Genomic DNA, 65,754 nt, shown 5'->3' with positions numbered 1-65,754 from the left:
CTGTCATGTTTTGTCATTTATTATCTTGTCTTGTCCCTGTGCTTCCCATTCTATTCGTTTCCCTCTGCTGGTCTTATTAGGTTCTTTCCCTCTTTCTATCCCTCTCTCTCCCCTCCCTCTCTCACTCTCTCGCTCTCTCTTCTCTCTATCGTTCCGTTCCTGCTCCCAGCTGTTCCTATTCCCCTAATCATCATTTAGTCTTCCCACACCTGTTCCCGATCCTTTTCCCTGATTAGAGTCCCTATTTCACTCCTTGTTTCCCGTACCTGCCCTGTCGGTTCCTTGTTTAGAATTCACCGTGCTGTGATTGTGTATCGCCCTGTCGTGTCGTGTTTTCCTCAGATGCTGCGTGGTGAGCAGGTGTCTGAGTCTGTCTGGTTCAAGTGCCTTCCCGAGGCAACCTGCTGTTCACCTGCTGTTCAAGATCGAGTCTCCAGTTTGTCCTCGTCATTTCGAGTGAAAGTTGTGTTTTTTGTTTGTATTTACTTTACTGGATTAAAGACTCTGTTTTCGCCAAGTCGCTTTTGGGTCCTCTTTCACCTGCATGACAGAAGGAACCGACCAAGGAATGGACCCAGCGACTTCAGACGCTCGTTACACTGCCGTCGAGATCCAAGGAGCCATGCTCGGCAGACACGAGCAGGAATTGTCTGCTGCTCGCCATGCCGTGGAGAACCTGGCCGCTCAGGTTTCCGACCTCTCTGGACAGTTCCAGAGTCTACGTCTCGTGCCACCTGTTACTTCCTGGCCTGCCGAGCCTCCAGAACCTAGGGTTAATAACCCACCTTGCTACTCCGGGCAGCCCACTGAGTGCCGCTCCTTTCTCACGCAGTGTGAGATTGTGTTCTCTCTCCAACCCAACACATACTCTAGAGAGAGAGCTCGGGTTGCTTACGTCATTTCACTCCTTACTGGCCGGGCTCGAGAATGGGGCACAGCTATCTGGGAGGCAAGGGCTGATTGCTCTAACAAGTTCCAGAACTTTAAAGAGGAGATGATTCAGGTTTTTGACCGTTCAGTTTTTGGTAGGGAGGCTTCTAGGGCCCTGGCTTCCTTATGCCAAGGTGAACGGTCCATAACGGATTATTCTAGTGAGTTTCGCACTCTTGCTGCCTCTAGTGAGTGGAACGAGCCGGTGCTGCTCGCTCGTTTTCTGGAGGGACTCCACGCAGTGGTTAAGGATGAGATTCTCTCCCGGGAGGTTCCTTCAGATGTGGACTCTTTGATTGCTCTCGCCATCCGCATAGAACGACGGGTAGATCTTCGTCACCGGGCTCGTGGAAGAGAGCTCGCATCAACGGTGTTTCCCTGCTCCGCATCGCAACCATCTCCCTCCTCTGGCTCAGAGACTGAGCCCATGCAGTTGGGAGGGATTCGCATCTCGACTAAGGAGAGGGAACGGAGGATCACCAACCGCCTGTGCCTCTATTGCGGAGTTGCTGGACATTTTGTTAATTCATGTCCAGTAAAAGCCAGAGCTCATCTGTAAGCGGAGGGCTACAGGTGAGCGCAACTACTCAAGTCTCTCCATCAAAATCCTGTACTACTTTGTCGGTCCATCTACGCTGGACCGGTTCGGGTGCTACATGTAGTGCCTTGATAGACTCTGGGGCTGAGGGTTGTTTCATGGACGAAGCATGGGTTCGGAAACATGACATTCCTTTCAGAGAGTTAGAGAAGCCTACGCCCATGTTCGCCTTAGATGGTAGTCATCTTCCCAGTATCAGATTTGAGACACTACCGTTAACCCTCACAGTATCTGGTAACCACAGTGAGACTATTTCTTTTTGATTTTTCGTTCACCGTTTACACCTGTTGTTTTGGGTCATCCCTGGCTAGTATGTCATAATCCTTCTATTAATTGGTCTAGTAATTCTATCCTATCCTGGAACGTTTCTTGTCATGTGAAGTGTTTAATGTCTGCCATCCCTCCCGTTTCTTCTGTCCCTACTTCTCAGGAGGAACCTGGCGATTTGACAGGAGTGCCGGAGGAATATCATGATCTGCGCACGGTCTTCAGTCGATCCCGAGCCAACTCCCTTCCTCCTCACCGGTCGTATGATTGTAGTATTGATCTCCTTCCGGGGACCACTCCTCCTCGGGGTAGACTATACTCTCTGTCGGCCCCGAACGTAAGGCTCTCGAGGATTATTTGTCTGTGTCTCTTGACGCCGGTACCATAGTGCCTTCTTCCTCTCCGGCCGGGGCGGGGTTCTTTTTGTTAAGAAGAAGGACGGTACTCTGCGCCCCTGCGTGGATTATCGAGGGCTGAATGACATAACGGTTAAGAATCGTTATCCGCTTCCCCTTATGTCATCAGCCTTCGAGATTCTGCAGGGAGCCAGGTGCTTTACTAAGTTGGACCTTCGTAACGCTTACCATCTCGTGCGCATCAGAGAGGGGGACGAGTGGAAAACGGCGTTTAACACTCCGTTAGGGCATTTTGAGTACCGGGTTCTGCCGTTTGGTCTCGCCAATGCGCCAGCTGTTTTTCAGGCATTAGTTAATGATGTTCTGAGAGACATGCTGAACATCTTTGTTTTTGTCTATCTTGACGATATCCTGATTTTTTTCTCCGTCACTCGAGATTCATGTTCAGCACGTTCGACGTGTTCTACAGCGCCTTTTAGAGAATTGTCTCTACGTAAAGGCTGAGAAGTGCTCTTTTCATGTCTCCTCCGTTACTTTTCTCGGTTCCGTTATTTCCGCTGAAGGCATTCAGATGGATTCCGCTAAGGTCCAAGCTGTCAGTGATTGGCCCGTTCCAAGGTCACGTGTCGAGTTGCAGCGCTTTTTAGGTTTCGCTAATTTCTATCGGCGTTTCATTCGTAATTTCGGTCAAGTTGCTGCCCCTCTCACAGCTCTTACTTCTGTCAAGACGTGTTTTAAGTGGTCCGGTTCCGCCCAGGGAGCTTTTGATCTTCTAAAAGAACGTTTTACGTCCGCTCCTATCCTCGTTACTCCTGACGTCACTAGACAATTCATTGTCGAGGTTGACGCTTCAGAGGTAGGCGTGGGAGCCATTCTATCCCAGCGCTTCCAGTCTGACGATAAGGTTCATCCTTGCGCTTATTTTTCTCATCGCCTGTCGCCATCTGAGCGCAACTATGATGTGGGTAACCGTGAACTGCTCGCCATCCGCTTAGCCCTAGGCGAATGGCGACAGTGGTTGGAGGGGGCGACCGTTCCTTTTGTCGTTTGGACAGACCATAAGAACCTTGAGTACATCCGTTCTGCCAAACGACTTAATGCCCGTCAAGCTCGTTGGGCGTTGTTTTTCGCTCGTTTCGAGTTTGTGATTTCTTACCGTCCGGGTAGCAAGAACACCAAGCCTGATGCCTTATCCCGTCTGTTTAGTTCTTCTGTGGCTTCTACTGATCCCGAGGGATTCTTCCTTATGGGCGTGTTGTCGGGTTAACAGTCTGGGGAATTGAAAGACAGGTTAAGCAAGCACTCACGCACACTGCGTCGCCGCGCGCTTGTCCTAGTAACCTCCTTTTCGTTCCTGTTTCCACTCGTCTGGCTGTTCTTCAGTGGGCTCACTCTGCCAAGTTAGCTGGTCATCCCGGTGTTCGAGGCACTCTTGCGTCTATTCGCCAGCGCTTTTGGTGGCCGACTCAGGAGCGTGACACGCGCCGTTTCGTGGCTGCTTGTTCGGACTGCGCGCAGACTAAGTCGGGTAACTCTCCTCCTGCCGGTCGTCTCAGACCGCTCCCCATTCCTTCTCGACCATGGTCTCACATCGCCCTAGACTTCATTACCGGTCTGCCTTTGTCTGCGGGGAAGACTGTGATTCTTACGGTTGTCGATAGGTTCTCTAAGGCGGCACATTTCATTCCCTTCGCTAAACTTCCTTCCGCTAAGGAGACGGCACAAATCATTATCGAGAATGTATTCAGAATTCATGGCCTCCCGTTAGACGCCGTTTCAGACAGAGGCCCGCAATTCACGTCACAGTTTTGGAGGGAGTTCTGTCGTTTGATTGGTGCGTCCGTCAGTCTCTCTTCCGGGTTTCATCCCCAGTCTAACGGTCAAGCAGAGAGGGCCAATCAGACGATTGGTCGCATACTACGCAGCCTTTCTTTCAGAAACCCTGCGTCTTGGGCAGAACAGCTCCCCTGGGCAGAATACGCTCACAATTCGCTTCCTTCGTCTGCTACCGGGTTATCTCCGTTTCAGAGTAGTCTGGGTTACCAGCCTCCTCTGTTCTCTTCCCAGCTTGCCGAGTCCAGCGTTCCCTCCGCTCAAGCGTTTGTCCAACGTTGTGAGCGCACCTGGAGGAGGGTGAGGTCTGCACTTTGCCGTTACAGGGCACAGACTGTGAGAGCCGCCAATAAACGCAGGATTAAGAGTCCAAGGTATTGTTGCGGCCAGAGAGTGTGGCTTTCCACTCGCAACCTTCCTCTTACGACAGCTTCTCGTAAGTTGACTCCGCGGTTCATTGGTCCGTTCCGTGTCTCCCAGGTCGTCAATCCTGTCGCTGTGCGACTCACTTCTTCCGCGACATCTTCGTCGCGTCCATCCTGTCTTCCATGTCTCCTGTGTTAAGCCCTTTCTTCGCACCCCCGTTCGTCTTCCCTCCCCCTCCCGTCCTTGTCGAGAGCGCACCTATTTACAAGGTACATAAGATCATGGACATGCGTTCTCGGGGACGGGGTCACCAATACTTAGTGGATTGGGAGGGTTACGGTCCTGAGGAGAGGAGTTGGGTTCCGTCTCGGGACGTGCTGGACCGTTCACTCATCGATGATTTCCTCCGTTGCCGCCAGGATTCCTCCTCGAGTGCGCCAGGAGGCGCTCGGTGAGTGGGGGGGTACTGTCATGTTTTGTCATTTATTATCTTGTCTTGTCCCTGTGCTTCCCATTCTATTCGTTTCCCTCTGCTGGTCTTATTAGGTTCTTTCCCTCTTTCTATCCCTCTCTCTCCCCCTCCCTCTCTCACTCTCTCGCTCTCTCTTCTCTCTATCGTTCCGTTCCTGCTCCCAGCTGTTCCTATTCCCCTAATCATCATTTAGTCTTCCCACACCTGTTCCCGATCCTTTTCCCTGATTAGAGTCCCTATTTCACTCCTTGTTTCCCGTACCTGCCCTGTCGGTTCCTTGTTTAGAATTCACCGTGCTGTGATTGTGTATCGCCCTGTCGTGTCGTGTTTTCCTCAGATGCTGCGTGGTGAGCAGGTGTCTGAGTCTGTCTGGTTCAAGTGCCTTCCCGAGGCAACCTGCTGTTCACCTGCTGTTCAAGATCGAGTCTCCAGTTTGTCCTCGTCATTTCGAGTGAAAGTTGTGTTTTTTGTTTGTATTTACTTTACTGGATTAAAGACTCTGTTTTCGCCAAGTCGCTTTTGGGTCCTCTTTCACCTGCATGACACTAGCAACACATTTTCCCCAAAAAATGACTAACGACTTTTTCTGGTGTTATTGGAGACTTTTGGGAGACTCTGACATGAATGCACGTATCGTTCTTCTTCTCAATGAGCAGCGGGTGCTGCCGTGGGCCCCAACCCCGTCCCCCGAAGCACTCACAGGCGGCCCAGTCCTGGCGCAGCAGTCCCTCCCAGCTGTAGTCAGAGCAGGAGATGTTCACCCCTCTGCGTCCAGACTGAAAATGAATCGCGCATGCGGGAAGCCGCCACTGACTGATCCTGCCTTTACATTCTGGTTGGGATGTAAATGTAAAATGTTCTTTGTCTAAAATAAATCACTGCACAAAAATAAATCACTGCATTTTGACTCACACAGCCTCAGTCACTTACTCACCTTGTCCACTGTGTGTGTGCCTCTCTGTGACATAAGCTAAACATCTAGCTGGCTAGCTCATCATGTCTCAGTCTAAACTGTACACTCAAAAATACAGAAAGGAGTGGGAATCAAACCCTGAATTCAAAAGCTGGTTGAAGCCGTTTATTGGAGATGATACACGGCCATACTGCCTGTATTGTAAGGCTGATTTCTACGCTGACACGGTCGTTATGGAGGAGACCAAGGCGCAGCGTGGTAAGCGTAGAAACTTACAGTGGGGAGAACAAGTATTTGATACACTGCCGATTTTGCAGTTTTTCCTTCTTACAAAGCATGTAGAGTTCTGTAATTTTTATCATAGGCACACTTCAACTGTGAGAGACGGAATCTAAAACAAAAATCCAGAAAATCACATTGTATGATTTTTAAGTAATTCATTTGTATTTTACCATAGACATACAAAACCCCTAGACAATACAAAAACTAAACAAACCACACTTGTCACACCCTGACCTAACCAAAATAATAAAGAAAACGAAGATAACTAAGGTCAGGGCGTGACCGCAAACCTAAACCTATATGGGAGGGTCTGGGTGGGCATCTAACCTCAGTGGCGGCTCTTGTTCTGGACGCCGCCTCCCTTCATTACACTGATCCCTCCACTCTTGTAGCACTGACCCGTGGATCATCGCCGGAGGCTCTGGACTGCGGATCCTCACCGTAGGCCCCGGGCTGGGGACACTCGCTGCGTGGATCATCGCCGGAGGTTCTGGACTGGGGACCGTCACTGGAGACCCCGGGCTGGGGATCATTGCTGGAGGCTCCGGACTGTGGCCCGGTTCCGGTCTGTGAACTGTCGGCGGACGCTCTGGACTGGGTACTGTCGCCGGACGCTCTGGACTGGATACTGTCGCCGGATGCTCTGGACTGAATACTGCCGCCGGAAGCTCTGGACTGCCGAGGCGCACTGTAGGCCTGGTGCATGGTGCCGGCATACTGGGCTGGGGACACGCACCTCAGGGCAAGTGCGAGGAGCAGGAACAGGGCGTACTGGACTGCCGAGGCGCACTGTAGGCCTGTGCGTGGTGCCGGCACTGGTGCTACCGGACAGGGGACACGCACCTCAGGGCAAGTGCGAGGAGCAGGAACAGGGCGTACTGGACTGCCGAGGCGCACTGTAGGCCTGTGCGTGTTAGACCAACGCCAGCGTGGTAAGCGTACATACTTATTTAATGAAAGAACAAACACTGAACAAACTATACAAAACGAACCGTGAAGCTAATATGGCTAGTGCAGAATAGGCAACTAAACATACAATAACAACCCACAAAATACTCAAGGAATATGTCTACCTAAATATGGTCCCCAATCAGAGACAACGATAAACAGCTGCCTCTGATTGAGAACCAATCTTGGCAACCATAGACATATAAACCCCTACACACACAAAAAAACCTAGACATTCAAAAAACCCTAGACAATACAAAAACTAAACAAACCACCCTTGTCACACCCTGACCTAACCAAAATAATAAAGAAAACAAAGATAATTAAGGTCAGGGCGTGACATACGCCAAACTTATTGATGTAAAAAAAACACATGACAACTCAAAAAACATACTCAAAAGGCAAAGCATTATAACAGTTCCACCCAAAACAAGCTGCCATTTATGGTTGAAAAAATTGACTCTGCAAAAAAGGCTGAGGCCACCATGCCATTAGCTATCGCTGAACACTGTTCCATGATCACATTGGAGAAGCATGTAGAGCTGCTTTCTCAGACTCCACTACTACTAACCACTTCAAAATGCACAGGACAAAGTGCACAGAAATTATTAATGGTGTTCTAGCACCATATTCTCTGAAAGGGTTGGTCCCAGATGTGGGTGACCAGCGTTTCAGCCTCCTTCTCGATGAGTCCACGGATGTGGGTGACCAGCATTTCAGCCTCCTCCTCGATGAGTCCACTGATGTGGGTGACCAGCGTTTCAGCCTCCTCCTCGATGAGTCCACGGATGTGGGTGACCAGCGTTTCAGCCTCCTCCTCGATGAGTCCACGGATGTGGGTGACCAGCGTTTCAGCCTCCTCCTCGATGAGTCCACGGATGTGGGTGATCAGCGTTTCAGCCTCCTCCTCGATGAGTCCACTGATGTAAGTGTTTCTAAGTACCTGGGGTTGTGATAAGGTAGTGACACCAAGCAGACAATTGTATCAACATTTCTGGGGGTTGTTGAGTTGAAGGGAGGAGATGCCAAATCTATAGCCCGTGCTGTTGTTGCTTTCCTCGAGAAGTGTTGTCTTAAAAAAGAGAAACTCCTGGGGTAGGGACTGACAATGCCTCTGTTATGACGGGGATTAACAATGGGGTTCATAAAGTGCTGAAGGAGAAGTATGGCCTCAAATATCTGGTTCTTATTAACTGTGGATGCCACTCTCTGCAGCTTGCTGCAAGTCATGCTTCCAATGACACCATCCCCCGTAGTGTGGAGTATTTGGTATGAGAGACTTATAGCTGGTTTTCAGTGTCTCCAAAGCGCAGGGAGGCCTACAAGGCCATATATGAGACCAACTGTGGGGAGAAACCTTTACAGATAACCAAGGTGTGTGCCACACGTTGGCTCTCCATTGAACCCGCAGTTTCACGCATTTTGGACCAGTGGGAGGAGCTTAGGCTGCATTTCGCAGTCACCAAGTCCAGTGAACACTGCTACATGGCTGAGGTTTTATAATCCATGTACAGTGATCCTCAAAACATTGTATCTGACTTTTTTGAAGTCAGTGCTGGGTGAGGTACAGTTGGCCATCAAGGCTTTTGAGGGAGAGCAAGTAGATCCTCTTAAGCCACTTGACAGCTTGGTTAGCCTGATCAAGTCTGTGAGCAGCAGGGTGCTGAATCCACTGGCAAATGTTGATATACTCAAAGGGCCAATAGATGGATACATCAGTCCCCAATCGTACCAACACCCGTTGAATATGACCGGTGTCAGTAAACGTTAGCAGAAAAAAGCGTAGTTAAACTGTTGCCAGCAACACCCTACACCTCAACCAAAGCATCCAGTGACAATGTGAGCTCTGAATGCTCCGATAGTGAAACACTCTACATTTACGAACGGACAATCTGACAACACTCTGGATTTACGAACGCCCATAGCGCAAACTGGCATTCCAGATTGAATTTACGAACACACACGAAATCGTTAAATGTTTAGCTAGTCCTTTGTTATGCTAGCAAGAGGTTGCATGGCATCAGCATCAACTTCCGGTAGACAGACTAAACAATGCTGTTCGTTTACAGTATACTAATAGCACGTAGTATGTAGTATATACTCATTAATTATGTAGTATACAGTATATTAGTATGGGTATATTCGAACACAGCTTTTATTTATATATACAGTATCATTCAAAAGTTTGGACACACCTACTCATTCAAGGGTTTTTCTTAATTTTTTTACTATTTTCTACATTGTAGAATAATAAGAAATCAAAACTAACACACGGAGTCATGTAGTAACCAAAAAAGTGTTAAATCAAAATATATTTTCTTTTTTTAGATTCTTCAAAGCACTCACCCTTTCCCTTGTTGACAGCTATTTACACTCTTGGCATTTCCTCAACCAACTTCATGAGGTAGTCAGGTGTGCCTTGTTAAAAGTTTGAGCCAATCAGTTGTGTTGTGTTGTGACCAGGTATGGGTGGTATACAGAACATAGCCCTATTTGGTAAAAGACCAAGTCCATATTATGGCAAGAACAGCTCAATTAAGCAAAGAGAAATGACAGTTCATCATTACTTTAGGACATGAAGGTCAGTCAATCCAGAAAATGTCAAGAACTTTGAATGTTTATTCAAGTGCAGTCGCAAAAAGCATTAAACTCTTATGAAGACCGCCACAGGAATCGAAGACCCAGAGTTACCTCTGCTGTAGAGGATAAGCTCATTACAGTTACCAGCCTCAGAAATTGCAGCCCAAATAAATGCTTCACATAGTTCAAGTAACAGACACATCAACTGTTCAGAGGAGACTGTCAATCAGGCCTTCATGGTCAAATTGCTGCAAAGAAACCACTACGAAAGCCCACCAATACGAAGAAGAGACATTCTTGTGCCAAGAAACACAAACAATGGACATTAGACCAGTGGAAATTTATCTCATGCTCTGATGAGTCCAAATGTGAGATTTTTGATTCCAACTGCCATTTCTTTGTGAGACACTGAGTAGGTGAACAGATGATCTCCACGTGTGGTTCCCACTGTGAAGCGAGGAGGGGTTGTGATGGTTAGGGGGTGCTTTGCTTGTGACACTGTCTGTGATTTATTTAGAATTAAAGGCACAACTTAAGTTACCACCGCATTCTGCAGCGATACACAATCCCATCTGGCTTAGTGGAACTATAATTTATTTTCAACAGAACAATGACCCAACACACCTCTGGGCTGTGTAAGGACTATTTGACAAAGAAGGAGAGCGATGGAGTGCTGCGTCAGATGACCTGGCCCCCACAATCACCCAACCTCAACCCAATTGAGATGGTTTGGGATGAGTTGGACCGCAGAGTGAAGGAAAAGCAGCCAACAAGTGCTCAGCATATATGGGAACTCCTTCAAGACTGTTGGAAAAGCATTCCAGTTGAAGCTGGTTGAGAGAATGCCAAGTGTTCAAGGCAAAGTGTGGCTACTTTGAAGAATCTAAAATGATAAAATACATTTAGCTTTGTTTTAACTTCTTGGCACACCCATCCCTTTAGTGGGATCATTTTTGTCAACATCCGCTGAATTGCAGAGCGCCAAATTCAAATTCAATTACTAAAAATATTTCATTTTCATGAAATCACAAGTGCAATATAGCAAAACACAGCTTAGTTTGTTGTTAATCCACCTGTCGTGTCAGATTTCAAAAAAGCTTTTCGGCAAAAGCTATCCAGGCGTTTATGTAAGGACATCTCTCTCTGCTGACAAAACATGACAAACAGCTAGCGGCAAAGTAGATTGGTCACGAAAGTCAGAAAAGCAATAAAATGAATCGCTTACCTTTGATGATCTTCGGATGTTTGCACTCACGAGACTCACAGTTACAAAAAAAGTTCCTTTTGTTCCATAAAGATTATTTTTATATCCAAAATACCTCCATTTGGTTGGCGCGTTATATTCAGTAATTCAATGGCTCGAGCAGCCATGACGGGACAGACGAAAATTCCAAATAGTATCGGTAATTTTTAAAATAATCAATCCTCAGGTTGATTTTACAATAAATAATCAATAATATTTCAACTGGACCGTAGCTTTTTCAGTAGGAGAGGGAAAGAAAATGTCTGCTCCAAGCTGTTGTGCATGCAAAACTCTGCTGGCACCCAGCCATCCACTGACTCGATGTGATTGTTCTCGCTCATTTTTCAGAATAAAAGGCTGAAACTATGTATAAAGACTGTTCACACCATGTGGAAGCCATAGGGAAAGGAATCTGGTTGATATATTCATGAAATCACAAGTGCAATATAGGAAAACACAGTTTAGCCTTTTGTTAATCCACCTGTCATGTCAGATTTTGAAATTATGCTTTACAGCGAAAGCAATCCAAGTGTTTGTGTAAGTTTATCGATCGCTCGACATTAAGTACACTTAGCATCAAGTAGCTCGGTCATGAAAATCAGAAAAGCAATTAAATTAATCGTTTACCTTTGATCTTCGGATGTTTTCACTCACCAGACTCCTAGTTACACAACAAATGTTCCTTTTGTTCCATAACATTATTTTTATATCCAAAATACCTCCGTTTGTTTGGCGCATTATGTTCAGAAATCCACAGGAAAGAGCGGTCACGACAACGCAGACAAATTCCAAATAGTTTCCATAATGTCCACAGAAACATGTCAAACATTTTTTATAATCAATCCTCAGGTTGTTTTTAAAATATATAATCAATAATATATCAACCGCAAATTTCTTTCACAGTAGGCGAGGGAAAAGCAATAGCTGTCCAAACTATGTTGCGCAAGCAAAACTCATGTGACCACTTGACGCAATGTTATCTTTCTGGCTCATTTTTCAAAATAAAAGCCTGAAACTATGTCTGAAGACTGTTGACACCTTGAGGAAGCGATAGGAAAGGGAATCTGGTTGATATCCCTTTAAATTGAGCAAAGGGCGCCTATGGAATATGGAGTTGGAATATGGAATACCTAGGATAGGATAAGTAATCCCTCTCACCCCCCCCTCCCCTTTAAGATTTAGATGCACTATTGTAAAGTGACTGTTCCACTCGATGTCATAAGGTGAATGCACCAATTTGTAAGTCGCTCTGGATAAGAGCGTCTGCTAAATGACTTAAATGTAAATGTAAATGATATCCCTTTAAATGGAGGAAAGGCATGCAATGGAACAGGGAGCTTTCAAAATAGAAGGCACTTCCTCTTTGGATTTTCCTCAGGTTTTCATCTGCAATATCAGTTCTGTTATACTCACAGACAATATTTTGACAGTTTTGGAAACTTTAGTGTTTTCTATATCTAATTATATGCATATTCTAGTTTCTGGGCCTGAGAAATAGGTAGTTTCATTTGGGTACATTTTTCATCCAAACATCAAAATACTGCCCCCTACACTCAACAGGTTAACACTTTTTTGGTTACTACCTGATTCCATGTGTTATTTCATAGTTTTGATGTCTTCACTATTATTTTACAATGTAGAAAATAGTAAAAATAAAGAAACCCTGGAATGAGTAGATGTGTCCAAACTTTTGACTGATACTGTACATTTTTGCCCTCTTGTTGTATGGTTCAACATTTTATTATAATTCACATTATTCAAAGCAAAAAAAAAGATAGTTGCAGAGCCTAAACATGACAGCACATTACATACATGATAACAATATGATACAGAATGACCCAAAAGAGAGAGAAAAAGATGAGTTTACAGAAGAGAAAAAAACCTTCCCTGTACAGAATCTAAATATTTGTCCAACAAACTAATTTCAACAAGTGCTTTTCAACTGGTTTCTTCTGGTACAGAGACTGTAGCTGTACTGGTCTTTGTTGGTACAGAGGATGTACCTATAGTTCTCTAGGAAGTAGACAGATCAGTTTAACATTTCTCACATATTTTCAAATCCAAGATGGAATCCCAGATTCTGTAACAAAAAGTATTAAAGATGTGGGCGTTAACAAGCAAGAAGATGGAAAGATAATGGTGGAGAACCGTCAAGAGGAGTTAATTTCATATAGAGGGAGGGGATTCTATATGAGAACTATAAGGCCAAAAGGAGTTGTTCATGTACATACAAGGTGGTGCTATGTAAAGACGGGAAAGTCTTTAAAGTCAGAACTCTGTGATTAGAGAATGTAGTCTTTCCGTGGAAGGGCTCAGCTTTAATACAATGTAGCAAAGTATACTTTGAATTCACAAGTTCCTGTAAGAGTGTTATATTTCTGAGTCAATATTCCACCACATTCTGCACCTGAACAAGGCCCACTGTTCCCCGGTAGGCCGTCATTGTAAATAAGAATTTGTTCTTAATTGACTTGCATTGTTATAAAAAGGTTACATAAAAACAGTACAATACTGTTAAATTATTCAACCTTTTGATGTCCAAGTGTCTCTCCGTGTTAAAATGATTCTCAACATTTCGGTATTTACGACCATCATAAACCCCTGTCTGTGTGAGAGACCTACCCACCCCCAGGGCAGTGATGACAAAATGTACTGTCCTTACTGATTGAATGTCTATGAACGCCAATACAAGTGGTCAAACTAAATAGGGTAGGGTCACCAGCTGCAATTAAAATGGCAGTACCAGCTCTGACATGAAGACTGATTTTTGAAAATGTTTGTATTTTTTATTTTTATTTTATAAATGTCATCTAATATTAACATAATCAGTATTGATGATCAGGCCCATTTACATTTGAGTCCTTTAGCAGACACTCCTATCCAGAGAAATGAGGGTTAAGTGCCTAGCTCTAGGGCACAGAGATTATTTTTTAACCTAGTTGGCTCAGGGATTCGAACAAACGACCTCTCGGATACTGGCCCAGTGCTCTTAACAGCTAGGATACCTACCAACCTGGCCTATCATTACCACTCACCTGAGCCAAACACCTGTCTAACTGGCTCACTGACTTCCCCACTAACAACTATCAGCTTGCAGGTGAACTTGTAACTGCTGGTTGACTTGCCAGTGTCACTCTTAAGAGACAATCAGCTGTTTGTCAAAGTCCTCCCATGCCCCCTCTCCCACTTTCAAGCTGTGACGGGTTCAGCATCAGTGGTGTCGCCTTCACAGGTCAGAATGCAGAAGGTGTTGTTGGAGTTACATACAGGAAGTGATTGTGGGTTTAAGGACTGCCTCTGTAAATCCAGGAGAGAAAGACAGAGACAAAGCAGGAAAAATGCTTGTGAGGGACTGCATAATGTGCTATTTAATATAGGGGCACAGACTTGACAACACTGCAAGAACTGGAACAAACATGTGAGCACATACACATCATGTATACACTATATTGCTTTCACCAATCAGGTTTGAATATTTTTTTAATCATTGTCAGAGGTCATTACAATAAAATCCCATATAGAACACAACTACTTTCATTGAAAAAATATAAATATCACAATTCAAAGTATTGGCAGTACATGCAGGCTAGAATTCAATTGTTGCAGATAAAATATATTTCACACACTGCACTTTCAAGTGCATTTGTTTTTCACAGCAGCATGTCTCAGGAGTTGACACTTGATTTAGGAATCGTCAGTCCTGTGGTGTGATCCGTTTGGCAAGAAGTACTTCCAGTACATGCAACGAGACTGATCGATGTCTAGTTTTAACTAGTCCCTTTCCCTAACTCAGTATTCGCAGATCTTCAGGTTTCAGATAGGGATATGCATGTTGATGGCTCAAGCCCAGCCCTATACAGACCTTCCTCACCAATCAAGTTTGTAAAAAAATACATTCTTAAGACAAAAGTGCTGAAACAGAATTGGTGTTCAGATGCATTCAGTTAACACATCACTACAGCGTGAAACCTGGAGTTTAAACAGAGATATATACAATGATTGTACAGTTAGATGTTTTTGCATGTGCCAGGACTCCATTATAGAACAGTGCAGTCCTAAAATAAAGCAATGTGGTTGGTCTTAATTCATAACTTCTCCTGTGACATAATTACCTGAGACATATCAGTAACAAAACTAAAACCTAGGATATACCAGGTTAGTGGTCTTGCCAAACAAATGTTCTTACCTATCTGGTGGCAACTAGTGTACACTGCTGTTTCCCCTTACTTCGGTCCGTCACAGATTGATGTCATTTGAGAAAGGTTATTAAAATCCAGGTGACAATGTATATTGTACCAGAGGGTAATTTGAAGGAATTGGATGAAGACAACCACGGTTTGTCAAATTAAAAATTAAAAAGGTATTAAAATAAATACACATGCACCGTTGTTGGTAATACAACATCTCAGTACTGCACAGCTCTCTCTTAGTAATACAATACAACATCTCAGTACTGCACAGCTCTCTCTTTGTAATACAATACAACATCTCAGTACTGCACAGCTCTCTCTTAGTAATACAATACAACATCTCAGTACTGCACAGCTCTCTTAGTAATACAATACAACATCTCAGTACTGCAGAGCTCTCTCTTACTAATACAATACAACATCTCAGTACTGCAGAGCTCTCTCTTACTAATACAATACAACATCTCAGTACTGCAGAGCTCTCTCCCCCTTTACAAGGCAGATGAGGACGAGCTCTACCTCTCAGGCCTGGTTCCTCTCTCAACCAACACTATAATTTTCCTATTTTGGGGCTGGCATAAACTACTCTGAGAAAGAAAACAACCTGTACAAATTCCTTGACATAAATCAAGTGAAGGCTTTAAGAATTCTGAAATGATTTAAGACATTTAAAAAAAGGTATCATACAATAAAGTGATAGATACTATGTCTTCAAACAACCTGTACATTATTGATGCCTTGTAAAGACGAGGCAATAACAGTGAGAAAGGGTAAGCATCCAAAAAGTTATTTACCTCACAAAGTATAAGAATCTCGTTTTTGTCCATCATCAAAATGTTCTGAGATACAGTACTTCAGAAACATGAGGGCAATATTTGTAAGTTCATGAAGCACACTGTTCATCACATTATACAGTGAGCTCCATAAGTGTTGGAAGAGTGACACTTTTTTGGTTGTTTTGGCTCTGTACTCCAGCACTTTGGATTTGAAATGATACAATGACTGAGGTTATATGCAACAGTGGGACGCTAGCGTCCCATCTCGACAACGTCCGGTGAAATTGCAGAGCACCAAATTCGAATTACTATAAATATTTAACTTTCATGAAATCACAAGTGCAATACATCAAAATAAAGCTCAACTTGTTAATCCAGCCATCGTGTCAGATTTCAAAAATACTTTACCGCAAAAGCAAACCATGCAATTATCTGAGGACAGCTCTCAGCACACAAAACATTACAAACAGTTAGCAGCCAAGTAGATTAGTCAGGAAAGTCAGAAATAGCAATAAAATGAATGACTTACCTTTGTTTATCTTCATATGGCTGCACTCACAAGACTCCCAGTTACACAAATGTTTGTTTTGTTCGATGAAGTCCCTCTTTATATCCAAAAACCTCCATTTTGTTGGCTCGTTTTGTTCAGTAATCCAATAGCTCAAATGCGGTCAGAACGGGCAGACGAAAATTCCAAATAGTATCCGTAAAGTTCTTAGAAACATGTCAAACGATGTTTATAATCAATCCTCAGGTTGTTTTTAGCCTAAATTGATAATATTTCAACCCGAACAATAGCGTCGTCAATATAAATGAAAAACAAGGCGCACTCTCGGTCGTGCGCAGTAACCAGCTCTGGAGACATCTCACTATCCACTGACACAGTGGTCATTCTCCCTAAGTTTTCATAATAAAAGCCTGAAACAATGTCTAAAGCCTGTTCACAACTAGTGGAAGCCATAGGGACCGGAATCTGAGTCCTATCCCTTTAAATGGTGGATAGGCTTTCAATGGAAAAAGAACCATTTCAAAATAATGGATTTTCCTCAGGTTTTCACCTGCCATATCAGTTCTGTTATACTCAGACATTATTTTAACAGTTTTGAGTGTTTTCTATCCAAATCTACCAATTATATGCATATCCTAGCTTCTGGGCCTGCGTAGCAGGTAGTTTACTTTGGGCACGCTTTTCATCCAAAATTCCAAATGCTGCCCCCGACCCTAAAAAAATTAGTGCAGACTGTCAGCTTTAATTTGAGGGTATTCTCATCCATATTGGGTTAAAGCTGACAGTCTGCAATATAACATTTATAGCCATCATTTCAAATCCAAAAGGGAAAGGGGGATAGCTAGTCACTGAATGCCTTCAACTGAAATGAGTCTTCAGCATTTAACCCAACCCCTCTGAATCAGAGGTGCGGGGGCTGCCTTAATCGACATCCAAGTATGTGGCGCCCGGGGAACAGTGCTGGAGTACAGAGCCAAAACATCAAAAGGATATCATTGTGCCAATACGTTGTAGCTCACTATACTTCATCTGACTGCATGGAAGTTCCTATGTGCAATATTTGCTTGTTGTTTTCCTTCATTTTAAATGTACATTTCATTAAAAACATCTCCAACAGTTCAAACATGTTTCTCTCTTCTTGGTCGTTTGTCTCAATGTAACAGATATGGAGTCATGTACTGAGAGCCTTCAAACCCCATGTTTCTGCTCCTCAGTTACCCCACCAGGAAGACCACCAGCTGGAAGGAAGCAACAGAGGAAAGAGCTCATGAGACAAAACATTACTAATGACTAGGGCCAGGAGTAGTTCCTGGTCAGGTCACATGGTCTGGAAAAACTATTGTTCTTATGTTATAAATGCAACTTTCCTTTAAGAATACCAGCAACAATCAGACTTGTTCTTTGTTTTGTTCATTGGATCCAAATTAAAATACCACATTTTGATAATCCCTAACTTAACAACAATGTGAACACTTCCTAATGATTTCTTAATAAATGTAGTGGTTGGAGTCTTTCTCAGACTCTACTTACCATCCTAAAACACTGGATTCTTTATTGGTGGTCTTTCGACTCCATCATCAGGTTGGCTTCTGGCAAGAAAACACACAAACAGAAGAGTTGGACTTAATCATACTCAAGCGCACACATGCAGGTAAGCACGCAAATGCATACACACACATCCCTGCTCTCCCTTCACACCCTCATAAGCTACAACAATTAAACAGTACAGGGATTTCATAGTTGGTCTTTTCTGGTCCACAAACTTGCTCTGACAATCCTCAAGGTAAACAACATAGTAGATGTCTTACCTCATGTTGTGATTCATGTAATTTTGCCACAAGAAAGCACGGGATGTTGTAGAGAAGCCACATGATGACTGGTAGCCCAAGAGGCGCTCATTAAAACAGCACAAAAAAAACAATCTAGTAAGGAGCATGGGAAGTATCGGCACTCAGCGCGAATAAAGGATATCGGAATGGCGTCAGGGCTCACCTCAGAGCAAAACCAATAGGCTAAATTGTTCATATGTATAAGCCTACCATTAAATAACGCAAAGCTGTACAGTGTATTCGGAAAGAATTCAGACCACTGGATTTTTTCACAGTTTGCTACTTACATCCTTATTCGAAAATATATTTAAATAGTTTCCCCCCTTCATCAATCTACACACAACTCCTCAATGACAATGCAAAAAAAGTTGAAAAACTGAAAAAAAACAAATCACATTTGTATAAGTATTCAGACCCTTGACTCAGTACTTTGTTGAAGTACCTTTGGCAGCGATTACAGCCTCCAGTCTTCTTGGGTATGACACTACAAGCTTGGCACACCTGTATTTGGGGAGTTTCTCCCATTCTTCTCTGCAGATCATGTCAAGCTCAGTCAGGTTGGATAGGGAGCGTCGCTGCACAGCTATTTTCAGGTCTCTCCAGAGATGTTTGATCGGGTTCAAGCACAGGCCACTCAAGGACATTCAGAGACTTGTCCTGAAGCCACTCATGCATTGTCTTGGCTGTGTGCCCAAGTCAGGTCGTGAGTGCTCTGGAGCAGGTTTTCATCAAGGATCTCTCTGTACTTTGCTCCATTTATCTTTCCCTTGATCCTGAGAAGTCTCCCAGTCCCTGCCGCTGGAAAATCATCCCCACTGCATGATGCTGCCACCACCATTCTTTACCGTACGGATGATGGCAGCTTTCCTCCAGATGTGACACTTGGCAGTCAGACCAAAGAGTTCAATCTTGGTTTCATCAGACCAGAGAATCTTGTTTCTCATGGCCTGAGAGTCCTTTAGGTGCCTTTTGGCAAACTCCAAGCAGGCGTCATGTGCCTTTTACTTAGGAGTGGCTTCCGTCTGGCTACTCTACCATGTCAGTTAGGATCACCACTTTATTTTATGAATATGAAATGTCAGAATAATAGTATAGAATGATTTCAGCTTTGATTTCTTTCATCACATTCCCAGTGGGTCAGCAGTTTACATACACTCAATTCATATTTGGTAGCATTGCCTTTAAATTGTTTAACTTGGGTCAAGCGTTTCAGGTAGCCTTCCACAAGCTTCCCACAATAAGTTCGGTGAATTTGGGCCCATTCCTCCTGACAGTGCTGGTGTAACAGAGTCAGGTTTGTAGGCCTCCTTGCTCGCACACACTTTTTCAGTTCTGCCCACAAATGTTCTATAGGATTGAGGTCAGAGTTTGTGATGGCCACTCCAATTCCTTGACTTTGTTGTCCTTAAGCCATTTTCCACAACTTTGGAAGTATGCTTGGAGTCATTGTCCATTTGGAAGACCCATTTGCGACCAAGCTTTAACTTCCTGACGGATGTCTTGAGATGTTGCTTTATTGTTCTCCTCATGACACCATCTATTTTGTAAAATGCACCAGTCCCTCCTGCAGCAAAGCACCCCCACGACATGATGCTGCCACAGCCTGTGCTTCACGGTTGGAAAGGTGTTCTTCGGCTTGCAAGCCACCCCCCCTTTTCCCTCCAAACTTAACGATGGTCATTATGGCCAAACAGTTCCATTTTTGTTTCATCAAACCAGAGGGCATTTCTCCAAAAAAGTACGATCTTTGTCCCCATGTGCAGTTGAAAACCGTAGTCTGGCTTTTTTTATGGCGGTTTCAGAGCAGTGGCTTCTTCCTTGCTGAGCGGCCTTTCAGGTCATATCGATATAGGACTAGTTTTCATCTCTAGGAGACAGAACACGTCTCCTTCCTGAGCGGTGTGACTGCTGCGTGGTCCCATGGTGTTTAGAACTGCGTACTATTGTGTGTACAGATGAACGTGGTACCTACAGGCATTTGGAAATTGCTCCCAAGGATGAACCAGACTTGTAGAGGTCTACAATTGTTTTTCTGAGGTCTTGGCCGATTTCTTTTGATTTTCCCATGATGTCAAGCAAAGAGGCACTGAGTTTGAAGGTAGGCCTTGAAATACAGCCACAGGTACACCTCCAATTGACTCAAATTATGTCAGTTAGCCTATCAGAAGCTTCTAATGCCATGACATTTTCTGGAATTTTCCAAGCTGTTTAAAGGCACAGTCAACTTAGTGTATTTAAACTTCTGACCCACTGGAATTGTGGTACAGTGAATTATGAGTGAAATAATCTGTCTATAAACAATTGTTGGAAAAATTACATGTGTCATACACAAAGTAGATGTCCTAACTGACTTGCCAAAACTATAGTTTGTAAACAAGAAATTTGTGGAGTGATTGAAAAATGAGTTAATGACTCCAACCTAAGTGTATGTAAACATCCGACTTCAACTGTATATAATGTGAATCACATTTTTATTTGGCGTACCCCAACGGCATTGCGAGTACCCCCAACCCCAGTTTTGGAATACCTGTACTAGATAATGTGTCAAACTCATTCCACAGAGGGCCGAGTGTCTGGATTTTCACTCCTCCCTTGTACTTGATTACTAATTAGTGACCTTAATTCATCAAAGACCCCCCCCTCAACTGGTTGTCTAGGTCTTAATTGAAAGGAAAAAAACAAAAACCTGCAGACACTCTATAATCATCTTTGCTTCCGAGAACTATTCCAGGGAGGGGTGGAACCACCATTTCTACACCTACTATATAAGACCTCTGCATCACCTACGGGTTGTCGTTGACCAGCTCCATTATTGCTATAACTAATTGATATTAAAGTGTGATTGTTTGAAGAAATTGAAAGTCTCTTCTCCCTTGATTACTTAACACTACTAAGCACTTCATGGAATGAGTTTGACACTCCTGTTCTAGATTAACCCTCTATACTTCTGTTACAGGAATCAAATCATCCAGGACAAATATGGTTTGAGGGTACTGTAAGTCTCATACACACCTTCATTCCCCGGCCCCTTTCCAGCTTTGTCTGCGCCATCTTCCCCCGTTTCGGTGTTGGGCGTTAACGGAACCCCTGCAGAATCACACAGAAGGAAAACAAACTTCAGCCTCTCTCCTACTGTATCAAATTCTACAATGCGTAACTTTTTGGGCGACCCAAACATATTCACATAGAAATGTGAGTTATCGATCTTTCATTCCCATTGAAAGCATAGGCTTCCCATAAGAAGCGGTGGATCTGTTCTGTGTGTGCTATTTCTACACTTCCAGTTACGGTTTTGTACACCAGCCGAATATACAATATTTCTGGTTATGGAAAATATATTTCACAGTGGTTTAAATGGTACAATGATTCTCTACATAATGACTGCTTGTCTTTTCACATAAACTGAAATGGGGGTAAACTATTTAAATTGTTTCAACCAGGAAATGGAGGAGCGATTTCCATTTAGTCAATCTTTAAAGAAATTACTTCTGTTTATACAGTCTTAAATTAACTGGATGACTTGCCTTGTTCTGGCTGAAGATGCAGTAGATGGTATAGAGTACAGTATATACATATGAGATGAGTAATGTAGGGTATGTAAAAAATTATATAAAGTGGCATTGTTTAAAGTGACTAGTGATACATTTATTACATCCAATTTTTAATTATTAAAGTGGCTAGAGATTTGAGTCAGTATGTTGGCAGCAGCCACTCAATGTTAGTGATGGCTGTTTAACATTCTGATGGCCTTGAGATAGAAGCTGTTTTTCAGTCTCTCGGTCTCAGCTTTGATGCACCTGGACTGCCCTCGCCTTCTGGATGATAGTGGGGTGAACAGGCAGTGGCTCGGGTGGTTGTTTTCCTTGATGATCTTTTTGGCATCGGGTGGTGTAGGTGTTGTGGAGGGCAGGTAGTTTGCCCCCGGTGATGCGTTGTGCAGACATCACTACACTCTGGAGAGCCTTACGGTTGTGGGCGGAGCAGTTGCCGTACCAGGCGGGGATACAGCCCGACAGGATGCTCTCGATTGTGCATCTGTAAAAGTTTGTGAGTGTTTTTGGTGACAAGACAAATTTCTTCAGTCTCCTGAGGTTGAAGAGGTGCTGTTGTGCCTTCTTCGCCACGCTGTCTCTGTGGGTGGACCATTGTCAGTTCTTCTGTGATGTGTACGCCGTGGAACTTAAAACTTTCCACCTTCTCCACTCCTGTCCCATCAATGTGTAGAGAGGAAAAAACAAACAAAACACTGCATAATATCCTAAGAACGAGGCGACCGTCTCTGTCGGCGCCATATTCTTGATATGGCCATATCCTTTAGGCTACTACCTGGGAGCTGTGTGGGAGAGCCACGCAGATCAACTCAATCAGATCGCACAAATGAAAGATGTCAATTCTGCCAATGAAAGGATTGCATGAAATATTCTACAAGCATGCTGATGATTGGACAAAACAAATCACTGTCAAAAGCTTGAGGACCACCATTCGCAAAGATGTTTTTTTTACATAAAACAGTCTGGCGGTCAACTTTAGTCCATTTTAGCAGTGAATGTAACAAATTAAAGGCCTATTATTATTATTTTGAGAAATGCAATGTGAAAAGTAATGTACAAATTGCTTATAATAACAGTTAATGCTCCGTATCTTCTCCTTTACGGTCCTCAACATTGGTTTACAGCAAAGTGAGTAGAAGTTTGGATGCATTTCCCCTTTCAGTTGCATAAGGTTATGACTAGATTACTGCTGTGCACTCGCACTCTTCTATTTATTTCTGCAAGTACCTGTACTTCACTTTAATATAAATATTTTTTTTTACAACTTTTACTTCCCTACATCCTAAAGAAAATAATGGTCTTTTTACTCTATACATTTTCCATGAAACCCCAAATGACTTGTTACCTTTCGAATGCTCAGGCATGACAACAATATGGTCCAATCCACACACCTATCAATATAATGTGTCGTCATTCCTACTGCCTCTGATCTGGCGGACTCACTAAACACAAATAGTGCATTTGTAAATGATGCCTGGGTATTGGAGTGTGCCTGTCTGTCCGTAAAAAATAAACAGGAAAACTGTGCCGCCTGATTTGCTTTATATAAAGGAATTATGTATAAAATTCTCTTTTACTTTGTACTTTTACTCAAGTATGACAATTTAGTATTTTTTCCACCACTGTACTTAAATGCATTTAAAACAAGATACTTTTAGTCAAGTACTATTTTACTGAGTGACTCACTTTTACTTGAATCATTTTCTATTATGGCATCTTTACTTTTACTCAAGTATGACAATTGAGTATTTTTTCCACCAATACACACACACACAAACATCAGTGTGTAAAGGGCCCTAATTTTTTATTAAAACAGGTTTCTGGATATCTGTGATGGGACAAAAACAACATTACTGTCCTGTGCTGGGTCCTGTTTGTTTTACTTTGGGGACCCTGTCAGCAGGTTGAATATAGATCAGAGTCTAGTTAAGGTAAGTAACACTTACCACACATTCCACCACAATACTTTCTCAAAAAGTCAATCCAGGTGTCTTGGGGATATTCTGAAATGAATAAGAGACTCAAACGTAAGACATTATTAAGACTGTCATTCAAATGTAATTCACATTGTGTAACATTTTGGAGAAGCAGTGAGTATGAAGAGTTGAACCTACCTTTTTTCTTCTTCCACACCAACCAAACTGGGGATTAAAAATACAAATATTTTATAACTTCTTAAAGTAAAAGTCTGCCTTAGTATTCTAGCAGCTACTTATTATGACTTCACCAACAATTACAAGCTTAAGCTGCAATTAGAAGCCATCTTTCCTGAGAGCACCAATAAACAACCGGCACACAGTACCTGCACATCTGAACACTACTGTAAATACAGGTAGAACAGGTATCCCCTTCAGAGGGCACAGCTCACTGTTGTTGCTGCTGTTATGTCAATCTGTGATTCACAACTATGTACATGTGCAGTGATCTGTTACTATAGATGTGCTGTTCTTACCTGTTATGACGGCAACAAGCGCTACAATGGCTATAATGACGACAACACCAACAATCCCACCACCACCGACTTCAGAAGGCTCTGAAATAAAAACACATTTTGTATTGATACTTTAACGGGAGTTTCAGGTTTTCAACATAGTATTGTAGACCATAATGAATGCTGCACTAGCAGTGTTACTAACATATCAACACAATTATAAGTGTCCACTCACCTGGACCAAACACCGATCCAACTGGATCACTGACTTCCTCTTCTCCAGCAGAGTTCTTCAGCTTGCAGATGTACTTGTAACTGTTGGTTGATTTGCCAGTGTCGCTCTTAGAGACAATCAGCTGTTTTCCTATGACCTCCCACGCCCCCTCCCCCACTTTCCAGCTGTAGGTGACGGATTCAGCATCAGTGGTGTCGCCTTCACAGGTCAGAGTGCAGATGTTGTCTGTGCTGCAGGTATAAGTGATTGTGGGTTTAGGGACTGCCTCTAAATCCAGGAGAAAGAAAGACAAAGCAGGGAAAAATGCTTGTGAGGCACTGCATCATCTTCTATTTAAAATAGGCACACACACAGAAACACTTACTGATAACAATGTATACATTTGAAGTCGGAAGTTTACATACACCTTGGCCAAATACAGTCGAGGCCAAAAGTTTTGAGAATGATAAATATTCATTTTCACAAAGTCTGCTGCCTCAGTTTGTATGATGGCAATTTGCATATACTCCAGAATGATATGAAGAGTGATCAGATGAATTTCAATTAATTGCAAAGTTTTTGCCATGCAAATGAACTGAATCCCCCAAAAAACATTTCCACTGCATTTCTGCAGAAGGCTTCAGGGTGCCCAAGAAAGTCCAGCAAGCACCAGGACCGTCTCCTAAAGCTGATTCAGCTGCGGGATCGGGGCCACCAACAGTACAGAGCTTGCTCAGATATGGCAGCAGGCAGGTGTGAGTGCATCTGCACACACAGTGAGGCGAAGACTTCTGGAGGATGGCCTGATGTCAACAAGGGCAGCGAAGAAGCCACTTCTCTACAGAAAAAAACATCAGGGTCAGACTGATATTCTGCAAAAGGTACAGGGATTGGACTGCTGAGGACTGGAGTAAAGTCATTTTCTCTGATGAATCCCCTTTCCGATTGTTTGGGGCATCCGGAAAAAAGCTTGTCCGGAGAAGACAAGGTGAGCGCTACCATCAGTCCTGTGTTATGCCAACAGTAAAGCATCCTTCGACCTTTCATGTGTGGGGTTGCTTCTTAGCCAAGGGAGTGGGCTCAGTCATAATTCTGCCTAAGAACACAGCCATGAATAAAGACTGGTACCAACACATCCTCCGAGAGCAACTTCTCCCAACCCTCCAGGAACAGTTTGGTGACGAACAATGCCTTTCTTTTTCCAGCATGATGGAGCACAATGCCATAAGGCAAAAGTGATAACTAAGAGCCACGGGGAACAAAACATATTTTGGGTGTATGGCCAGGAAACTCCCCAGACCTTCATCCCATTGAGAAGTAGTGGTCAATCCTCAAGAGGCAGGTGTACAAACAAATACCCACATATTCTGACAAACTCCAAGCATTGTTTTTGCAAGAATGGGCTGCCATCAGTCAGGATGTGGCCCAGATGTTAATTGACAGCATGCCAGGGCGGATTGCAGAGGTCTTGAAAAAGAAGGGTCAACACCGCAAATATTGACTCTTTGCATCAACTTCATGTAATTGTCAATAAAAGCCTTTGACACTTATGAAATGCTTGTAATTATACTTCAGTATTCTATAGTAACATCTGACAAAAATATCTAAAGACACTGAAGCAGCAAACTTTGTGGGAATGAATATTTGTGCCATTCTCAAAACTTTTGGCAATGACTGTACATTTATACTCAGATTTTCCCAATTCCTGACATTTAATCCTAGTAATAATTCCCTGTCTTAGGATCACCACTTTATTTTAAGAATGTGAAAGTCTGAATAAATAGTAGAGAGAATGATGCATTTCAGCTTTTATTTTCACATTCCCAGTGGGTCAGGAGTTTAAACACTCAATTAGTATTTGGTAGCATTCCCTTTAAATTGTTTAACTTGGGTCAAACGTTTCGGTTAGCCTTCCACAAGCTTCCCACAATAAGTTGGGTGAATATTGGCCTATTCCTCCTGACAGAGCTGGTGGACCGAGTCAGGTTTGTAGACCTCCTTGCTCGCCTTTTCAGTTTTTTCAGTTGTGTCAACAAATGTTCTATAGGATTGAGGTCAGGGCTTTGTGATGGCCACTCCAATACCGTGACTTTGTTGTCCTTAAGCCATTTTTCCACAATTTTGGAAGTATGCTTGGGGTCATTGTCCACCTGGAAGACAAATTTGCGACCAAGCTTTAACTTCCTGACTGATGTCTTGAGATGTTGCTTCAACATATCCACATCATTTTCCTCCTCATGATGCCATCTATTTTGTGAAGTGCACCAGTCCCCCCCACAACACGATGCTGCCACCCCTGTGCTTCACGGCTGAGAGGGTGTTCTTCGGCTTTCAAGCCTCCCCCTTTTTCCTCCAAACATAACGATGGGCATTATGGCAAAACAGTTCCATTTTGGTTTCATCAGACCAGAGGACAGTTCTCCAAAAAATACGATCTTAGTCCCCATGTGCAGTTGCAAACCGTAGTCTGGCTTTTTATGGCGGTTTTGGAGCAGTGGCTTCTTCCTTGCAGAGCAGTCTTCCAGGTTATGTCAACACAGGACTCGTTTTACTGTGGATACATATACTTTTATACCCGTTTCCTCCAGCATCTGCACACAGTCCTTTGCTGTTGTCCTGGGATTGTTTGGCACTTTTCACACCAAAGTACGTTCATCTCGAGGTGACAGAACACGTCTCCTTCCTGAGCGTTATGACGGATGCGTGGTCCCATGGTTTTTGTAACTGCGTACTATTGTTTGTACAGATGAACGTGTACCATCAGACATTTGGAAATTGCTCCCAAGGATGAACCAGATGTGGAGGTCTACAGTTTTTTTCCTGAGGTCTTGGCTGATTGCTTTTGATTTTCCCATATTGTCAAGCGAAGAGGCACTGAGGTTGAAGGTAGGCCTTGAAATACATCCACAGGTGCACCTCCAATTGACTCAAATGATGTCAATTAGCCCATCAGAAGCTTCTAAAGCCATTAAATAATTTTCTGGAATTTTCCAAGGTGTTTAAAAGCAGTCAACTTAGTGCATTTATACTTCTGACCCACTGGAATTGTGATACAGTGAATAATAAGTGAAATAATCTGTTTTGTAAACAATTGTTGGAAAAATTACTTGTGTCTGGCACGAAGTAGATGTCCTCACCGACTTGCCAAAACTATAGTTTGTGAACAATACATTTGTGGAGTGGTTGAAAAACGAGTTAACGACTCCAACCTAAGTGTATGTAAACTTCTGACTTCAACTGTATGTCCTCAAGCACTTTGCTGTTGAACTCCACAGAATAAACCCCAAAGTGTGTTTTCAACATAGAACATTTTGAATGCTGCACTACAACACTAGCAGTGTTACTAACATATCAATATATAAGACTGTAACACACTTGAGTGTCCACTCACTTTGACCAAACCCTTGTCCAATTGGATCACTGACTTCTTCACTAACAGGGTTTTTCATTTTGCAGATGTACTTGTAACTGTTGGTTGATTTGCCAGTGTCACTCTTATTGACATTAATCTGTTTGTCTAAGTCCTGCCATGCCCCCTCTCCCACTTTCCAGCTGTAGGTGACTGGTTCAGCATCAGTGGTGTTGCCCTCACAGGTCAGAGTGCAGGAGGTTTTGTCTGGGTTACAGGAAGAAGTGATTGTGGGTTTGGGGACTGCCTCTGTAAATGGAGGAAAGAAACAGGAATCATTTGGGGAAAAGCTTGTGAGGCACTGCAATACATAACCTGCTGTTTCTACACAACCACACACAGGTATATACACACAGATATGTACACAACCACACACAGGTATATACACACAGATATGTACACAAACACAGAAGCACTTACTGATAACAGACAGTGTATATGTCTGGTCAAGCAGTTTGCTGTTAAACTCCACAGAATAAACTCCACTGTCTGTTTTCTTCAATCCACTGATTCTCAGCTCTCCAGTAGTCTGGTCCAGGGTTGTACGCTCTTTGAAGGCACCATAGATGTCCAGACCACCAAAATCCTTGTCCCACTCTGCCACCTTGTTCTTCCCATGCTTCCATAGGATGCTTGTGATGGGGTCAGACACTGTGGACTTGTCCGGCGTCAACACGAGCTCACCTCCCACTTTATGATCTGGAAAAGCAGACATTTCATACATGTATCAGAGTATCAATGTATCCAGGGTAACAAATTATGGTGAGGGTATAAATATGTAGTCCTAACCCTATTGGCATTGAACTGACATTATTATCAACCTTTACTGTTTATATCTAGAATTCTGCTTGCTGGGTGTATCTGGTCTATGTAGTCTGAACACCGTGACTAGTATGTCCCCCCACCCCCCACCACCACCACCACCACCACCACCACCGGAGCAGAAATGTATCTAGACCACACTACAGATTAAAGTCTTTGTCTACACCCTGTCCACTATCACATCACTAGCTAGGTTTTCCATCCAATCTGCGACAGATTTTCATGCAAATATTCTAAAATCTGCAAAAAAAACTATATGCAGATTTTCCCTCCAGAGAGATGTTTCAATCAAACAGACTTTTTGCAGACAAACGGCTGTGTGTGATGACATAGTGTACATAAAAATTACTTCTGCCGTTAAAATGAATACAAGTTTAAATGGGTTTCCATTGAATTTTACACTACTGATGGTTTGTCAAAAACACTGTGGCATTATATTGCAACTGTTCCCAATCTGGTTTTGACACATGCGCTCTAGCCAACAGCTACAGTGGGGTAAACTATCTACATTATGACATTATTATCGATAAGCGTGATATTTTTAAATTGTCAAATGGCAGCAAAGCATCGATCATCATGTCACTAGAATAAGACCCTCAATATCTATTGGAAAGGAGCATCAAGCTCATCACCTTGTGAAGTTCATCATTTATTGAATCTGTAGCCTGATCAACTACATGTTTTCCCGAGTCAGTGGGAGTAACGGAACACCCAGCATATCATCGTGTGACTCCAAGTTTACTTCGATATGGTTTTTATATCAATATTTGCATATAAAAGCAGTTACACAGACATTTCGCACAAAATTCATTTTACAGACACAAAAAGAGCCCACCTTGTATTTTGTTTTGTCGACATTTGGAAAGTTTCCCGAATATTTTTCTGTTTCCATCAGGCCTGTAATCACACTTTACTCGCATTAAAAAGGTTGGATGGAAACCTGGTTAGAGGCTAGGTTACCATCCAACAGGCGACAGATTTTAATGCAAATATTCAAAAATCCACAAAGAAAATGTGCACATTTTCCAAACAGCGGTGTGTTTCCACCCAATGTACTTGTTGCAGATACAAATCAGTGCGTGAGGATTTTGGATTGGAGTTGTTTAATACGAGTCTGGAAGGAGAGTTCACAGTCTAGCCAGACACCTGGTTATTTATAGTTGTCCATATATTCTAGGTCAGAACCGTCCAGGTTGATGATGCTAATCAGGTGGGCGGGTGAAGGCAGTGATCGGTTGGAAAGCATGCATTTGGTTTTACTAGCGTTTAAGAGCAGTTGGAGGCCACGGAAGGAGTATTGTATGGCATTGAAGCTCGTTTGGAGGTTAGTTAACACAGTGTCCAAGGAAGGGCCAGAAGTATACAAAATGGTGTCGTCTGCGTAGAGGTGGATCAGGAAATCACCCACATCAAGAGCAACATCATTGAGATGTGTGTGTGTGTGTGTGTATATATATATACACATATATATATATATATATATATACACACACAAGTAAAAACTAATGTAAAGTTAGAAATTGTGCTACTAATGCACCTGATGGCACAAACACATATCGTAAAAGTAATGATGTTTTTGTTTGGTTAGCTTTTGGAAATTGTATAAATAAAACATTTTCCTTCTTCAGAAATTCCAGCTAGGCAGGCTAACGCTAGTTAGCTAATTCATTTTCTAGCTATTATACAGTATATAGTATTAATTATATAGTTAATATAAGTAGACATGCAATCATAATTGACTGTACCGCATTTGAAGTACCCACAAGCTACCGGTGGCTGAAAACATAATCGCGGGACGAAGAAGTGACAAATTTCCGGACAAGGGCGGTTCTTTTTAAATTAATTCCTTCCTCCCTCACCCTGCAAGTGTAGATTCGTCAGACGTTATGATACGTCATCAGAAGTGTCCACTTAATTTGTGGGGAGTGGGTGCAGTGATCCCAATTTAGCAACTTTTTTTTTCAAACAGCACCTAGCAACAAATGAACTATTTTTAAAAATGTATTTGGAACTTTTAGCAACTTTTGAAAGGTGACTCAAACGCTAAAATGCACGCATTGTCCCTCTAAATGACACAAAAACGATTTTCTCTGTCACACACTCAGTCACAACACACGTGCCTGGCTGCAAAAGTGCGTTGTGAGTGACGGCAGCAGCAGGCACCCAGCTCGTGCACAGGCAGCAGCAGGCCAGCAGCAAATTGCAAATCATTGTTGGCTGACTGCAGCAGCAGTAATACGGCTTCGACGAGCCAAACCCAATGAATATACACTGCTCAAAAAAATAAAGGGAACACTTAAACAACACAATGTAACTCCCAAGTCAATCACACTTCTGTGAAATCAAACTGTCCACTTAGGAAGCAACACTGATTGACAAAATTTCACATGCTGTTGTGCAAATGGAATAGACAACAGGTGGAAATTATAGGCAATTAGCAAGACACCCAATAAAGGAGTGGTTCTGCAGGTGGTGACCACAGACCACTTCTCAGTTCCTATGCTTCCTGGCTGATGTTTTGGTCACTTTTGAATGCTGGCGGAGCTTTCACTCTAGCGGTAGCATGAGACGGAGTCTACAACCCACGCAAGTGGCTCAGGTAGTGCAGCTCATCCAGGATGGCACATCAATGCGAGCTGTGGCAAGAAGGTTTGCTGCGTCTGTCAGCGTAGTGTCCAGAGCATGGAGGCGCTACCAGGAGACAGGCCAGTACATCAGGAGACGTGGAGGAGGCCGTAGGAGGGCAAACCAGCAGCAGGACCACTACCTCTGCGCAAGGAGGAGCACTGCCAGAGCCCTGCAAAATGACCTCCAGCAGGCCATAAATGTGCATGTGTCTGCTCAAACGGTCAGAAACAGATTCCACGAGGGTGGTATGAGGGACCGACGTCCACAGTGGGGGTTGTGCTTACAGCCCAACACCTTGCCAGAGAACACCAAGAGTGTCAAATTCGCCACTGGCGCCCTGTGCTCTTCACAGATGAAAGCAGGTTCACTGAGCACGTGACAGACGTGACAGAGTCTGGAGACGCCGTGGAAAACGTTCTGCTGCCTGCAACATCCTCCAGCATGACCAGTTTGGCGGTGGGTCAGTCATGGTGTGGGGTGGCATTTCTTTGGGGGGCCGCACAGCCCTCCATGTGCTCGCCAGAGGTAGCCTGACTGCCATTAGGTACCGAGATGGCCTTGGCCCTGGGTTCCTCCTAATGCAAGACATTGCTAGACCTCATGTGGCTAGAGTGTGTCAGCAGTTCCTGCAAGAGGAAGGCATTGATACTATGGACTGGCCCGCCCGTTCCCCAGACCTGAATCCAATTGAGCACATCTGGGACATCATGTCCATCCACCAACACCACATTGCACCACAGACTGTCCAGGAGTTGGCGGATGCTTTAGTCCAGGTCTGGGAGGAGATCCCTCAGGAGACCATCCGCCACCTCATCAGGAGCATGCCCAGGTGTTGTAGGGAGGTCATACAGGCACGTGGAGGACACACACACTACTGAGCCTCATTTAGACTTGTTTTAAGGGCATTACATCAAATTTGGATCAGCCTGTAGTGTGGTTTTCCACTTTAATTTTGAGTGTGACTCCAAATCCAGACCTCAATGGGGTTGATAAATTTGATTTCCATTGATAATTTGTGTGATTTTGTTGTCAGCACATTCAACTATGTAAAGAAAAAAGTATTTAATAAGAATATTTCATTCATTCAGATCTAGGATGTGTTATTTTAGTGTTCCCTTTATTTTTTTGAGCAGTGTAGTTGGTCATGAATGTTTGATCTTGAACAGAACTTACAACATCAATCAACATGCCTCAATCAAAAATGTACAGCCAGAAGTAAAGAAAAGAGTGGGAGTCTGTACCTGAACAAATGACAAATCATATTTTTTGCGGGGATGGCCAGTCAATTTGAGCAACGTTTGTGTATTCTACGTAATGACAAAGTTTTACGTTACCACGTAATGACATCACAGCGTCATTTAGCAACAAATCAACCTGCCTCTAGCAATGTGATTACAATCCTTTTCCAAAGCGTCTGGTCTATATCTTAACATTAATAAATGTGAACTCATAGCTGTCAAAGATTGTGTGACACTTTCATATTATGGTATTCCAGTAAAAGAAGAACTTACATATTTAGGCATAACCATTACAAAGGATCAGAAGTCTAGAGGCTTACTAAATTTTAACCCTCTTATTAAAAAAACCCAGAAGAAACTAAATCAATGGCTACAGAGGGACTTATCTTTAAAAGGTAGAGTCCTAATAACCAAGGCTGAAGGTATCTCTAGACTAACATATGGTGCTCTATCTTTATATCTTGACAGTAAAATAAGCAAGGAGATGCTTTTCAATTTTCTTTGGAGAAACCATACCCATTACATTAGGAAAACTGTTGTAATGAACACTTATGAGAATGGTGGACGGAATTTTCTGGACTTTACTACTTTAAATAATACTTTTAAGATCAATTGGATAAAACAATTCCTAAGAAGACCCACTTTATCTGGAATTTTATTCCTCATCATGTCTTCTCTACTTTTGGTGGCCTTAACTTCATGTTGTTTTGCAATTATAATATTGACAAAGTTCCAGTCAAACTTTCTGCTTTTCATCGGCAGGTTTTCTTGTCATGGTCCTTAATTTATAAACACAATTTTTCTCCACACAGATATTATATATGGAATAATCGGGATATATTTTATAAAAATACCTTTGTTTTTAGAATATTGGTTCCAAAATAATATCCTATTGGTGAGCCAACTGGTAAATGCAGAGGGTCTTTTACTCAGTTATAAAGAATTCTTATCACTTTACAAGGTCCCTGTAACACCTAAAGATTTTGCAATTGTTTTAGATGCCATTCCCTCAGGTGTTGCTATGTTATTCAGGAACGTGTCAAGACCTGACCCTCAGAGCCTACCTTCTATTGACCCTGTTGACTCATCAGTAGGAAAGATTTGTTTCTCTTTTGGTCCATTCAACAACAGAGCGATACGATCCTTGTTTCAGCAGGATGTTGTATCTATACCTTATGTCATGCCTTATTGGATCGGATTTATTGATAATATCTGTTGTAAAGAAGTTTGGATGTTGCCACACACTTACCTACTTGTTAACAAAATTAAGGAAGTTTCCTTTAAAATTATTCAGAAATATTATCCTGCCAACCACTATATGAAGAAGTTTAAGAAAAACATAAACTCAAACTGCTCCTTTGATAATGACCACCCAGAAACAGTGTTGGATCTTTTTTGGCATTGTATGCATGTAAGAAATCTGTGGCAAGACATCAGTAGGTTTATAATTGAACACATTTCTGAAGATTGTACAGTATTGTGGAGATGTACTGTTTGGATTCTTTACATACAATAGAAATAAGCTGAAACATTTTTATGTAATTAATTTCATTATTCTTTTGGCCAAATTTCATATACACAAATGTAAATTTACAAACAGAAAACCACATTTTCGTACCCTACAAAAATTAAATGCTCTACTGAGAGGGTGTGTCTTAAGTATTCTATCGCTTCCTGAAGCCTGTGTGTGCGTAGTTGAACGAAATAAAGTGCGTTCCGACCTTATTTCTCATCGAAACCCAGCGACTACGTTTAAAATCTAACTTTCCATGTTGAAAATCAATATGAAGAGCGTGTTAATGCTGTTGTCCATCCATCATTTCGCTATACAAGTTTGATTTCAGAGTGCCATGTTTTTTTTCAGTGTGGCTTACCTCCGGAGACCACCGCTCCCGCCAGACAAAGCCAGAAACACAATCTGATGAGCGTTAGTTTAGGCATATGCGCTAGTTATCTAGCCTACTTCTGATCTTAATTTCCCAAGGCTGTGAAAGTGAAATGTGGTTTAGTTCTTCCCTCTGCATGCGTCGTGACCGCTTGGTTGAAAACAAAGTAATGTTTTCTTGTTCTGTGAATTTTATATAGCGGCTGGCAACCAACTTTAAAGTGCATTACCGCCACCAACTGGACTGGAGTGTGGACCAGAGACAGTGAAGGTCTAAATCCTACACAATAATCTCGTCTCCCTAAGGAAACGAAATACATAATTAAATACTACATCCCCTGAAGATTTCCCCAAAAGTTACCTTAATCCTATCGTATCAACCGCATTACTCCTCAAATCTAATAACAATCGCCCCCTTTCTCGCACATCTTTCTGGCATTGAAATGGAACATCTTCCACTGTCTCCATGTCCTTCTGACATTGATTACACCTCACAGTCGGATGTTTCCCCACCACTTTCAATGTACTATTTAGCCTTGTGTATCTTGTGTCTCAGCCTTGTGACTAAACGTTCCTCCCTTCTCTCTCAGCCTCTCACCCTGAGGACCTCCCTACCCCCACTTTTTCCTGGATCTTATTCTGGTGTCTTCCCTTTCTCTCCCTGTTCCTCATCTCTTGCCACTTATTTTTAATCACTGTTCTTATTAATCCCCTGGTTTCTGCTTTACTGATTGACAGTATCATCTCAACATTAGGATGTTTAAGAGCCTGCTTGGCAATAATATACACTTCCTCATTCCCCTCTACTCCCACACGAGCTGGTACCCCCATCTATTTCACCCTATACAAATACTGTGAAACCCTCATACAATACATCCTGTCTGCTCTGAGATACTAATGAATTTAAGCTCATCAGTGCTGCACAGGAGTCAGAGCAGATGACTATCCTGTCTGGCCTCACCTCCTCCACCCACTGCAGCCAATATTTGTATTTTTTTTAATTGGACATTTATTTAGTATGGCCAACAACTCCATTGCTCTTTTTGCCACTGCCACCTTCAACTCAGGAACACTAAAAGCTGCACCTGTCCTCCGTGTTTTAGGGTCCTTAGATTCATCTGTGAATATATTCAAGAAAGCATAGTATTGTGTTCTTAATAAAATTACGTTCCATTTGACTTGTAAATAATGTGTAATAGCTGCAATACAATCCCACTGTATACCAACACATTGCATTATGTTTATATATTATAATAACTTTTATTTTTAAATTCTATATTCCTTGCTGTATTCGTGCCCATACCTGGTCTTTGGCACCTCTCTGTGTGTATAATTGGCTGTAGTATAATGCACACACATATATATATATATATATATATATATATATATATATATATATATATATATATATATATATATATATATATATATATATATATATATATATATATATATAATTTAGCATTGATAGGATCTCTGTACTATAAGGTAACAAAAGCTGGCAATACTGTAATATTCAAAGGTAATGTTATGCAGGTGAATGAGGACCCAAAAGCGACTTAACGAAAACAGAGTCTTTATTCAAGTTATAGACAAAAGTGATAATCCTGGATATATCTAGGTGAAAGCAAAACAGGAAAACTGAAATCCACTCGTCAGTAGAGAGGAAAGACTGGAGACTCGACCACAGACTGCAGGTCGCTTCGGGAAGGCACCGGCCGTAGCTGACACTGACACCTGCTCACACGCAGCATCTGAAGAAGGTAAATCACGACAGGGCGAAACAAGGACACAGAACAGCGAACATCATACAAGGATCCGACAAGGACAGAAGCGGAAAACAGAGGGAGAAATAGGGGCTCTAATCAGAGGGCAAAATAGGGGACAGGTGTGAAAAGAGTAAATGAGGTAGTTAGGAGAATGAGGAACAGCTGGGAGCAGGAACGGAACGATAGAGAGAGAGAGCGAGAGAGGGAGAGAGGGAGGAGGAGAGAGGGATAGAAAGAGGGAAAGAACCTAATAAGACTAGCAGAGGGAGACGAATAGAAGGGAAGCACAGAGACAAGACATGATAACCAATGACAAAACATGACAGGTAAATGAATAACCATAGTAAATGAAATGTTCCTCCTGTCCAGTGAGTGTGTGAGGGATTTTGATTCACCAACCTAGCCATTGACCTATAGACCTAGGTGGCATACACACAAAAACATTCACACAATGAAATATTTTCCTCAAAACATATAATACATTATGGCCATGTTGTTATATGGATCAACATTTCATTATAATTCACATTATTCTAATGTCATGCTGGTGAAAGAGGACCCAAAAGCGACTTAACAGAAACAGAGTTTATTCAAGTCCAAACAGAAAACGACAAATCCAGAATCCTTAACAGGAAATGTCCAAACAGGGAATAACAGAAATCCTCTAGTCTGTAGAGGGGAATAACAGGAGAAGCGGCCACAGACTGCAGGTCGCTTCGGGTAGGCGCAGGCCGTAGCTGACAGAGACACCTGCTCACACGCAGCATCTGATGAAGGCAAAAACACGACAGGACAGGGCGATACACAATCACAGCACGGTGAATTCTAAACAAGGAACCGACAGGACAGGAACGGAACACAAAGGAAGAAATAGGGACTCTAATCAGGGGAAAGGATCGGGAACAGGTGTGGGAAGACTAAATGATGATTAGGGGAATAGGAACAGCTGGGAGCAGGAACGGAACGATAGAGAGAAGAGAGAGCGAGAGAGTGAGAGAGGGAGGGGAGAGAGAGGGATAGAAAGAGGGAAAGAACCTAATAAGACCAGCAGAGGGAAACAAATAGAATGGGGAGCACAGGGACAAGACATGATAATAAATGACAAACATGACAGTACCCCCCACTCACCGAGCGCCTCCTGGCGCACTCGAGGAGGAATCCTGGCGGCAACGGAGGAAATCATCAATGAGTGAACGGTCCAGCACGTCCCGAGACGGAACCCAACTCCTCTCCTCAGGACCGTAACCCTCCCAATCCACTAAGTATTGGTGACCCCGTCCCCGAGAACGCATGTCCATGATCTTATGTACCTTGTAAATAGGTGCGCTCTCGACAAGGACGGGAGGGGGGAGGGAAGACGAACGGGGGTGCGAAGAAAGGGCTTAACACAGGAGACATGGAAGACAGGATGGACGCGACGAAGATGTCGCGGAAGAAGCAGTCGCACAGCGACAGGATTGACGACCTGGGAGACACGGAACGGACCAATGAACCGCGGAGTCAACTTACGAGAAGCTGTCGTAAGAGGAAGGTTGCGAGTGGAAAGCCACACTCTCTGGCCGCAACAATACCTTGGACTCTTAATCCTGCGTTTATTGGCGGCTCTCACAGTCTTCCCCGCAGACAAAGGCAGACCGGTAATGAAGTCTAAGGCGATGTGAGACCATGGTCGAGAAGGAATGGGAGCGGTCTGAGACGACCGGCAGGAGGAGAGTTACCCGACTTAGTCTGCGCGCAGTCCGAACAAGCAGCCACGAAACGGCGCGTGTCACGCTCCTGAGTCGGCCACCAAAAGCGCTGGCGAATAGACGCAAGAGTGCCTCGAACACCGGGATGACCAGCTAACTTGGCAGAGTGAGCCCACTGAAGAACAGCCAGACGAGTGGAAACAGGAACGAAAAGGAGGTTACTAGGACAAGCGCGCGGCGACGCAGTGTGCGTGAGTGCTTGCTTAACCTGTCTTTCAATTCCCCAGACTGTTAACCCGACAACACGCCCATAAGGAAGAATCCCCTCGGGATCAGTAGAAGCCACAGAAGAACTAAACAGACGGGATAAGGCATCAGGCTTGGTGTTCTTGCTACCCGGACGGTAAGAAATCACAAACTCGAAACGAGCGAAAAACAACGCCCAACGAGCTTGACGGGCATTAAGTCGTTTGGCAGAACGGATGTACTCAAGGTTCTTATGGTCTGTCCAAACGACAAAAGGAACGGTCGCCCCCTCCAACCACTGTCGCCATTCGCCTAGGGCTAAGCGGATGGCGAGCAGTTCACGGTTACCCACATCATAGTTGCGCTCAGATGGCGACAGGCGATGAGAAAAATAAGCGCAAGGATGAACCTTATCGTCAGACTGGAAGCGCTGGGATAGAATGGCTCCCACGCCTACCTCTGAAGCGTCAACCTCGACAATGAATTGTCTAGTGACGTCAGGAGTAACGAGGATAGGAGCGGACGTAAAACGTTCTTTTAGAAGATCAAAAGCTCCCTGGGCGGAACCGGACCACTTAAAACACGTCTTGACAGAAGTAAGAGCTGTGAGAGGGGCAGCAACTTGACCGAAATTACGAATGAAACGCCGATAGAAATTAGCGAAACCTAAAAAGCGCTGCAACTCGACACGTGACCTTGGAACGGGCCAATCACTGACAGCTTGGACCTTAGCGGAATCCATCTGAATGCCTTCAGCGGAAATAACGGAACCGAGAAAAGTAACGGAGGAGACATGAAAAGAGCACTTCTCAGCCTTTACGTAGAGACAATTCTCTAAAGGCGCTGTAGAACACGTCGAACGTGCTGAACATGAATCTCGAGTGACGGAGAAAAAATCAGGATATCGTCAAGATAGACAAAAACAAAGATGTTCAGCATGTCTCTCAGAACATCATTAACTAATGCCTGAAAAACAGCTGGCGCATTGGCGAGACCGAACGGCAGAACCCGGTACTCAAAATGCCCTAACGGAGTGTTAAACGCCGTTTTCCACTCGTCCCCCTCTCTGATGCGCACGAGATGGTAAGCGTTACGAAGGTCCAACTTAGTAAAGCACCTGGCTCCCTGCAGAATCTCGAAGGCTGATGACATAAGGGGAAGCGGATAACGATTCTTAACCGTTATGTCATTCAGCCCTCGATAATCCACGCAGGGGCGCAGAGTACCGTCCTTCTTCTTAACAAAAAGAACCCCGCCCCGGCCGGAGAGGAAGAAGGCACTATGGTACCGGCGTCAAGAGACACAGACAAATAATCCTCGAGAGCCTTACGTTCGGGAGCCGACAGAGAGTATAGTCTACCTCGAGGAGGAGTGGTCCCCGGAAGGAGATCAATACTACAATCATACGACCGGTGAGGAGGAAGGGAGTTGGCTCGGGACCGACTGAAGACCGTGCGCAGATCATGATATTCCTCCGGCACTCCTGTCAAATCGCCAGGTTCCTCCTGAGAAGTAGGGACAGAAGAAACGGGAGGGATGGCAGACATTAAACACTTCACATGACAAGAAACGTTCCAGGATAGGATAGAATTACTAGACCAATTAATAGAAGGATTATGACATACTAGCCAGGGATGACCCAAAACAACAGGTGTAAACGGTGAACGGAAAATCAAAAAGAAATAGTCTCACTGTGGTTACCAGATACTGTGAGAGTTAAAGGTAGTGTCTCAAATTTGATACTGGGAAGATGACTACCATCTAAGGCAAACATGGGCGTAGGCTTGTCTAACGGTCTGAAAGGAATGTTATGTTTCCGAACCCATGCTTCGTCCATGAAACAACCCTCAGCCCCAGAGTCAATCAAGGCACTGCATGTAGCACCCGAACCGGTCCAGCGTAGATGGACCGACATAGTAGTACAAGATCTAGATGAAGAGACCTGAGTAGTAGCGCTCACCAGTAGCCCTCCGCTTACTGATGGGCTCTGGCCTCTTACTGGACATGAATTAACAAAATGTCCAGCAACTCCGCAATAGAGGCACAGGCGGTTGGTGATCCTCCGTTCCCTCTCCTTAGTCGAGATGCGAATCCCTCCCAGCTGCATGGGCTCAGTCTCAAAGCCAGAGGAGGGAGATGGTTGCGATGCGGAGCAGGGAAACACCGTTGATGCGAGCTCTCTTCCACGAGCCCGGTGACGAAGATCTACCCGTCGTTCTATGCGGATGGCGAGAGCAATCAAAGAGTCCACATCTGAAAGAACCTCCCGGGAGAGAATCTCATCCTTAACCACTGCGTGGAGTCCCTCCAGAAAACGAGCGAGCAGCGCCGGCTCGTTCCACTCACTAGAGGCAGCAAGAGTGCGAAACTCAATAGAATAATCCGTTATGGACCGTTCACCTTGGCATAAGGAAGCCAGGGCCCTAGAAGCCTCCCTACCAAAAACTGAACGGTCAAAAACCCGAATCATCTCCTCTTTAAAGTTCTGGAACTTGTTAGAGCAATCAGCCCTTGCCTCCCAGATAGCTGTGCCCCATTCTCGAGCCCGGCCAGTAAGGAGTGAAATGACGTAAGCAACCCGAGCTCTCTCTCTAGAGTATGTGTTGGGTTGGAGAGAGAACACAATCTCACACTGCGTGAGAAAGGAGCGGCACTCAGTGGGCTGCCCGGAGTAGCAAGGTGGGTTATTAACCCTAGGTTCTGGAGGCTCGGCAGACCAGGAAGTAACAGGTGGCACGAGACGTAGACTCTGGAACTGTCCAGAGAGCTCGGAAACCTGAGCGGCCAGGTTCTCCACGGCATGGCGAGCAGCAGACAATTCCTGCTCGTGTCTGCCGAGCATGGCTCCTTGGATCTTGACGGCAGTGTAACGAGCGTCTGAAGTCGCTGGGTCCATTCCTTGGTCGGTTCCTTCTGTCATGCTGGTGAAAGAGGACCCAAAAGCGACTTAACAGAAACAGAGTTTATTCAAGTCCAAACAGAAAACGACAAATCCAGAATCCTTAACAGGAAATGTCCAAACAGGGAATAACAGAAATCCTCTAGTCTGTAGAGGGGAATAACAGGAGAAGCGGCCACAGACTGCAGGTCGCTTCGGGTAGGCGCAGGCCGTAGCTGACAGAGACACCTGCTCACACGCAGCATCTGATGAAGGCAAAAACACGACAGGACAGGGCGATACACAATCACAGCACGGTGAATTCTAAACAAGGAACCGACAGGACAGGAACGGAACACAAAGGAAGAAATAGGGACTCTAATCAGGGGAAAGGATCGGGAACAGGTGTGGGAAGACTAAATGATGATTAGGGGAATAGGAACAGCTGGGAGCAGGAACGGAACGATAGAGAGAAGAGAGAGCGAGAGAGTGAGAGAGGGAGGGGGAGAGAGAGGGATAGAAAGAGGGAAAGAACCTAATAAGACCAGCAGAGGGAAACGAATAGAATGGGGAGCACAGGGACAAGACATGATAATAAATGACAAACATGACATCTAAGTTGAAAAATGATAATTATAGTAGCCTAGGCTAAACATGACAGCACATTACATAACAGGATAACAATATGATACATAATAGACAGAAAGAGATTGAAAAAGAGAGATGAGTTTACTGAATGGGAAACAAACCTTCCCAGTAGAGAATCTAAATACAGTATATCCTTCCTCTTCCTTCCTCCTCTACCTCTGCTTTCCCTCTTCCTCCCCCTCTCCATCTTATCTTCCCTCTTCCTCCCCCTCTCCATCTTATCTTCCCTCTTCCTCCATCTCGTCTTTCCTTTGTGTCTCCCTCTTCATCTTCCTCATTCTCTCCCTCTGTCTCTCCATCTCCCCAGTCTCTGCATCATAACCTCTGACCCTTGTGTCATGTGACTCCTGGCCAGATCCAGTCCCATAATCCTCTCTCCCACTGTGTATCCATTGCTGGTATGTGACATCCGAGGGGGCTTTGGAGGGGGTGAGATGAGCCTGTGACATGGACTCCTCCTCCCCCCCACTCTCTTAATTCACTTCTCTCTCTCTTTCTCCCTCTGTTTCCATTATACATTACTCAGTGTCCTCACTTGAGATCTATGCTGGAAGTCATTGGAATTCCGGCCCTGATTCGGGTAATTTCATTTGAGGTGGCTGTTACTCACATCACCTGTGTTATCAGTAGATCCTGCCTCATTTAGTAACAGCTTCTCTTCCTCACTCTCTCTGGTTATCACAGCCTTGCTGGTGTGGGTAACCTCTGGGGTTTGTGGTATATTGCCAATATACCATGGCTAAGGGCTGTATCCAGGCACTTCGTAGTATCCAACAAGCTTTCTCTACCCTTAACCTTGTTCTGAACACCTCCAAAACAAAGGTTATGTTGTTTGGTAAGAAGAATTCCCCTCTTCCCACAGGTGTTATTACTACCACTGAGGGTTACCTCATACAAGTACTTGGGAGTATGGCTAGACGGTGCACTGTCCTTCTATCAGCACATATCAAAGCTCCAGGCTAAAGTTAGATCGGCAGGAAAGGGTGCTCTCGAGCGGCTAGATGTTCTTTACCATTTGGCCATCAGATTTGCCACCAATGCTCCTTATAGGACACATCACTGCACTCTATACTCCTCTGTAAACTGGTCATCTCTGTATATCCGTCGCAAGACCCACTGGTTGATGCTTATTTATAAAACCCTCTTAGGACTCACTCCCCCCTATCTGAGACATCTACTGCAGCCCTCCACATACAACACCCGTTCTGCCAGTCACATTCTGTTAAAGGTCCCCAAAGCACACGCATCCCTGGGTCGCTCCTCTTTGCAGTTCGCTGCAGCTACAACAGCTGCAACAAACAATCAAACTGGACAGTTTTATCTCTTCATTCAAAGACTCAATCCTGGACACTCTTACAGACAGTTGTGGCTGCTTTGTGTGATGCTGTTGACTGTGCCCAATAATGTTTGTACCACGTTTGTGGTGCTACCATGCTGTGTTGTCATGTGTTGCTGCCTTGCTACGTTGTTGTCTTAGGTCTATCTTTATGTAGTGTTGTCTCTCTTGTTGTGATTTGTGTTTTGTCCTATATTTACAGTTGAAGACAAAAGTTTACATACACTTAGGTTGGAGTCATTAAAATGTGTTTTTTAACCACTCCACAAATTTCTTGTTAACAAATTATAGTTTTGGGAAGTCGGTTAGGACATCTCCTTTTAGCATGAGTAATTTTTGTGCACAAGTAATATTTCCAACAATTGTTTCACATATAATTCACTGTATCACAATTCCAGTGGGTCAGAAGTTTACATACACAAAGTTGTCTGTACCTTTAAACAGCTTGGAAAATTCCAGAAAATTATGGCATGGCTTTAAAAGCTTCTGATAGGCTAATGGACATAATTTGAGGAGGTGTACCTGTGGATGCATTTCAAGGCCTACCTTCAAACTCAGTGCCTCTTTGCTAGACATCATGGGATAATCAAAAGAAATCAGCCAAGACCTCAGAAAAAAAATGTAGACCTCCACAAGTCTGGTTCATCCTTGGGAGCAATTGCCAAACTGAAGGTACCACGTTCATCTGTACAAACAATAGTATGCAAGTATAAGCACCATGGGACCACACAGCCGTCATACCGCTCAGGAAGGAGACGCGTTCTGTCTCATAGAGATGAACGTATGTTGGTGCGAAAAGTGCAAATCAATCAGAGAACAACAGCAAAGGACCTTGTTAAGATGCTGGAGGAAACAGATACAAAGGTATCTATATCCACAGTAAAACGAGTCATATATCGACATAACCTGTAAGGCTGCTCAGCAAGGAAGAATCCACTGCTCCAAAACGGCCATAAAAAAAGCCAACCTATGGTTTGCAACTGCACTTGGGGACAAAGATCGTACTTTTTTGGAGAAATGTCCTCTGGTCTTATGAAAGAAAAATAGAACTGTTTGCCATAATGACCATTGTTATGTTTGGACGTAAAAGGGGGAGGCTTTACAAATACAACATCCCAACCGTGAAGTATGGGGGTGGCAGCATCATGCTGTGGGTGTGCTTTGCTGTTGGAGGGACTGGTGAACTTCACAAAATAGATAGCATCACGAGGTAGGAAAAATATGTGTATATATTGAAGCAAAATCTCAAGACATCTCAAGTTAAAGCTTGGTCGCAAATGGGTCTTCCAAATGGACAATGACCCCAAGCAACTTCAAAGTTGTGGCAAAATGGCTTAAGGACAACAAAGTCAAGGTATTGGAGTGGCCATCACAAAGCCCTGACCTCAACCCTATAGAACATTTGTGGGCATTACTGAAAAAGCGTGTGTGAGCAAGGAGGCCTACAAACCTGACTCCGTTACACCAGCTAAGTCATGAGGAATGGGCCAAAATTCACACAACTTATTGTGGGAAGCTTGTGGAAGGCTACCATAAATGTTTGACCCAAGTTAAACAATTTAAAGGCAATGCTACCAAATACTAATTGAGTGTATGTAAACTTCTGACCCACTGGGAATGTGATGAAATAAATCATCCTCTATACTATTATTTTGACATTTCACATTCTTAAAATAAAGTGGTGATCCTAACTGATCTAAGACAGGGAATTTGTACTAGGATTAAATGTCAGGAATTGTGAAAAACTGTGTTTAAATGTAAGGTGTCTGTAAACTTCCGACTTCCAACTGTATATTGTATTTATTTTAATCCCAGGCCCCTGTCCCTGCAGGAGGTCTTTTGGTAGGCCGTCGTTGTAAATAAGAATTTATTCTTATCTGACTTGCCTGGTTGAATAATGGTTAAATAAAAATAAAAACTTTGCGTATCATAACTAGAGAACCAGAGATGTTGGTGCTGGATTGGAGAGTATCAGCTGGGGGTCACTTCTCTCAGAATCTCCATTCACTTTGCCTTGGTTACTTAAAACAAGAGAGAGGCAAGGGGAATTCAAAGGGTATGCAGATATAAAGGGTTTAGATCGGGCAAAGTGACAGATATGCTTCAGTCGATGGTGACATGGTACTGTTCCATTCACAGGTGACTTCAGGTTGTGATACTGTGTCTGTGGATGGAAATGGATAAGTATGTCACATAGCACACACACTCTTTCTTTCGCTCGTTCTCATTCTTTACAATCTGTTTGTGTTCTCTGTTTCTCTCTTTCTTTTAATCTCTATTAGGCTGCGTTTAAAAACAGGTTTTGTAGGAGTTACAGGAAGAAGTGATTGTGGGTTTGGGGACTGCCTCTGTAAATCCAGGAGAGACTCAAAGAAAAGCAGGAACATTGCTTGAGCCACACACACACACACACACACACACACACACACACACACACACACACACACACACACACACACACACACACACACACACACACACACACACACACACACACACACACACACACACACACACACACACACACAGCAAACAAAGGAACCAACATGCACACACACATACCGTACACACATACACACACGCTTACTGAAAACAGACAGTGTATATGTACATGTCCCACAATAAGTTGTGTAAACTCCATTGTCTGTTTTCATCAAACTGGTGATTCTCAGCTCTCCAGTAGCCTGGTCCATGGTTGTGCCACGTTCGAAGCCCCCATAGGTCTACAGCCCAAAATCCTTGTCAAACTCTGCTGTCTTGTTCAAGCCATACTTCCATAGGATGCATGTGATGGAGTCAGGTATAGTGGACTTGTCCGGCATCAACACAAGAAACTCTCCCACTTTTTTGTAGCTGTTCATTTGGAAAACCAGACATCATACAGGTGAAAGTGAACTAGTGTCCAGGTTAGAGGTTAACATTCTAAATGGATCAACATAACCCTATTGACATTGAACGTGATGCATTTACAATAACAGTTACTCAGTTTACATGCACTTTTAAATGTGTCATTTAATCCCTATGTGGGAATTATGTTATGTAAGAGGGTCTGCTAAATGACTTAAATGTAAATGTAAATGTGTGATTTATGTAAAGCCCTTAAAATAAAATGATGCCAAAATAAAGGGGAGAAGTGAGGGTTACGACATACAATTTCAGCTGTTAAAATCTCTCTCCTTGCCAATACAATAGGCCTATAACGTCATCATTGGGAGGCAGAAGTGGAAACCCCAAGGGTTGGGGAGTAACTGACTACATGTAACCTACCCAACCCTGGAAACTCCCTATTTGTTATGCTAAAGCCACCCACCCACACACACAGCTCAAATACGTAGAATGTATGCACACATGACTGTAAGTCGCTTTGGATAAAAGCGTCTGCTAAATGGCATATATTATTATTATTATTATTATTATAAATGTACCATAATGTTATGGACCTGAAAATAGGTCTTCTGCAATCACATATTACAGTTATGGTGTACGAAAACGCAGCCTACTTGTGCGAATTTCTTATTATTTATTAGCAGTGTCGTAACATTATGTTTTATTGTGAAATTCTGGTTTGTAATCAGCACACATAACATACCAGTAACTTGTGATAAACATGATTGCATCTTTAAAAGAAGAGTTTTGCGCCACCCAGACAACAGCCTGTGCAACAGAATAACCTACTTGGTGAAACTGCGCAGAGTATCGCTTCCGTCAAAGAGACGCTCTAAAAGTTTGAGCCTTTTTGCTAGTTTTTTTGTAGCTTCAGACAAGACAGTCGTGTAGTATGTTGACTCACTGTGGCTGTCTTTAGCCTGCCTGCCTAGCAGACATGACATGATGTAAAAGTGAAAGTAAAACTTAAATGTGCCTGTTGAGCCACTCGATTGAAAACAATATGTTGGATTTAGCCTATGACCAGCGGCGGTCCGTCAAGTTTTGAGCCCCATAAAATGCCTGTTTTGCTTGTTATTTTGGCATTAATATGTGTCACATATCAGTTTGCAAACAATGTAACAAAATAAAATAAATGAGTTAATAAAGTCGCATACAAACATGGTCTCTTTTGCTTTCTTGAGTAAGGCAGCTCCAAAATGCAGGGGTTTGAGCCTAGCTCAGTGCTTTCTGTGGTGGTGGTGGTGGTGGGGTAAACAAGCAGAAAATACAGAGCATTGCGCCTGATTGACCCCCAAATCTAAGGCCAAAGTGAGTCCAAAAATGTATTGTATGCTGCTGCATAAACCATGTAATATGGTAGGGAGATATATATATATATATATAATGTAGCTAAGAAAGTAATACTAAGTGTATGTTGTGTAGTAAGCTGTTAGTAGCCCATGTGCCTCACCCTAATAATTTGGTCTATTTTCACCTCTTAATTTCGCCTGACGTTACTATTCTGTCTCGATGGTGATGCACATGTAGCCTATAACCTGTTTTTGAGAAATGTCATCATCTAATATTGTAAGAGGTTTCATTGTCTGTTTATATGCCTCCTTGATCTGACTTGGTGTACAGGGAAAACACTGTAAGAGCATCCCATGTTCTGCATTCTGCCACTGTACATTTCAAAAGTGCTGAACACATAGTTATATTGACTACGTCTGTAGTTGCTCGCTCATTAATGTCTCAAATGAAATTACGGAATGCCTCTTATCCGCTCATCGTTCCCATATGCCATAGTTTGTATATCTCAATTGTGAGTAGAAACCACATTTGTTTAAGCAAGTCAGCCATATCAGCTATGTTTTTTTAAAAGGGCAGTAAACGAGGCTGAATTAACTGTTTCGCTGCCATTACAAGGCTCTGCTGATTGCCAGGTGTAGCAGTGGTAAGTCCTGGAAAGAAAGTTCTGCTATTGGGACAGCTTTATGTTGGCCCTAACAGTTTGTGGGCACCACTTGTCGCTGTTATAGTGCAATTAATGTATTGTTTAATGGTGTGTATTGTCTTTGCTGGCATGCATCTAAAAAGAAATTGGGGCGTTAGCCCCACCAAGATTTACATGATAAAATCGCCACGGCCTATGACTAAGGTTAAAAAAAAATTAAAAGACCTAGCTAGTGACTTCAAACCAATAAAAATATTCATCAAAGTCTATACACATGTTTGACAAAGTAATTATGATTCATTTTACTCATCAATTCAGATGAGTCTATACCATACTGTGCAGTTGTTTGAGGTCTCCCTGTGCCATATGGTAGGTGGTGCATCTAACCTCCTGCCTGGAGCAGTCGTTGTTTATTTCATCACTAAAATTGCCTGCTACAGTGTTTCATACAAAAGTTTTTATTTTTCAAGGTAAAATATTACCCTCACACACACACACACACACACACACACACACACACACACACACACACACACACACACACACACACACACACACACACACACACACACACACACACACACACACACACACACACACACACACACACACACACACACACACACTTGAACTTGTGACTCATGATTTCAAACTGGATTGAATGAATATTGCATTTAGTTTTAAAATTATATTTTAATTGAATTTAATATTTAAATTTAATATGTATATATTCAGTTACAATATGGTATATATTGCATTCATTGTCTGTGCATCAAGTCTGCAAACTATTATTTCTAGTTTATCAAAGTGTCATAATGTAATGTTTTACACATTCGAAAGTCTCTCAGCCTATCACACAATGTTATGCAAATGAGTTGCTGTGAGGATGCAGAAGGCATGCTGGGGGAGTTTTTGGGAAGGCGTGTGCTGTCTATTCATTCAAATATAATACACAATGACTATTCCTTGGGAAATCAGTGTCCTAGACTGTTTACACAAGTCCACAAACAATGTGCTAGTTTCGGTGGCCTTACAGGTTCGTTAGAAATTGGTGGCAGCGGTGGGATCAGCACGTCAACTAGCTAACAGCAACTCGCGAGCTTGGCTAATTTTAGCTGGTTAGCTGTGTGGGAAAATGGAGGGAGAAGTCGAACAACCCGGGAACAGCAATCAACAACCACCGACAGCTGGTAGTGGATCAGCCGGGTGCCATGGACAGGCGGATTGACAGGGCGATGTTCATGCCATAATCTTTAGATGGGAAAGAAGTTGAATGGACTGTTTGGATTGAACACTTTGAGTTAGCAGCTCAAGTGAATGGATGGTGAGCGGCAGATCGTTTGAACTTTCTCATGCTTTTGCTGAGGGGAAATGCTCAGAGATGTTGTAGTACTTTACCTCAGGATACAAAGAACGATTACAACAGCGTTGTACAACCAAGTGGCTTTGCAGAGGCTTTTGAGCTGCCAGAACATGCTGACTGGAATCATGCCTTTTTTTTCAGGACAGAAAACGTAAAGTTGGTGAGTGCATTCATGATTTTGGGCATAATTTAAGAAAGCTAGCTTCGACGTCTTATCCAGATTATAGTCTGCGCACATGTGATTCGCTGGCACGAGACATTGGGTGCGGTGATATTTGTATGCACCTGTACAAGGCAGTACCAAAAACGTTGGAGGAAATGAGCATTACTACAGAGCTTGATCCGATGAGGCAGCTAGAATTGCTGGAAAGCAAAGACACTTCCCAATACAAAGTGAACATGTGTGGGACAAGCAAGGTTCCTCTGCCTCTAGGATCGACTAGACCTTGGACTCGCTTGCCGGTGCTCAGTGGTTTTCCATTTTAGACTTAGCCAGTGGGTACTGGCAAGTCGAGAATTACCCCGTTTTTCCATTGCAAAACTGTTGCAAAACTGTTTTTGTGACAAAGCGAGGGCTTTTAAAATTCCAGGTGGTGGGGTTTGGGTTGACAAATTCTCCAAGCAGCTTCCAGCATCTCATGAACCAAGTTTTGGCTGATTTACAGTGGACAACATGTTCGGTGTACTTAGACGACATCGTAGTGTTTGGTCGTACATTCCAAGAGCATGTGAAGCGTTTAGACGAGGTTTTCAGCAGATTGGAGCAGGCGGGACTTAAGGTGAAGCCATCTAAGTGCCATTTGTTCAGGTCACAGGTGAGCTACCTGGGACACATCATCTCAGGCTGAGGGAGGGTCCACTGACCCCATGAAAACAGAGACAGTCAGGTTATGGCCTAGTCCCAAGTCACTGACAGACGCAATAAGCTTTTAGGCCTGGAGTCAACACTACAGGAGGTTCCTACCAGATTTTGCAGCTACGGCGGTGGAGCCTTTCTACAGATTGAAGGATAAGGGGGAAATGTTTGAGTGGAACGCAGCGTGTGAAGTGGCCTTTTAATGAATTAAAGTCCAAGCTTACCACATCCCCCATACTTGCCTTCCCAGACCGAAATCTAGATTTCATAATGGATACTGATGCATGTGACATAGGGTCAGTCCTCTCCCAGAAACACGAGGGTAGAGAGAGAGAGAGTAGTAGCATATGCCAGTCTGGCAAGGTCAAAACAGGAGAGGAAGTATTAAACTACCAAGAATGAGCTTCTTGCTGTGGTAGTGTTTCTAAAACATTTCAGACACTTTTTGCTGGGGAGGACATTTCTACTGAGAACTGATCACAGCTCACTGAGGTGGCTGAGTAACTTCAAACAGCCTGAGGGACAGTTAGATGGTTAGAGAAACTGGATCAGTTTGACTGTGATATTGTCCACAGGCCAGGGAGACTGCACAGTAATGCAGACGGTGTGTCACGCCGACACACACAGACAGAGAGTGTAGAACCAGCCGTCTCACAGGAGGCCACTGTCAATCTGAGAGCCGTCGTAAACAAGCCTCAGGATGTCACTAGAGCCTGTAGTTGGAGCTCAAACAAGCCAGGCAGTACCCCAAAACTAGGCTTTCTTTTTGGAAGCACAGGATAGAGACCCAGTGGTCTCCCAGTTAAAGACATGGGAAAAAAAGGGTAGAACAGAGCTTCTTGAGAGTCAAAACTATGAGACAAATGACGCCATCTGGAGAAGGGTTGTTCCAGATGAACTCATACATGAGATACATTTATCAACAATGATACAACAGGAAGCCATTTAGGAGTTGAAAAACTCCCTGAAAATCTGAGGAAGATGTTATTGTCCAGAATGGCAGAGAGCCATAAAGCAGGGGTGTAAGGGCTGTGTTGCGTGCGCTGTATGCAAGTTACAGGGTCCAGCCTCCAGAGCGCCCATGACAAGTTCTGTCACAGGCCGCCCTTTTGAGAGGATAGCTGTAGACTTAATGGGTCTGTTTACAGAGACTGAACGAGGTAACAAACAAATGATGGTAGTGTCAGATTACTTTACTAAGTGGTCAGAGGCGTATGTCATACCCAATCAGGACACAGTAAAAGTGGCCAAGAAACTGGTAGAGGAATTTGTGTTGAAGCTAGGCGTTCCTCTCTCTATTCGTAGCGACCAGGGGCGGAATTTTGTATCTGCTCTTTTTAGAGAGATCTAAATCTTTTACAAATGAACAAACCACGAACCACTCCGTACAACCCACAATCAGATGGTTTTGTGGAAAGAATGAACAGAACTCTGATATGCTGTCACTTTGTGGGATGAGATACTGGGGGTGAGATACTCCCATATGTGATGATGTCATACAGGAGTAGTGTTCAATCTTCCACAGGGTTCACACCATACAGGGTGCTGTTCGGTGCTGAAATGACTTTACAATGCATGGTTTGGTCAATGCATTCTGAATGTGTTTGGTTACTGTACACTTCTCTGAGGTATTTTTTTTGTGTGTTTATCCAGGTTATTAAACACAGGGTGTGTTCAGTTTAAGAAGGGGGTAATGTCTACACATTCAAAAGTCTCTCAGCCTATCACACAATGTTATGCAAATGAGTTGATGTATGTGAGGATGTGGGAGCCATGCTGAGAGAGTTTTTGGGAAGGTGTTTTGTGCGGCGGGGGGTCAGTGCTGGGATGCACTGTCTGTTCATTCAAATAAAATACAAATGGATTATTTAGTGGGAAATCAGTGACTTAGACTTTTTACATTAGTCAACAAACGTGCGCGTTTCATTGGCCTTACGGGTTCGTTACACTATGAAGTGAAAGTCAGCTTGCTACTAGATAACTTCTTGATTATGAAACTGGACTGTCGTGTTACTAAGAATTTGTTGGCTAATGGCTCAAATTTACATTGTTACAATGCAGCCTAGATTACAGGCTACACACATTTCTTAATTGTTGCAATGTAGCCCCTAGATTCTCCACCCTTCTCCCAAAGTCCCTGACTAGTTGTGTATAACTCTTTGGCGCCTCCTTGTGGTAATGGTATGGCATTATATAGTGCTTTTACCAATCAGGTTTCAAAAGAAAATCGACCTTATCAGTTTCAGAGGTCATAATAATAAAATCCAATATAGAACTCAAGTCCTTTATTGAAAAAATATAAATATCAAACTCACAAAGGATGGGCAGTATATACAGGCTGGAATTCAGTCGTTACAGATAGATGTCACACTGAGCTTTGAAGTGCATTTGTTTTGCACAGCAGCATGTCTCAGAAGGAAGGAGTGGACACTTGATTTGCGAATCGTCAGTCCTGTGGTGTGATCCGTTTGATGAGCCTGGCTGAGAAGTCATCCAGTACATGCAACGAGACTGGTCTCGAAGTCTAGTGTCAACTAGTCCCTTTCCCCAGCTCAGTATTCATAGATCTGAATGGTTCAGATAGGGATATGTATGTTGGTGATGTCTGAACCCAGCCCTATATGGACCTTCCTTTGTATTACTTTCACCAATCAAGTTTGGAAAAAAATACATTCTTAAGACAAAGTACTGAAACAGAATTCAGATGTGTGTACATGAACAACACAAGCATTCAGTCATCGTCATCAACACCACTAGTGTTGAGGTCTGGAGTTTAAACAGCGATACATACAATGATTGTACAAGTACAGGTTTTTGCATGTGCCAGGACTCCATTTCAGAACAGTCTTGGTCCAGTCCCAAAATAAAGTCATGTGAGCTGGTCTTAATTCATAACATCTTCTGTGACAGAATTACCCGAGACATACCAGTAACAAAACTAAAACCTGGGATATACCAGGTTAGTGGTCTTGCCCAACAAATGTTCTCAACAATCTGGTGGCAACTTGTGTACAATACTATTACCCCTTACTTTAGTCCGTCACAGACTGACATACAGATTTATTTGAGATTTATTTTTTGAAATTTGGGTGACAATTATATTGTGAAAAGAGTTATGCTCAGATTTGAGGGTATTTTGAAGGAATTTTATAAAGACAAACACTGTTTGGCAAATTTTAAATTAAGGTATAAAAAAAACTCATGCACCATTGTTGTTAGTAATACATCTCAGTACTGCAGAGCTCTCTCTTAGTAATAAAACATCTCAGTGCTGCAGAGCTCTCTCTTAGTAATAAAACATCTCAGTACTGCAGAGCTCTCTCTTAGTAATAAAACATCTCAGTACTGCAGAGCTCTCTCTTAGTAATAAAACATCTCAGTACTGCAGAGCTCTCTCTTTGTTATGCAGGTGAATGAGGACCCAAAAGCGACTTGGCGAAAACAGAGTCTTTAATCCAGTTTAAGGAAATAGCAATACTCCTAGACAAATCGGAGCGGTAAATAAAGCATAAAAAACAATACCACTCGTAATCACGAGAACTGACTGGAGACTCGATAATAAACTGCAGGTTGCCTCGGGAAGGCACTTGACCGTAGCAGACTCAGACACCTGCTCACCACGCAGCATCTGAGGGAAACACGACACGACAGGGCGATACAAAGACACAGCACGGTGAACAATATACAAGGATCCGACAGGGCAGAAACGGAAAACAAGGGGAGAAATAGGGACTCTAATCAGGGGAAAAGATAGGGAACAGGTGTGGGAAGACTAAATGATTGATTAGGGAAATAGGAACAGCTGGGAGCAGGAACGGAACGATAGAGAGAAGAGAGAGAGGAAGGGAGAGAGAAAAAGGGGAACGAACCTAAAAAGACCAGCAGGGGAAAACGAACAGAAGGAAAAGCAAAATGACAAGACAATATAAGACAAAACATGACAGTACCCCCCCACTCACCGAGCGCCTCCTGGCGCACTCGAGGAGGAATCCTGGCGGCAACGGAGGAAATCATCAATCAGTGAACGGTCCAGCATGTCCCGAGACGGAACCCAACTCCTCTCCTCAGGACCGTAACCCTCCCAATCCACTAAGTATTGGTGACCCCGTCCCCGAGAACGCATGTCCATGATCCTACGTACCTTGTAAATAGGTGCGCTCTCGACAAGGACGGGAGGGGGGGAGGGAAGACGAACGGGGTGCGAAGAAAGGGCTTGACACAGGAGACATGGAAGACAGGATGGACGCGACGAAGATGTCGCGGAAGAAGCAGTCGCACAGCGACAGGATTGACGACCTGGGAGACACGGAACGGACCAATGAACCGCGGAGTCAACTTACGAGAAGCTGTCGTAAGAGGAAGGTTGCGAGTGGAAAGCCACACTCTCTGGCCGCAACAATACCTAGGACTCTTAATCCTACGTTTATTGGCGGCTCTCACAGTCTGTGCCCTGTAACGGCAAAGTGCAGACCTCACCCTCCTCCAGGTGCGCTCACAACGTTGGACAAACGCTTGAGCGGAGGGAACGCTGGACTCGGCAAGCTGGGATGAGAACAGAGGAGGCTGGTAACCCAGACTACTCTGAAACGGAGATAACCCGGTAGCAGACGAAGGAAGCGAGTTGTGAGCGTATTCTGCCCAGGGGAGCTGTTCTGCCCAAGACGCAGGGGTTTCTGAAAGAAAGGCTGCGTAGTATGCGACCAATCGTCTGATTGGCCCTCTCTGCTTGACCGTTAGACTGGGGATGAAACCCGGAAGAGAGACTGACGGACGCACCAATCAAACGACAGAACTCCCTCCAAAACTGTGACGTGAATTGCGGACCTCTGTCTGAAACGGCGTCTAACGGGAGGCCATGAATTCTGAACACATTCTCGATGATGATTTGTGCCGTCTCCTTAGCGGAAGGAAGTTTAGCGAGAGGAATGAAATGTGCCGCCTTAGAGAACCTATCGACAACCGTAAGAATCACAGTCTTCCCCGCAGACAAAGGCAGACCGGTAATGAAGTCTAGGGCGATGTGAGACCATGGTCGAGAAGGAATGGGGAGCGGTCTGAGACGACCGGCAGGAGGAGAGTTACCTGACTTAGTCTGCGCGCAGTCCGAACAAGCAGCCACGAAACGGCGCGTGTCACGCTCCTGAGTCGGCCACCAAAAGCGCTGGCGAATAGAAGCAAGAGTGCCTCGAACACCGGGATGACCAGCTAACTTGGCAGAGTGAGCCCACTGAAGAACAGCCAGACGAGTGGAAACAGGAACGAAAAAGAAGGTTACTAGGACAAGCGCGCGGCGACGCAGTGTGCGTGAGTGCTTGCTTAACCTGTCTTTCAATTCCCCAGACTGTCAACCCGACAACACGCCCATAAGGAAGAATCACCTCGGGATCAGTAGAAGCCACAGAAGAACTAAAAAGACGGGATAAGGCATCAGGCTTGGTGTTCTTGCTACCCGGACGGTAAGAAATCACAAACTCGAAACGAGCGAAAAATAACGCCCAACGAGCTTGACGAGCATTAAGTCGTTTGGCAGAACGGATGTACTCAAGGTTCTTATGGTCTGTCCAAACGACAAAAGGAACGGTCGCCCCCTCCAACCACTGTCGCCATTCGCCTAGGGCTAAGCGGATGGCGAGCAGTTCGCGGTTACCCACATCATAGTTGCGTTCAGATGGCGACAGGCGATGAGAAAAATAAGCGCAAGGATGAACCTTATCGTCAGACTGGAAGCGCTGGGATAGAATGGCTCCCACGCCTACCTCTGAAGCGTCAACCTCGACAATGAATTGTCTAGTGACGTCAGGAGTAACGAGGATAGGAGCGGACGTAAAACGTTCTTTTAGAAGATCAAAAGCTCCCTGGGCGGAACCGGACCACTTAAAACACGTCTTGACAGAAGTAAGAGCTGTGAGAGGGGCAGCAACTTGACCGAAATTACGAATGAAACGCCGATAGAAATTAGCGAAACCTAGAAAGCGCTGCAACTCGACACGTGACCTTGGAACGGGCCACTCACTGACAGCTTGGACCTTAGCGGAATCCATCTGAATGCCTTCAGCGGAAATAACGGAACCGAGAAAAGTAACGGAGGAGACATGAAAAGAGCACTTCTCAGCCTTCACGTAGAGACAATTCTCTAAAAGGCGCTGGAGAACACGTCGAACGTGCTGAACATGAATCTCGAGTGACGGTGAAAAAATCAGGATATCGTCAAGGTAGACAAAAACAAAGATGTTCAGCATGTCTCTCAGAACATCATTAACTAATGCCTGAAAAACAGCTGGCGCATTGGCGAGACCAAACGGCAGAACCCGGTACTCAAAATGCCCTAACGGAGTGTTAAACGCCGTTTTCCACTCGTCCCCCTCTCTGATGCGCACGAGATGGTAAGCGTTACGAAGGTCCAACTTAGTAAAGCACCTGGCTCCCTGCAGAATCTCGAAGGCTGATGACATAAGGGGAAGCGGATAACGATTCTTAACCGTTATGTCATTCAGCCCTCGATAATCCACGCAGGGGCGCAGAGTACCGTCCTTTTTCTTAACAAAAAAAAACCCCGCCCCGGCCGGAGAGGAAGAAGGCACTATGGTACCGGCGTCAAGAGACACAGACAAATAATCCTCGAGAGCCTTACGTTCGGGAGCCGACAGAGAGTATAGTCTACCCCGAGGAGGAGTGGTCCCCGGAAGGAGATCAATACTACAATCATACGACCGGTGAGGAGGAAGGGAGTTGGCTCGGGACCGACTGAAGACCGTGCGCAGATCATGATATTCCTCCGGCACTCCTGTCAAATCGCCAGGTTCCTCCTGAGAAGTGGGGACAGAAGAAATGGGAGGGATGGCAGACATTAAACACTTCACATGACAAGAAACGTTCCAGGATAGGATAGAATTACTAGACCAATTAATAGAAGGATTATGACATACTAGCCAGGGATGACCCAAAACAACAGGTGTAAAAGGTGAACGAAAAATCAAAAAAGAAATAGTCTCACTGTGGTTACCAGATACTGTGAGGGTTAAAGGTAGTGTCTCAAATCTGATACTGGGAAGATGACTACCATCTAAGGCGAACATGGGCGTAGGCTTGTCTAACTGTCTGAAAGGAATGTCATGTTTCCGAGCCCATGCTTCGTCCATGAAACAACCCTCAGCCCCAGAGTCTATCAAGGCACTGCATGTAGCACCCGAACCGGTCCAGCGTAGATGGACCGACATAGTAGTACAGGATCTAGATGGAGAGACCTGAGTAGTAGCGCTCACCAGTAGCCCTCCGCTTACTGATGAGCTCTGGCTTTACTGGACATGAATTGACAAAATGTCCATCAAATCCGCAATAGAGGCACAGGCGGTTGGTGATCCTCCGTTCCCTCTCCTTAGTCAAGATGCGAATACCTCCCAGCTGCATGGGCTCAGTCTCTGAGCCAGAGGAGGGAGATGGTTGCGATGCGGAGCAGGGAAACACCGTTGACGCGAGCTCTCTTCCACGAGCTTGGTGACGAAGATCTACCCGTCGTTCTATGCGGATGGCGAGAGCAATCAAAGAGTCCACACTGGAAGGAACCTCCCGGGAGAGAATCTCATCTTTGACCACTGCGTGGAGTCCCTCCAGAAAACGAGCGAGCAGCGCCGGCTCGTTCCAGTCACTAGAGGCAGCAAGAGTGCGAAACTCTATAGAGTAATCCGTTATGGATCGATCACCTTGGCATAGGGAAGCCAGGGCCCTAGAAGCCTCCCTACCAAAAACTGAACGGTCAAAAACCCGAATCATCTCCTCTTTAAAGTTCTGGTAATTGTTTGAACAATCAGCTCTTGCCTCCCAGATAGCTGTGCCCCACTCTCGAGCCCGGCCAGTAAGGAGTGAAATGACGTAAGCAACCCAAGCTCTCTCTCTCTAGAGTATGTGTTGGGTTGGAGAGAGAACACAATATCACACTGGGTGAGAAAGGAGCGGCACTCCTTGGGCTGCCCGGAGTAGCAAGGTGGGTTATTAACCCTAGGTTCCGGAGGCTCGGCAGACCAGGAAGTAACAGGTGGCACGAGACGAAGACTCTGGAACTGTCCAGAGAGGTCGGAAACCTGAGCGGCCAGGTTCTCCATGGCATGACGAGCAGCAGACAATTCCTGCTCATGTCTGCCGAGCATGGCTCCTTGGATCTCGACGGCAGTGTTACGAGCGTCTGTAGTCGCTGGGTCCATTCTTAGGTCGGATCCTTCTGTTATGCAGGTGAATGAGGACCCAAAAGCGACTTGGCGAAAACAGAGTGTTTAATCCAGTTTAAGGAAATAGCAATACTCTTAGACAAATCGGAGCGGTAAATAAAGCATAAAAAACAATACCACTCGTAATCACGAGAACTGACTGGAGACTCGATAATAAACTGCAGGTTGCCTCGGGAAGGCACTTGACCGTAGCAGACTCAGACACCTGCTCACCACGCAGCATCTGAGGGAAACACGACACGACAGGGCGATACAAAGACACAGCACGGTGAACAATATACAAGGATCCGACAGGGCAGAAACGGAAAACAAGGGGAGAAATAGGGACTCTAATCAGGGGAAAAGATAGGGAACAGGTGTGGGAAGACTAAATGATTGATTAGGGAAATAGGAACAGCTGGGAGCAGGAACGGAACGATAGAGAGAAGAGAGAGAGGAAGGGAGAGAGAAAAAGGGGAACGAACCTAAAAAGACCAGCAGGGGGAAAACGAACAGAAGGAAAAGCAAAATGACAAGACAATATAAGACAAAACATGACACTCTTAGTAAGAAAACATCTCAGTACTGCAGAGCTCTCTCTTAGTAATAAAACATCTCAGTACTGCAGAGCTCTCTCTTAGTAATAAAACATCTTACTGCAGAGCTCTCTCTTAGTAATAAAACATCTCAGTACTGCAGAGCTCTCTCTTAGTAATAAAACATCTTACTGCAGAGCTCTCTCTTAGTAATAAAACATCTCAGTGCTGCAGAGCTCTCTCTTAGTAATAAAACATCTCAGTACTGCAGAGCTCTCTCTTAGTAATAAAACATCTTACTGCAGAGCTCTCTCTTAGTAATAAAACATCTCAGTGCTGCAGAGCTCTCTCTTAGTAATAAAACATCTCAGTGCTGCAGAGCTCTCTCTTAGTAATAAACCATCTCAGTGCTGCAGAGCTCTCTCTTAGTAATAAAACATCTCAGTGCTGCAGAGCTCTCTCTTAGTAATAAAACATCTCAGTGCTGCAGAGCTCTCTCTTAGTAATAAAACATCGCAGTACTGCAGAGCTCTCTTAGTAATATAACATCTCAGTACTGCAGAGCTCTCTCTTAGTAATAGAACATCTCAGTACTGCAGAGCTCTCTCTTAGTAATAGAAAATCTCAGTACTGCAGAGGTCTCTCTTAGTAATAAAACATCTCAGTACTGTAGAGCTCTCTCTTTGTACTAAAACATCTCAGTACTGCAGAGCTCTCTCTTAGTAATAAAACATCTCAGTACTGCAGAGCTCTCTCTTAGTAATAGAACATCTCAGTACTGCAGAGCTCTCTCTTTGTAATAAAACATCTCAGTACTGTAGAGCTCTCTCTTAGTACTAAAACATCTCAGTACTGCAGAGCTCTCTCTTAGTAATAAAACATCTCAGTACTGCAAAGCTCTCTCTTAGTAATAAAACATCTCAGTACTGTAGAGCTCTCTCGTAGTAATAAAACATCTCAGTACTGCAGAGCTCTCTCTTAGTAATAAAACATCTCAGTACTGTAGAGCTCTCTCTTAGTAATACAACATCTCAGTACTGCAGAGCTCTCTAATAAAACATCTCAGTACTGTAGAGCTCTCTCTTCGTAATAAAACTTCTCAGTACTGCAGAGCTCTCTCTTCGTAATAAAACATCTCAGTGCTGTAGAGCTCTCTCTTAGTAATAAAACATCTCAGTACTGCAGAGCTCTCTCCCTTTGCAAGGCTTTGCAAGGCAGATAAGGATGAGCTCTACCTGTCAAGGCTGGTTCCTCTCAACCAACACTCTCTCCCTACAGTATAATTTGCCTAGTGGGGCGGGGGGGTTGGCCTAAGTTATTCTGAGAAAAATAAACAATACCAACCCATACAAGGCTTACAAGGCTTGAAGAACTTTGAAATTCACAAGCTGCGATTTAATGGACCCAAAGTATTGGTACAAATTCACCATATTTGGTCCCATATTTCTAGCACACAATAATTACATCAAGCTTGTGACTAAAAACTTGTTGGATCCATTTGCTGTTTGTTTTTCAGATTATTTTGTGCCCAATAGAAATGGTAAATAATGTATTCTGTCACTTTTATTGTAAATTAGAAAATATGTTTCTTTACACCTCTACATTAATATGGATGCTACCATGATTATGGACCACCCTGAATGAATCATAAATAATGAGTGAGAAAGTTAGACGCACAAATATCAGACCCCCAAGACTTGCTAACCTCTGCATCTAACTTTCTCACTCCTCACTGCATTATTCATGATTCATTCAGGATTATCTGTAATCATGGTAGCGTCCGTGTTAATGTAAAAGTGTTTAGAAACATTTTCTTATTTAGAATAAAAGTGACACAATAATACACATAAGTGAATTTGTCCCAATACTTTAGGTCCCCTAAAATGGGGGGACTATGTACAAAAGTGCTGTAATTTCTAAACGGTTCAAATGATATGGATGAAAATACCCTCAAATCAGAGCTGTCAGTCTGTACTTTAACCTTATAGTCATTGTATAATTTCAAATTCAAAGTGCTGGAGTACAGAGCCAAAACAACAAAAGATGTCTGTGCCAATACTTCGTAGCTCACTGTACTTCATCCGATTCCATGCATGTTACTTTGTGCAACGTTCGCCTGTTGTTTTCCCTCATTTTACATTTCATTAAAAACATCTCCAACAGTTCAAACATGTTTCTCTCTTCTTGGTCATTTGTCTCAATGTAACAGATATGGAGTCATGTACTGAGAGCCTTCAAACCCCATGTTTCTGCTCCTCAGTTACCCCACCAGGAAGACCACCAGCTGGAAGGAAGCAACAGAGGAAAGAGCTCATGAGACAAAACATTACTAATGACTAGGGCCAGGAGTTGTTCCTGGTCAGGTCACATGGTCTGGAAAAACTCTTGGTCTTTTGTTATAAATGCAACAACAGGTGTTGTTCCTTCCCTTTAAGAATACCAGCACCAATCAGACTTGTTCATTGTTTGTCTTTCATTGCAACCAAATTAAAATAATAATACCACATGTTGATAATCACTAACATAATAATGTGATAACAATGTGAGCACTTCCTAATGCTTCTCAATAAATGTAGTGGTTGGTGTCTTTCTCAGACTCAGACTTACCATCCTGAAATACTGGATTCTTTACTGGTGAAAACACACAACAGAAGAGTTGGACATAATCATACGCACACACATATCCCTGGTCTCCCTTCACACCCTCACAAGCTACAACAATGCAAAAAATAAAAAATAAATCCTGGTTAATGTCTATTCTGGACCACTAACTAGCTCTAGTTATATCATTTCAAGTAACACTCTAGATCAGGTGACAAATTCATTCCACGGAGGGTCGAGTGTCTGAGGGGTGTTCGCCCCTCGTACTGGATTCATGAATTAATGTCACTAATTAGTAAGGAACTCCCCTCACCTGGTTGTCTAGGTCTTAAACTGAAAGGAAAAAACTCAAATCCGTAGACGCTAAGCCCTTCGTGGAATGAGTTTGTTCTAGATGAACCCTCTCTTCTTATAATACAACACACGATAATGGATTTAGCTTTTCAGAATCAGTCAGTTACAGGAATCAAATCATCAGGACAAATATGGTTTGAGTTCACTGTAACTGCCAGAGCACTCTGTTACCAGGTGAACTATCTGCTTAAGTTTCATACACACCTTCCTTCCCCTGCCCAGCTTGGTCTGCGTCCTCTTCCCTTTCATTCCCGTTGAAAGCAAGTATCAGAAGCATTCTATGTGTGCTATTTCTATGCTTCCCGTTTCGGGTTTTGTACACCAGCTTCAAACAGCTGAATAAACAATATGTTTGGTTATTCAAAATATATTTTACACAATGATTGCTTATTTTGTGACAAAGTGAAATTATGTACACTTTTATAGTTATATCACCCAGGAAATGGAGGAATGATTTCTGTATAGTCCATCTTTAAAGAAGTTGCTTCTGTTTGTACAGCCTTAAATTAACTGGATGACTTGCCTTGTTCTGACTGGACTACATCACTGCCTTTAGTTGAGAAGAAGAGAAGAGAGAAGTTGAGTTTAGCATTCTCATACACAGATCACATTAGCATTGGTTGTGTTCACTTCTGGATGACAATGAAAAGGATGCTAAGTGGCAGAATTCCAGGTGAATGCCACTGTCTTCTTACCCTCAGGCTTTGACTCATATTTAGGACTATTGGATCTGTTTATCTGCTAATGAGAACAGAAGGACAAACTCTTTCTAATTCGATCATTTGAAAGGCATCTCCAATACTTTTATAATACACAGTATAATGTATACTAAACAAAAAATGCTTGTGAGGCATTGCTTAACCTTCTGTTTCTACATGACCACGCACAGACATACACACGGGGACATACACACAGATATATAAATACGCACACAGAAACACATACTGATAACAGTGTACAGTCGTGGCCATACGTTTTGAGAATCACACAATTTATTTTCACAAAGTCTGTTGCCTCAGTTTGTATGATGGCAATTTGCATATACTCCAGAATGTTATGAAGATTGCAATTAATTGCAATTCATCTGATCAAAGTCCCTCTTTGCCATGCAAATGAAAAAATGTTTCCAATGCATTTCAGCCCTGCCACAAAAAGACCAGCTGACATCATGTCAGTAATTATCTCGTTAACACAGGTGTGAGTTTTGAAGGCTGGAGATCATTCTGTCATCCTGATTGAGTTCGAATAACAGACTGGAAGCTTCAAAAGGAGGGTGGTGCTTGGAATCATTGTTCTTCCTTTGTCAACCATGGTTACCTGCAAGGAAACACGTGCTGTCATCATTTCTTTGCACAAAAAGGGCTTCACAGGCAAGGATATTGGTGCCAGTAAGATTGCACCTAAATCAACCATTTATCGGATCATCAAGAACTTCAAGGAGAGCGGTTCAATTGTTGTGAAGAAGGCTTCAGGGAGCCCAAGAAAGTCCAGCAAGTGCCAGGATTGTCTCCTAAAGTTGATTCAGCTGCGGGATTGGGGCACCACCAGTACAGAGCATGCTCAGGAATGGCAGCAGGCAGGTGTGAGTGCATCTGCACGCACAGTGAGGAGAAGACTTTTGGAGGATGGCCTGGTGTCAAGAAGGGCAGCAAAGAAGCCACTTCTCTCCAGGAAAAACATCAGGGACAGACTGAAAGTCTGCAAAAGGTACAGGGATTGGACTGCTGAGGACTGGGGTAAAGTCATTTTCTCTGATGAATCCCCTTTCCGATTGTTTGGGGCATCCGGAAAAAAGCTTGTCCAGAGAAGACAAGGTGAGTGCTACCATCAGTCCTGTGTCATGCCAACAGTAAAGCATCCTTAGACCATTCATGTGTGGCGTTGCTTCTCAGCCAAGGGAGTGGGCTCACTCACAATATTGCCTAAGAACACAGCCATGAATAAAGAATGGTACCAACATATCCTCCGAGAGCAACTTCTCCCAACCATCCAGGAACAGTTTGGTGACGAACAATACCTTTTCCAGCATGATGGAGCACCTTGCCATAAGGAAAAAGTGATAACTAAGTAGCTCGGGAAACAAAACATAAATATTTTGGGTCCATGGCCAGGAAACTACCCAGACCTTAATCCAATTGAGAATTTGTGGTCAATCCTCAAGAGGCGGGTGGACAAACAAAAACCCACAAATTCGGACAAACTCCAAGCATTAATTTTGCAAGAATGGGCTGCCATCAGTCAGGATGTGGCCCAGAAGTTAATTGACAGCATGCCAGGGCGGATAGAGAAAGAAGGGTCAACACTGCAAATATTGACTTTTTGCATCAACTTCATGTTGCGTCTGCTAAATGGCATATATTATATATATATATATATATATATTATGTAATTGTCAATAAAAGCCTTCGACCCTTATGAAATGCTTGTAATTATACTTCAGTATTCCATAGTAACACCTGACAAAAATATCTAAAGACACTGAGGCAGCAAACTTTGTGGAAATTAATATTTGTGTCATTCTCAAAAATTTTGGCCACGACTGTATATGTCAAGCTGTTTTCTGTTGAACTCCACAGAATAAACTCCACTGTCTTATATCTTCAATCCACAGTTTCTCAGCTCTCCAGTAGTCTGGTTCAGGGTTGTGCGGTTTATGAAGGCAGCATAGATACCCAGACCACCCGGATCTGTGTACTTCCCATGCTTCCATACGATGCTGGTGATGGAGTCAGGCACTGTGGACTTGTCCGGCGCCAACACGAGCTCACCTCCCAGGTGGTGAAGGTAGGAAACAACATCTCCACCCCGCTGATCCGCAACACTGGGGCCCCACAAGGGTGCGTTCTCAGCCTTCTCCTGTACTCCCTGTTCACCCATGACTGCGTGGCCGTGCACGCCTCCAACTCAATCATCAAGTTTGTAGACGACACTACAGTGGTAGGCTTGATTACCAACAACGACGAGATGGCCTACAGGGAGGAGGTGAGGGCCCTCGGAGTGTGGTGTCAGGAAAATAACCTATCACTCAACATCAACAAAACAAAGGAGATGATCGTGGAATTCAGGAAACAGCAGAGGGAGCACCCCCCCATCCACATCGACGGGACAGTAGTGGCGAAGGTGGAAAGTTTTAAGTTCCTCCTCGGACATATCACAGACAAACTGAATTGGTCCACCCACACAGACAGCGTGGTGAAGAAGGTGCAACAGCGCCTCTTCAACCTCAGGAGGCTGAAGAAATTTGGCTTGTCACTTAAAACACTCACAAACTTTTACAGATGCACAATCGAGAGCATGCTGTCGGGCTGTATCACCTCCCTGTACGGCAACTGCACCGCCCTCAACCGTAAGGCTCTCCAGAGGGTAGTGCGAGCTGCACAATGCAGCACCTGGGGCAAACTACCTGCCCTCCAGGACACCTGCAGCACCCGATATCACAGAAAGGCCAAAAAGATCATCAAGGACAACAACCACCCGAGCCACTGCCTGTTCACCCCGCTATCATCCAGAAGGCGAGGTCAGTACAGGTGCATCAAAGCTGGGACAGAGAGACTGAAAAACAGCTTCTATCTCAAGGCCATCAGACTGTTGGAACAGCCATCACTAACATAGAGAGGCTGCTGCCAACATACAGACTCAAATCTCTGGCCACTTTAATAAATTGACTTAATAAAAGTATCATTAGTAACTTTAAATAACGGCACTTGAATAATCTTTACATATCCAACATTACTCATCTATATACTGTATTCTATACCATCTACTGCATCTTGCCTATGCCGCACGGCCATCGCTCATCCATATATTTACATGTACATATTCTTATTCATCCCTTTACATTTGTGTATAAGGTAGTTGTTGTGAATTTGTTAGATTACTTGTTAGATATTACTGTATTTTCAGAACTAGAAGCAAAAGCATTTCGCTACACTCGCATTAACATCAGCAAACCATGTGTATGTGACCAATAAAATTTGATTTGATTTCATGATAAAGATCATCTGAAAAGCAGACATTTCATACATGTATCAGAGTATCAATGTATCCAGGGTAACACATTATGGTGAGGGTATAAATATGTAGTCCTAACCCTATTGGCATTGAACTGACATTATTATCAACCTTTACTGTTTATATCTAGAATTCTGCATGCTGGGTGTATCTGGTCTATGTAGTCTGGCCACTTT

General features: G+C 43.7%; 1 protein-coding gene across 1 annotated transcript; it reads right to left on the bottom strand.

The window, feature by feature from the left end:
• Nucleotides 1-17,072: 17,072 nt before the first annotated feature.
• LOC124026568 lies at nucleotides 17,073-34,451 on the bottom strand. Its single transcript, XM_046339478.1, has 10 exons — nucleotides 34,259-34,451; nucleotides 28,117-28,395; nucleotides 27,679-27,945; nucleotides 24,309-24,575; nucleotides 24,095-24,175; nucleotides 23,757-23,783; nucleotides 23,589-23,645; nucleotides 21,104-21,178; nucleotides 17,793-17,851; nucleotides 17,073-17,500 (listed from the first exon to the last, which is right to left on the bottom strand). Exons 1-9 carry the CDS (start codon nucleotides 34,323-34,325, stop codon nucleotides 17,814-17,816), a joined length of 1,158 nt encoding a protein of 385 aa, XP_046195434.1. The 5' UTR covers nucleotides 34,326-34,451; the 3' UTR covers nucleotides 17,073-17,500; nucleotides 17,793-17,813.
• Nucleotides 34,452-65,754: the final 31,303 nt, after the last annotated feature.

Source organism: Oncorhynchus gorbuscha, unplaced genomic scaffold (genome assembly GCF_021184085.1).
Source record: "Oncorhynchus gorbuscha isolate QuinsamMale2020 ecotype Even-year unplaced genomic scaffold, OgorEven_v1.0 Un_scaffold_2777, whole genome shotgun sequence".
NCBI classification, from domain to species: domain Eukaryota; kingdom Metazoa; phylum Chordata; class Actinopteri; order Salmoniformes; family Salmonidae; genus Oncorhynchus; species Oncorhynchus gorbuscha.
Note: the sequence above shows the minus strand (reverse complement) of the source record. Positions and strands in the feature narration are given on the sequence as shown.

What these genes read in the sequence shown, in the direction of transcription:
- LOC124026568 (XM_046339478.1), bottom strand. Translation starts at nt 34,325, where the DNA reads ATGCCTAAACTAACGCTCATCAGATTGTGTTTCTGGCTTTGTCTGGCG. An exon ending in TGGATCGGTGTTTGGTCCAG is followed by an intron (nt 24,176 to 24,308) that starts GTGAGTGGACAC and finishes TTTTTATTTCAG; the next exon opens with AGCCTTCTGAAGTCGGTGGT. An exon ending in GGTGTGGAAGAAGAAAAAAG is followed by an intron (nt 23,646 to 23,756) that starts GTAGGTTCAACT and finishes TATTCATTTCAG; the next exon opens with AATATCCCCAAGACACCTGG.